This window comes from Dysidea avara, chromosome 12 (assembly GCF_963678975.1).
Source record: "Dysidea avara chromosome 12, odDysAvar1.4, whole genome shotgun sequence".
Taxonomy (NCBI): domain Eukaryota; kingdom Metazoa; phylum Porifera; class Demospongiae; order Dictyoceratida; family Dysideidae; genus Dysidea; species Dysidea avara.
Genome location: NC_089283.1, coordinates 1,349,296 through 1,412,970, shown reverse-complemented (window position 1 = coordinate 1,412,970; position 63,675 = coordinate 1,349,296). Strand labels below are relative to the sequence as shown.

The window sequence follows — 63,675 nt, the reverse complement described above, 5'->3', positions numbered from 1 at the left end:
GGCACAATTGATGTGCCTTTTCACACTTTAATGATGAAATCATTTAGAGAATCAAACTACAGTGAACAGATTTGAGATGGAAAAAATGACTACAGTGCATGGTGGTCAGCTTCATGACATTTTCTTCCCTATACTGTATGAACATGTTGTGTATTTGTAGTAGTTGATTGGGAGAAAGAAAGGTCACATAATTATGTTACATTGGTTCAAAATATTCCTTCAGTATCACCTGAGATCATGTGATACTCCATAACATAATAATTGGGAAATGGAAACGTTTTAGTATTAGTAACTAAACAGTAGTATTTGTAATTTGTTAGTAAAAGACAGCTATAGATATGTTTGATTAATTTTAATTATGGACAAACTATCAGAGCAACTGTATAATAGGAAGTGTAGTCATTTGACACTGAATTCTTTGTAAGGCACATCATATTAAGTATTACATAGCTACATGTGTGTACTCTTATACACAAATACATCTTTTTACTTTATAGTTGGTCTATATGTAGGAGGTGGGGGGGACACAGGACACCTGAAGAAATTAAGACAAAAAGTTTTAGGATGCTAGGAGAAGAATGGAACTCTAGATTTGTGGCACACGAGCAGATTCTGTCTCATAATTTTGGTTGGTATAGTTTAATGGATGACAAAACACTTACATTCTAAGACTCTGTATATCTGAAAATGTTAAAAATTAGAATCTTTGGTTTGAATTTGAGAATATTTTGGTAGTTAGTTAGCTAAGTGCTTTGAAAAGCATGTGCCATCCTAGAAAATTAATTGGTTTTCTGAGATGGACATGTTTAATGGTTAAGTGTGTACACTTAGTACTTTTAACAAAGTAAGTCATATTATAACTATAATGCATGCAATAGAAAACAATAATGATCAGCTGATTGTGGATGTTCTAACATACTGTATAGCCTAATTTAATATTTTTGGAGGTTGAGCAATGTAAAAATAAAATTTAGAAGGATTGCAGACATTTCCACATGTACGATATGGAGGCATAAATTTTTCGAGGATAAAATTTTTGCTGTTGACCCAAAAAATCTCAAAATAGCAAAAATTTTCTCCCTCGAAATATTTAGTTATTATAGTTATGGCTTCTATTAGAGTAGTGACTGCAAATTTGCCCTCAATTTCTTCTTAGTGCACAGTTTGCACATGTAATAATTGTTGTCCTTTTGTTGTCTTTTTACTTTTACTTCAATACAGTGTGGCTTGCAAGAGGGGGGGGGGGGGGGGAGAAAGGTCAGAGAAGAGGGGTGAATAAGAGTAGGGGGGAGGGGGGCAAAGCATGTGCTCATCATAATGAATACTTGTAACTACTGATCTAAAGATAAGGATATCTGCCAGCTGCAGTCACTACACTACACACATCTATATTCACAATCTATAATGCAGCCACCCAACTGTAATAATGCTATCAACGCTAATACCAAAAATACTCCTTCAAAACAAGGCACCATGTTTAGTGATCTCTATACTACATGCTTAAGGTGATTCATACCAATCATTTCTACTTAAACGTTTCTTAGTAAGATATCTATATGGGTTGCATGTTTGTTATGCAGTAACATTATGTAAGTCATCTCTTATTATTGAAATATAATGTGTATGCTGCTAGATAGGTACCAGCACATAATAACTTCACTTACAATCAGTTAACTATAGATAATGTTAGTTTATTCACCATCCATCAACCAGGTGTGGACTGTGTGGAGAAATTGTGCAATTTACAGGCAAGAATCATGTTGCTGATCAATTAATATTCTTACAAAATGTATAGAGTTTGGTTACTTTGTGATCATCTCATTATACTCTAGCTACCTCAATAATACAGGCCATCATGTGTATTAAATACAGCATGCAGTTCCCTCAAGTTTAATGTAGCTACATTCACATTATTATAATGACACACAAGTGATCATTTGTTGCTGCTTGATGTATAATGACATCACAATTCATCATAATAGCCTGTAGCTATAGGTCCAATATCCTTTTAGCTCTGTGACTGATAAAGCCTTAACTATAGCTATTTGTTGAGTAAGTCACTTCGATCGATGCTGTACACCAAATAGTTCACATTGTGAAGGTAGCAATTAACACTACTAGATAATAATAATACCACGTACACTGCAATTAATAATGTAGTTATTTGTTTATCACACTATACACAGGTATCGGCATAGTATCAATAAACCATATGGATCTTGGAAGTCATACACTGGGGCAAATCACTGATTAATTTTATCACATTATTAACTATAACCTTATATGATCAGCCATTACAAGAACTAATCACTGAATAGTCTGATAGTTTGTAAGGCTTCTACATGCATGTGTGGAAGTGATGTTGGCACAAGTAGTTATGTAGAATAGAAATATAATCCATGAAGATGTGCATGTGCAATTGTAACCTGCATGTGGTTAAGTTGAGCAGTTGTAGCATAATATGATTGCCCGTGACACCTGACAGCTTATTTCTGCACATGCTATCATGATACTGTATAGATGTTTCAAGCCAGAGTTGTAAACAAGCACTATAAAATAAGATGGCCACAGTGTTCATGACTTGTGGTTTCTGTTTAAAATAATACCTGTGTTTTTTATCCATAGCAAGTATAGCTGTTTTGATATCCAAAACAATTATAGTGATTGCCAGGTATTTGAGTGGCAGACCACACATGATTTATAAGGTGGCTTTACTAGCTGATTTTTACACTTATGTCAATAATGCCGTACCTTAGCTCCTTAGACGTAATGTACACATTTGTACAAAAGTCACATATGCATTGTGACAATAGTTGTTCATTGTGCACTGATGAGTTGTCAGGTTTGTAAGTGTTGATAGCTTAGCTACTACAGTATTAAAATCCTCAATGTGGGGCAAGTGCTCATGATTTCTGATTTCAAACATGACTGCATCCATACAGGTGCTACATTTCCTATAGACATAGTACATTAATTTATTCACTTTGTGTTCTAAATCATGACAATAAGCACATGCTATTACATTTCAGGTTGAACGTGTAACTAATTTCTTTGCTAGCAAGCCAAGTAAATGATATACACAGTTAGATACAAATTTACAATGACCCAGTCATAACATGGAAGCGTTATACACACAGTGGAAGCTGTATTATGGAGATCTTTGGGTCAGCTACAGGTGTCCAGACTATCACGGTATGTGGTGTCAGAATGCATTGGGGCCATTGCAGGTGTACTTAGGTTTCACTGGGTTTCTTGATTACACATTTACAATGGTGTAACTACAAATTGAAGCCAAAATTGTTATTTATTAGTGCTGTAGTGGCTTATAACTGAAACAGCTGTGCATGTAATAGATAATGTACTAGAATGGTAAAAGAACACATTAGACATCCAATGATTATGTGTATTGAAGTCAAATAGAGAAGTTGCATTATAACACATAATACAACAATGCCATAGCCACATCTGTAGTAGTCTTGAAATAATATCTGATTATGTTATATTGTTTAGCCATAGCTGTTCTCAGGTTCTTGTAGTAAATCATCAACAACATAATCCAGTATGTTACCATCAATCAATCCCTCCCCTTGTATTCCATCATTCACAACAAGCCAACAAGAGGGGAGCTGGTCAGTGTTAGAGTGAGTGTAATCCCAAATGTGATGGAGCCTTACAGGAACAGGAGGATGATCAGGTCGTATTAGTATCTGTTTCATCTGATCCACTACTATTCCCTTTGCCATGAACTGACCTGTTCACAATAAACACAAACACAACATGTTGACAATATAGTTAGTAGTCAACTTACCCATGAGTCCATGAGAGTGAATGATCTGTTCATCTTGTAACTGCCAGTCAACATCAAGATGATCATTGTGAAATGTCACTGTAAACTTGGCCATATTTTCCTTGTACACTACTTCAACACTGTTTGTGCCATTTTTAGGCCTTAGTCCTTTAGTAAATTTTGCAGCAAATTGTCCACTCTCTTTTAAGATTATTTGTTTCACAACTGATGACTTTAATCTTCCATCACTGGGCATGAATACTTGTTGATGGGTAGAGTCAAAGATGATGGCTTGTCCAATGGTGTGAAATATAACTGCTAGTTTACTAATCCAAGTGACTTCTTTAGTGTCATTGATACTGTCAGTGAATAAGGCATTAACAGTAAGATGAGAGTTAGAGATGAGGTTGAAGGCCAGACCAGCATAACCCTGGATGGAGTAGCAGAGTGTATCACTGGAACTGACCAGTGGTACTGTGAAGTGGGGATCACCAGATGCAGATGCAATCTTAGTAGTAATAGCAGTAGCAGTAGGTACGATGGTTGCAGCATCAGCGGTAGCAGTAACTGTAGCTAAAAATACAATTAACCATCACTGGTACAAGTACTATCACATGACATATAAAGAAGGTATCACTTACATTCACCAGATCTTGGTTCAGAACCGCCATTATTGTCTAAACAAACAAACAACCAGTTTCATAGTAGTAGCCAATGGTTCATTACACTGATCATACCTTCATCAAGAACATGATGTAATCCAATAACACATGCTGCAATTACAATCAGCCATAATATGATCTGCAAACAGCAACATAAGATGATCAATCTTTTTCTTCTCTTTCTCCGTTGTTCTGACATGTGGAACATCAATATAAATTATTACTCTGTCTCTACAGCTGCCACATTATCCATATTTATATGGAGAGCATAAGAGTGCTGAGATGACACACATGAATGAGACCTGTAGTGGTTGATGGTATGTGTGTTATATGCAGTAATCATGTGTTTGGTGTGATGTTAATTTTACTCATGGACATTTGAAGTCACCATTTTTGTGAAAAGATTATTCTTGTATTAACTATCTATGTATACATATAGTAGACATATTGTCAAATTAATTGTTATTCATTGCTTAGGGTAAAGACCAGGAGTATAGCCAGGATGTTTCAAACACATACGCAGAGCATGAGGGCAAAAGCCTCAGCTATACTGAAAGATTTTGAACCTTAAGGTGGTTTATATGGATTCATGAAACTATATTATCAATAAATGTTTGATTTGTGTATGAAATGTTTGTTATGGCTTCTGTGTTGTCATGAGGTAAAACCATAATCACTATTAATTTTTATTCATAACTATAAATTCCCCCCAATCAAAATGGACAACTCAAAAAGTTTAGCTACTAAATTTTGAAGGCTCTGAATCATTCTTAAAATTCTTAGCCTTACATGTACACACTTGAAGTATGCTGTGATAATCCCTATGACTGTTCTATTAGAGTATATTCAACTACCTGTTATAGTTGTATCTTTATTATTTTATCCACTTTGAGGGAAAATGTGAGTTACCTAATTAACTATTTAGCTATACAGTACTATTGTCTTCTTCTCTACTTACTGCCAAACTTTCAGAAGTATGTAGGTAGCATACCATCAGTATGAACTTCATACTTCTGAATTTACAGCGTGCTGTTGCAAGTATACACTTTCAAAAGGGACCACCCTCCAGTCTCAATATGCATGAATGCTGTGTGCACGGGGTGGGGCTAGAGTTTAACCACATGTACTCATGCAAATGTTCATAATCCTCATCTGTATTCGGTGGTTGCTAACCACCATGGAAGTGAGGAAGCTTCCTAAGTATAACCACAAAAACACTGATCATGAATGAGGAGGATTAGTACTGTACAACTGATACTCTAATAGAGCAGTCAGAAATTCTCATATGCAGAACAGTCCCACTACTCTAATAGAGCAGTCATATTAATTCTCTGGCTACACCGTTGCATGGTATGCAATCAGCTAGAAAGCATATAATTAGAATCCCAAACATCTTGTTTTTGACATAATAAACACTCTCATTTGTTGTTTGTGACTACAGTATTTGAATGATATCGGCGGCTCATAAGCTCCTGATGATATTAATACATTGTTTCTGTTCTACCTAAGTAAAGTTTTGAGCTTGTTTTAAAATCTTATACTAGGGACCCGCCGATTATGCTCATAATTTTACCTATTATGCTATGCTGCACTGCTCAAAAATTCACCTATTATGCTTAAATTAATGCTCAATATTTACCTATTAGCTATGCTAGATTATGCTCAATGTTCATGCCTTAGTTCATATGCTTTGCTACTAGTTTAACACTGTATAGAAAGAAAGAAATGAGTAGCTGGAACACAAATAATAAATTCTTGCTGTAAGAGACAAGATCGATATACTCTAATAGAACAGTCAGTTTGATGATTGTTCTATTAGAGTTACTGACTGCTCTATTAGAGTATATCGATCTTATTTTGCAATTGTCATTTTTCCAGCAAGAGTTTACACTATCGTACAAATATTTAACCTATTACGCTGGCATTATGCTCAATGCTTTTAGGTACCTATTATGCTCAAAATTATGCCAGCATAATCGGCGGGTCCCTATCTTATACCAACTGACAATAAATTAAAACACCAAACATCAGTTAACTCCAATAAATCAGTCATTTAGTTACATTTACATAGTGTAAGTGTATTCTATCTATGAGAAGACTAACTTCCTTGAGTGCCACGATGAAAATTAATTGTGTACAAATAATTGTTATATACATAATTATATTACAGTGTATATACAAATTTGTTTGTGTTCTCTGTACAGTTTTGGAAGTACATTATTAACTAAGGTAGGGTCCGCAACGCGAAAAATCGATATCCTCCAATCAACTACCTAACTATTGTCATGTGTTAGGCTAAGTGTAACTTGAATAATACCAGCATGGCAGCCAAGTTTGTCACTTTCTTCTGGTAGAAAACGATACAAATGTCTTAAAATCACGTGAGTTTTCGTTCCAGCAGTTCGTAGGGTTCTTCGTATACCATGATATTCACTCTCAACATTGTTCAAGTAGTCTATCATCAACTCATAGTATTGGTGGTTTGATTTTATTGGTCAGTTTCCGGTGGCAGCACGATCTGTGCAGCTTTTTGGCGACAGACAAAATGTTCCTTGCTCTGGAGCACAGGACAAGCAGAGCAGCAACTGCGCCGTGGGTCAGCAATGACCAGTACTAGGTAAAGTACCTGCATGCGGAGTATGGTTATAATTGAAGCTTGTTAGCCATCTGGCTGAGCCATCTATATGCTGAAATTCGGCCAAAATGACGCGATTTTTGCAAACAAATACCAGAATGGTTGATACATCAGTGAGACAGTCCCCAACAGCAAGGATACGAAGCTTATAAACACCTAACAATACATCTATCTCGCCCAGTAAACGCATAGAGCAATCCAATGCATGAAATAGGCACTCACGTGATCGAAATTCAAATCGCTAAAATACCCACTTTCATTTCTGAATAGGAACCATGCAGTGTGCTCCTTTTGTAAATATTTGTGTTAATTGTTCACTCAGGCATGGTCTGAGCCAGTGCGGGTGTGTTTTATGCTGTGATGGCATCATAGGGAGAGTCTCAGACTGCTGGGCTAATTGAGATGTTGAACCTAATGCACACAAACTGATTATTACTTGATTCCAAGTGATTTAAATGTCATTGGAATAGATTATGATTGTATTTTCCGAGATTTGAATTTCGATCACGTGAGTGCCTATTTCATGCATTGGATTGCTCTTTGCGTTTACTGGGCGAGATAGCCGTATTGTTAGGTGTTTATAAGCTTCGTATCCTTGTTGTTGGAGACTGTCTCACTGATGTATCAACCATTCTGGTATTTGTTTGCAAAAATCGCGTCATTTTAGCCGAATTTCAGCATATAGATGGCTCAGCCAGATGGCTAACAAGCTTCAATTATAGCCATACTCCGCATGCAGGTATTTTACCCTATACTGGTCATTGCTGACCCACGGCGCAGTTGCTGCTCTGCTCTTCCTGTGCTCCAGAGCAAGAAACATTTTGTCTGTCGCCAAAAAGCTGCACAGATCATGCTGCCACCAGAAACTGACCAATAAAATCAAACCATCAATACTTTGAGTTGATGATAGACTACTTGAACAATGTTGAGAGTGAATGTCGTGGCATACGAAGAACCCTACGAACTGCTGGAACGAAAACTCACGTGATTTTAAGACATTTGTATCGTTTTCTACCAGAAGAAAGTGACAAACTTGGCTGCCACGCTGGTGTTATTCAGGTTAAACTTAGCCTAACACATGACAATAGTTAGGTAGTTGATTGGAGGATATCGATTTTTCGCGTTGCGGACCCTAACTAAGGATGCAATCTTTAGAATTTTTGGCCTTTGTTGCAGCAGTGGCTTCCACATTAAAGTAGAGACTATTGTTCATAACATACTGCTTGGTTGTCTCCAATTCATAGTGGCTAATGAAGTACGGTTGTCCATACAGAAGACTGTTGTCCTGGCCTGACCGGACACGTCCACCACCTTCAAAGCTAGCACCACTTTCTAGCAGCCATATTGACATCCTATAGTGATCAGTATTATCAGCTTGATTGAGTAATGTGACATAAATGCTCCCCACAAAGGGCCAGGACAATGAACTGTCATACTCTCCTTTAAGAAGCCTAGCATACACAGACATGTAAGGTACAGCTGTTTTGTCATAACTGACACTAATTGCCAATTGAAACTTGTACTTTCCTGAGCCAGAAGTAAAGAAGTGTGAGGTAAATAGTGTGCTGTTATTGGCTTTAACATATCCCTCAACTTTCATTATTACTGGAGAGACAGGTTCTGGAAACTGGGTGGATGTTTCAGCCATTGTTTTAAGGTAAAGTGTCCAGTTGTGTTTCTTCATTGTCTCTGCTATTAACCTGTAGTCATGAATCCAATAGTCATTGTTACGATTTTGTTGCTGTTGTGGTGGAGGGCCCACTGCCTGTGTTTCAAATTGTTGCAATAGGTGAAGTAAATTCTGTTTAGCTGAAGTCACTTCTTGATCTGAATTGCACACATGATCTTGCAGATCACTCAACATTTTTTCCAAATTCCAATACTTTCTTCCCAGAACACTAAGACTTGCTTTCAACTCGGTGTTCTCTTCTTCTACAGCTTGAAGACTGTTTTCTAATTTACGGTAACAGTTTGATAGGTAAGAATCATCGGAGTACTCTCCTTTGTCAACATTGGCATGTGGAATTGTACTTGTAATTTGCTCCTCTATTGCTGTCATCTTAGCTACACAGTTGTCATATAATTTCTTCATCTTGTTTTCTTTGGCTGTCACTTGCTGGGTGGCATTTGTCATCTGGCTTTTCAACTTACCAAACTGAGTCTGAAGACTGGTACACTTCAACTCCAAAACAGACAAAGTTCCCTTCAACTGCTTGTTCTCTTTACAAGTGGCAGAAAGGTTGTTTTTTAACTTAGCATATTGACTGCTTAAAGTGGACAAACTTGACTCTAAGATTGTATTCTTTTCACCAAGTTCAGCAACAGCTTTACTCCTCTTTGCTTCATTTTCTTCATGAATATGTAACATGGAGAAAAGGTCACCTTCTAGTTTACTGCATTTGTTCTCAAGTGTGGACACCTTTGACTCCAGCAGGCCAGTTGCTCCAAGTAGGTTTGACTGGCTTTCTTTTTGTGACTTGTTCTCTTTTCGTAATTCACTGATTGTAGAGCTTACTAGAAACCTGTGCTGCCCTGCATTAGAATCAATGTGTTTCTTCAATTCAGATCGTTTTGTCTTTGCCTTACACCCAAGATCAAGAAAAGGACAACACACCATTGTATTGGGGCATGCCATATCAACATGACACTGTAATTCACTGCGTTTGATTTTTGTTGAGCAATTCTTGGGACAAGCAACAGGATACTCGGTGCAATTCTGGTAGTGTATTTCCACTACTTCAATGTAAACTCCCTTGTGGCCACAATGAGGACAATTAAATGGACGGTACTTACACTTCTTAGCGTGCTTCTTGATTTGACTCCGTGCTACTGAAACTTCACATTTCATGAAAGGACAATTCAGCATCACGTGTTTACACTGGACAATTCAGCATCACGTGTTTACACTGGCCAATTAGTTCACCCAGAGACAGGTGATTGTTGAGAGCATCATATCGTCCCGTCCACTTACAACCTGCTGATCTCAAGGAACAATAAACTGATGCCTCGTTTATCGCTTGCTTAAACTGCTTGTCGAGGGCTCCCTTAATAGGTTGTGCCTTACACAGAAGGCACTCGTTCTTTTTCTGCTTGGCACAGTGGATGCACACATCACAGAAATGTTGACGGCAGCATTCTATCGTGAATGGGTTCTTCAATGTCTCCAAACAAATTGGACAGTCGAATTCTTTAGGAGGAATATCAATGAAGCAAGCTTCCAAGTTTTGAACACGAGCACTGCCTTCTGCCATGATCACGTGATTAGCCTTCCGCTGCGTTGCGTCACGTAGGACTATTGAACAGACAGACAGACAGACACACACACACACACACACACACACACACACAATGTAGTCACGATCGTACTAAAGTGTCTAGTGCGACAGGCTTTATACTTTATCCATACTCCAATAAATAGCTAAATACTGAAGCAATAAATAGCTAAATACTGAAGCAATAAATAGCTAAATACTGAAGCAATAAATAGCTAAATACTGAAGCAAACAACAAGTGAAACAGGTAACCATGGTAACCATGCAGTAACATTTTTCTAGTCTCCTTGCAATTGTAGGAACATAGCTAGCTACTTAGTAAGATGTCTGCTTCTCTTCCCAATTCAGTCAGTATCTTCATTACATTATCATGTTATATAGCTAGAAGTCATGTCAATCTCGATCTAGCCATATGATCTAGTCCAGAAGAAACCATCTTGTAAGAAGAAAAATGCAAGATCTTGCAATAAATAGGACCTTTCCTGCACAATCCTGCAAGAATAGTGCAGAGGAATTGGACCTTTTTCCTGCAAGAATTTTTCTTGCAATAAAAAGGACCTTTTCTGGCATAATCTTGCGGGATCTTGCAGGATGGTATTTTAGGCCACTCCAAATAGCTAGCTAAATTCACTTACACAGGCATATTTGCATGCAGGCCCAGCAGTCTCTTTTTACACTTAAGCTCGACTTGTACCTTGATCATTTTAAGTCGTAGGAATAGCACAATAGTGAAGTTGTCTCTTGATAACACTGCTGACACATGAGCTTGCACTGTTACAGGATGGCAGTAGCTATGCAAAAATATTGGAAGAATACGGAATAAATGGAACATTTTAGTGTTGTCAGTAAAGATATGCAGGCGGTGGATGAGAAACAGAGAATTTATTTGTAGTGGGATTACCATATATGGGTAGCTAGCTAAAGTGTTGCATTTAGCTATGACCATATTGTAGTCTCTGCTATACCAAGTGAACACCATTTCTTTTATTATCAATATTTTAGCTAGTCACCTACTATTAACAGCTATAAAACACTTCAGGAAATTTAGAAACTTTGTTGGTTGTAAATTTGGTGGTCAAAATCTCAACCATTTCAAATGCCACAGCTGCATCAGTTTGATGTTTTAGATGTGATAAATTCATAGTATACAGTTCAGACAGGTGGGAGTATACTGTAGCTAATAATCCTTCAGTGAAATTTCACTGAGCTGAGACTGGGATTGTATTAATCAAGCTGATGTACATGCAGCTGTTCATGATAAAGGTGGACAGAAGCCACTGTGTGTGCTGTGCAAAATTGTAGGCATTAAAATATTGACATGTGCTCAAGACAACACAAATTATTTTGATGACTTTATATTTTATCAAATATGCATATAGCTAATCAACTTCAGCAGTGTTGAAATTTAAATGTACATGTATGTCAGACTTGTCAATGTCAACTACAAGGTACTAGCTACTATAAGGCATTAAACACCTGAGGACTTGTCTACTATATAGCTAATAGAGCTTCCTTGTTAGCTATAATGAAAAGTATTGATTTCAACATGACATTAACAGATTAACAGACACACTTATTGTACATTAAGTAATGTTTAATGTTTGCTAGGTTAGGGTAATCCAAAGGCTGCAGCACGTGTTGCTGTCAGACCTTTAGTGCTGGTCACTGTACAGCTGCAATAATAATAATAACTAAGTGTATGCATGGCAAGGATAATCAACTAGTTTCCAAGAACAATATAAACCCACTGGATAATAGTAGCTATATAGCTGCCTTAGTTCAGCGATCGATGATAGTAGCTATTTTATGGTAGTAATCAATTAATCTAATTATAAGGATTGGATTCCTCTAAATGCAAGTCACTGCATCCTAAATCTAAGTATATTACCATTTACCAACAATTAACAGTCAGTGATGAGACAATGGAAATCTTTAAAATAAATTCATAATTATTTTAATAAAGTATAGATTCTACTTTGTGGTTACTTAATCTATTGCTGTGCAAGTTGTTTTCCATCATACAGGCTGTGGAATTTCTCATCAGACAACTGATACGTATGACAGATTTAACCAACAGACATTTAGCATCTAGGAATACATCATGGTATGATTTCATTTAATAGTTAGGATGACATATATCATCACCTTTTGTCCTCATCATTTAGCAGGGTGATGGAGGCATCATGTGATACAGTGGGTGTGTCCACAGACTACAGTTCATACTCTGATTGCATTGACTAAAATATTTTCTTCGGTATCATCTGGGGATCATATGATACTCTACAACAACATGATGACATTATCATATTTTAACAAGGGCCAGTTAAGGCTCTCTCTTGTTGGATTAAGATCTGTCTCTTATCAAGAATAACGTTGACATCAACACAACCCAGGGGCAGATCCAGACTTATGGAAAGGGGGGTCAGAATGAACTCTGAGACACTACATTGTCTGGTTTGGTAAGGTGAAAAAAAAAGGTCACAGCCAGCTGAAAATAGCTGCCCACCTCACCAGTACTTATCACTGATAAAGTACATAAAATCCTTACATAGCTCGCTACACACTGCTCTAATACTGTGACTGCTTTATTAGAGTGACTGCTCTACTAGAGTATCTCGATCTTAGTATACTAAAAATTTTTGGAGGGGCCCCTTTGACCCCTCACTGTATCCGCCCCTGCAACCTGTGGTGGTTAGATGATAATGCTACACAAAAATTTTTAAATTCATTTATGTATTGATGCCACCACATTTGTGAGTGTCTTTCTTTTCACTCTAATAGAAAATGATTTAAAACCTACATGCTCTACAAACATTGGTAAAAGAACTCTATAACATATTGTACACCGCACCATCAGACTATATGACTGACAGACAGACAGACACGAACACACACATACACACATGCACGCACATGAACACACAAATACTAGATCCATCTAAAATCAGTTTAGCCACACATACATGAAATAAACATGCACCAAGTCATGTTAGTTAGTATTTCACTGTTACAGGATCCCACAAGTGCCACAAAACTTGCAGCACTTATGGGCTCCTATAAATGTATATACATATTCTCCAGACACTAGCTAATTTTTATAACTAACCTTACCTCTTAAGAGTGACATCACCATGCATGCTACATAAATGGTGCTTATGTTATTATTATTGTTTACTGTGCAAAACCTCTTACAAAGAGTATATACAAGCACAGATAATAACTCAGCAAAATTAATTATGTGATTAATTGATGTTCAGCTAGCCTTACTTTAAATTGGTCTAAACTTGAACAGGTGTTGAGGTCGTTGGGTAAATTATTCCAAATCTTTATACTTGAAGGGAAGAATGAGTTAAGGTATGAGTTTACTCTTGTGTTTGGCTGTAACAGCCTCATTGAATGACCTCGTAGAGAGTAGTTAGATGGAGCTGGTATGAGTATGGTACCAGTCGGTATATCTATTAATTGGTGCATGATCTTAAACATTGTGATCACTTTCAGCTGGTTTCTAGTGAGCCAGAGGTGTCCAATTCAAATTTTGTAACATATTTGTGACACTTTCATGTGAAGAATAATTATTGTACACAAACCTCGCACACCGTCTTTGAACTGATTCAATAGCTAAGATGTCCTTTTGTGTATAAGGGTCCCAGACCACACAGGCATACTCTAGGATTGGTTTAATAAGTGACTTGTAACAACTCACTTTGGCCGAGATTGGGCAGCTATGAAGGTTACGTTGTAAAAATCCTTTGATACTGTTAGCTTTGTTAGTTATCTGTCTAATGTGTTCAGACCAGGATAGCTTCGAGTCAATAGTAAGACCTAGGTACTTGGTGTGCGTCACCTCCTGCACAACAGTGTCATACAAAGTGTAATGGTAAAATATAGGCTTTTTCTTGTATGTTATTCTGATAAATTCACATTTCTTAACATTAAATGTCATTTTCCATTTATTTGCCCATCTTTCCAAAATAGTTAGATCTTTCTGAAGTTGGTAACAGTCTTCTTTTGAGTTAATAGGGGTGTACAGAATGATGTCATCTGCATATAATCTTACTGTCGATAGTATGTTTTTTGGTAAATCATTTATGAAGCATAAGAACAATAACGGAGCAAGAACGGTTCCTTGTGGAACTCCTGATGTCACTTGAGTTACGTCACTTTGCTCACCATTAACTAATACCAGTTGTCGTCTTCCAGTAAGAAAATCTTTCAACCATTCCAAAGTGTTGCCCCGGATACCATAATGATGTAGTTTATGGTAGAGATGTCGGTGTGATACCTTATCAAAGGCCTTAGAGAAATCTAATAGAATTGCATCAGTTTGTCCATTGTTGTTTAAGGATTCGGCAAAGTCAATGATAGTAAGTAGAAGTTGTGTCTCACAAGATCGACCATGGCAAAAGCCATCACACAAGATGTTGTGTTGGGAAAGGTGGGAGAAATGTTTAATGCTTTTTCCCCTTTGCATTGAAATGTTTACTTTGGAAAATGGTATAAAGAACATGTTGCCTTAACCCTTAAGCAAGTATACTGAAATGATGTGAGCATGCATGTACAAGGGCTGTGTGTAGCTAAGACAACTGCATGCAGTCTGTTTACCACACCGATGCTAAGTACATATAATATGGTGCTAGTAATACCTGTCAAGTATTCTGACCTGACAACTATAGAAATGTACATAAGGTTGCTTGTAGCATGCACCAATACCTGAATGCCATACCAAACAGTGCAGGACTTTAACCTTATACCACCTGTTAATAATTTAATTCCTTTATATAGCTATACAACATTGGGACTTCAGCATGTAATCATCAACCATCATTTAGTGTGTACATGTGTGTGTGCACGTGTGTGTGTGTGTGTGTGCGTGCATGTGTGTGTATGTGTGTGTGTGTGTGTGTGTGTGTGTGTGTGTGTGTGTGTGTGTGTGTGTGTGTGTGTGTGTGTGTGTGTGTGTGTGTGTGTGTGTGTGTGTGTGTGTGTGTGTTACCGAGGTATTTAAACACCACCATTTAAATGTTCTGACTTAAAAGCAATGTTTATAGTACTTGACCTTCTTCAGCAGATTAGTGAAACAGTTAAAGTTCCAGATCAAACAATTGCACACACTGCTCCTTGGTGCAAAATATCTGCATCGTGCAGTGGTATCTGTCCAATTATGGAGCACATCTTCATTATTTATCAATTTTCAGCAATAATGACATAAATATAAACGAAGTCTCATTATTTGCAACATGATTTTACAGATTTACACTCCAGTGCACACCTTATAGGCGGAGAACGGTACTCAAAAGTGGGGGGGCGCAAGTCATGTAGGTTGGCTGTAAGTTACAAAGTGTTTTAAAATCATTAACTGTACCTTACTGTGCTTTGCACTCTAGCATGCAAAGCATGCCAATACTAAGGGGATCTGAGGGCATGCCCCCACAGGAAAATTTTGAGATTTGGATGCTTTGAGGAACATGTGTACTTGAATAGGATACTCCTATGCAATGACTATCATTGAGACACTGTACAATTAGATACATCAGTAAATGAAGGCATTTCAGATAGACTCATGTTGTTGATTGTATACATATAGATATAAGTGTTGTAGTGAAGACATATTGAATTAATTGCATATAGCAGGATAAACTTATAATGATTCCGCTGAATGTTCTATTAGAGTAGTTACATGACTGCTCTATTATAGTATATCGATCTCGTGCACTCCCAGCACTGATTCATGCGGTGTTCCATACTTGTATAACCTTTAGCACAAATCCCAGTAAATAAAGGCAAAGTAAGTTGGCTAATGGCTAAAATAGTTGCTTTACTTTGGCAACTAAGCATTGGAAAAAGTGAGGGGACACTGCTCCTTCACTTGTAAAAATGTGTGTGTGTGTGTGGGGGGGGGGGGGGGGGGAGTTGTCCCCCCATTTCTCCGCCCATGTGTATAGATATTCTGGATATAACTAAGTTGTGAATTCTTAAAGTTGTCAGTTATGTTCAGCTCATATGAATGAAAAACTGCATGTTGCTGGGGATCAAGTCACCACTGGGTCTGGGATTTTTTTCTGCATTCTTCATGTTTCAGTTACATGTTTCAGACTCCCTGTATTGACAGGCTTTAGCCTTCTCACAGGTCCCTAGTGGGATAGCATTTAACAAACTGTTCTCTGCAATCAGAGTAGCCACTATGGAAAATATGGACAATTTCCAATACAAACCTAGGAAAAACTGAAGCCATCATGAGGTATTGCAATTCAACACCTTGTGCTGTCAAAAAGGAGGATACAAGTAAGTCTATAAAGATACATCATACATACTGTGGTACACGTATTAAGCTGAAGTGACATCTAACAATGAAAAAATCAAGTCCATAGCATGCATTAACCGTTATCGAGTTGCGCTTGTCTGAGGCATCAGTCAATGAGTTATTAGAAAATGACAGTAAATAAATTTTAATAATTTTCCGTAGCAACCTATTGGTAACACATGAGGTCATATCAAAGGCACTTTTGGGCTTGGTTAAACCTGCCAAGGTACTATGAAGGTATTGTGATGCTGCTTTGAATTTGGTATGGTATTGAGAATGGATTTGGTATGGTATTGAGAATGGATTGAATGGTATTGAGAATGGATTAAAACCATCGACAAGTAGATTTGCACTATGAATTTGGTCACATATATGATCAATCCTATGACCAGCAGCACGACTGATCATGGAGTAGCATACAGACACATTGCATGTGACTTTTAACACCATACAAAAAAAACAATCTAGCTATTTAATTCAATTTTCCAGGAATTCTGGACACAAACATATCATGTATACAATTATTTTTATATTATACTATGTTCAAAATTCAGTCTATTCTGTCCATAATTATAATAGCATGTCAGCTATTATTATGCTTCAAAGTTCCATGCTTAATGTGCTTATGTGCTAATAATCATTTAACACTTTCTGAGTGGATGATAATACTATCATTGGCTTGTAAACACACAGTGTAAATTGCTTCAGAGCTTGCACCTAATGAAATTGTGAAAATCTGCCATCAGTAAGGCAGAATCTTTCAGAAGTAAACACCTTTCCTGCAATGCAAAAGAATCTCTCAACAGGCACAGAAGAAGATGGTACTCCTAGAATGTTTTTTGCCAACCTTGAAAGCAGAGGATATTTTTTTTGGTTGTCTTACTTTGCTGGATTTGGGGCATTGTTACTGTGTCAGTTTCAACGTTCTCATCCACCTGCTTAGTGAGTGTACTTTGCTGTTGTTGACTTTCTGTTCAGGACATAATCTTTAATTCTTCTTAGCTGCTATAGCTGCCTGCTTCTAAATGAACAACTAAATCTTTCAAGCCAAAAGCAGTACAACTATTTCTAAGATCAACAGAGAAATGAATCAGAAGATGGTTTCTATTTAAATACTAATACTAACTTGATACTAAGAATTGAAGTATGTGCATGACATCAAATGCCCACGTGATTGAGGAAAGCTTTTTTTACTAGGCTAGGATGGCTCAGAGGATGAGTATAGTACATTCAAATAGAGATGTAAATGTACCTTCAGAACACAAGCAGATGCAAAGAAAATTGGCAAGTGCTAACACCAACAGCACTACCACTGGAACGCTGAGGACAGTCAATGTGACACCTCGTAGAGAACCATCATTTGGAATGACAAAGTGAGAAACAAAGGAAATTGTGGTTAATAGGTGATTCTAGGAATATTTGAAGGCAATTAATGTGGCGCCGAGTCCGCCCTCAGCTGCTTTAGAACAAATGCGGCTAAGTGACTTTAACCAAAAGCTGACCATTTCAATTCATATCCAGGAATATAAACCAATTATAGTTACAACCAAGACTTCATAATATATACTGAATATAGATATTATGAACTCTTGCTACAGCTTATTTCACTTATACATGGTTAACTTTGTATATATGTATATGGATACGGACTTCATTGTACTTATAAGTACTTCAAGTACCTTAAGTACATAGCTTAGGACTTAAGTACAAGTACATTATATTTGTACAAAAGATATTTAAGTGTACTCAAGAAGGTGTACTTAAGTGTCATTAAGTACAAGTACCAAAGTACTTCGCCCCATGCCTGGTTGGTAGTGATGCATAGTTCCTGAAATAAGTCTGCTTTTGATACACATAGAAGAGTTAGGGTTTTATTGGCCAAGTACTCACCTAGAAAGGAAAGAGGGAAGGCTAAAGACCCCTTAGTCCCCCCTCCCCCCCCAAATTCACCCCTGAGAGATGATTACCAAGTAATCAGTGTTACTACACATTTTGTAAGAGTATAAATAGAGCAGCAACATGATTCTCTTCTATAAATATACTGTGCCATTTCTCCACACCTGGTGATGGATGGTGAATAACACTAGGAAAAAATCCAAATATCCTGTACTTTTGTAAATTTAGGAAATCTGCAGGACGTATAAGTGGCAGATTTCCAGCAGATATATTGGATCTACCACATGGCTTTCTCCTGCACTTTTCCTTTGATACAGGATATTCCTACTAGACGACTACCCTGTAAGTGAGGGAACACCATAAATACTTCCATTGCAGTGCACACCACATTTTATCAGCAACTAGAAATATGTCTGGTATATGAAATTCTTTTGCACTTTCCTTTCATTATAGAGCTTTTCTACTAGACCTGAACTAAACTTCTTAGTGTTGGGAATGTCATAAAACATTGCAGTATACATTAAATTTACGCATTCATCCTTGTGTTCTGTGCGATTGGCAAAGTAACTATCTGCCATAAGATATAATATCTTCTTTTGCATATTGTCTGGTAGATCTACACTAAATAGCTAATAATTGTGTTAAAATTTCTGTACAAAATATCAAGTGAATGAGATGATCACAGTTTGCCAAGTTCTGCAACTTAGCTATGGGGCTGGGTTACTGCTACATGTAGAAGGTATAGCTAATTTGCCTTGCACTTCCAGTGCCACTTGTGCAGCTGGAGAATAAAATCACCTATTACATTATATTTCAGGACACCATCACTTGAAGTATGTACACCATCCCAAACCTGATCACATGAGCAGGAGCTCAACTATACCCAGTCAGTGATAAACTGGCAGTCTGAGAAGTCACTAGCACTAAGACTTTGAGCTTATAAACTTGTAATGTTATTGTATAGTATTACTTATGACAAGCACACAGAAAAATTTGGAATTTTCAACTAGAGTAGGGACCATAGCACATCAATAAAAAGTACTGAAACAAGCTGGAGTAGTGCACGATATTAAGTCACAGTAAAACAATAAGAAGTGTTATATCCCTACTGTGCATTTCCATTATGGTATCTTAAGCACAGTATAGGGATATAACACTTCTCATTGTTTTACTGTGATTTAATATCATGCACTACTCCAGCTTGTTTCAGTACTTTTTATCAATGTGCTATATAGTCCCTACTCTAGTTGAAAATTCTAAATTTTTCTGTGTACTTGTACAGTACTATCATACTGTATGATAAATATGTTATGTTGGTTTTAACTTTATTGATTGAATAGCTAATATGTATATAAATTAACATTGTCTTATAGCCACCGGTGAAATCATTGAGTAAAAATACTTAGTTGCTCAGCATTGTGCAAAGCTACAGATAAGCAGACTGAGGAATGATGAGAAGTGGCCATTAAATAGTCAGCAATGCATGAGTGGAAAACCTAGCCATATATATAGCTGTTATCCAGCCATACAATTAGCTACTAGGACACGACTAAACAATGCACAAAGCCAATACTAGTACTCCCATGACATTGCTACAGAATAGTGCAGTAGGTATTTTACGTGACAGGATGCGGTTATTTAAATAATGTGTGGGAGATGCAGACACTACTGGAATAGAAGAGCCACAAAATTGGTCCAGGATCTTCAAACTGCACATATAATGATTGCCTCACTGCTTTAAACTTGCCATCACTTAAATACCATAGACTGTGTGGAGATATGATAATGTTCTACCAGCTATTACACAGCCATTTCAGTCTAGATACATCAGATTTTTTTACTACTGCGACTTTATCAACAACTAGGGGTCACAATGACAAGTTATTTAAACCTCAAGTAACATCAAGAGTGAGATCTATACTTTCTTCACTGTACGAGCCATCAATGACTGGAACAGTTTACCCAATCACACAGTTAATGCTCCCACACTTAATGATTTTCTCGACAGTGGCTGGTCTACTTTATTGTATGATTATTAATTAGTTAATTATTTTCTATATAAGCTTTTGCTATGTAATTGCAAATTTGTTAAATTCTTTTTGTACAGATCAGGCTTTACAGGCTCCTTAAGCCTTCTTCACCTGTAACACAAATACTAAATACTAATACTAAGGGTTTTCATGAAAACCCATGCAATGAAAACAATTTTTAAAACCCTCTGAAAAGTCAAACTTCAATGGGTGGCCAAGAATTTTCATTACATTTTCATTCACATAGTAAACCTATGAAAATCCATTGAAATTTACCAATGAATACTCCATGAAATTATTTTTCATAGAATTTTCATTGGATATTCATTGATTTGCCACGTGGTCTAATGAAATCATATAAAAATAAAAATTCATTGGGGCCACCAATGAAATTTTGACTTCATAGCTACTACTAAGGTTTCTTTGAAAATTTTATTAGACTTTCAAGGCTAAATTGTCCAATAGTGAGAGACGTAGGGTTTTTTTTCAGTCAGAAAAGCCGCTGACTGAGAAGAGCAACTGAAGCAGTGATATTCTGCTCTAAGGCAATAGTAGCTAAGCGGCAATGTGCCATTTTTTTGTGGACAAGAGCTAGCCCAGTACAGCACCTAGTACTAGGTGTAGTCAGCCGGAATTCCATGGATACCAAGTGTGCCACCAACTTAGCACGGAACATTGCGACGACCTCCTTTTTTTCAATCTTTATTTTTATTTTTAATAATACAGTTACAATACAAATTACTCTACAACTAAACTACAAACACAATTAATTACAACTGGGGGTTGGGGAAAGGAAAATCAGAGTCCTCACTCTGCAAAGCTCAGTACCGTAAAATCATACGGGCATTGTTCGTCCATAAAGAAACTGAAAGTTGTTGTAACAAATGTTTACGAGCCTGTTTGGTTGATGCACCACTTCTGGTTGTGGTGCGTTCCGATGGTACGAAGGGTCTGAAGCGCAAATGGTGACCAAAAACCAAAAGTTTCTACAAGTGGGACAAAGTCACACCCTGCCTCCTCTACAGCATCTTGATGTCTCTGGTCCTTGGCTAACTCACCTGCTGCAGCAGCTACCCCAGCACAAGAAGAAGAAAAAGAAATGTGAGAAGGCTGGGTAGTGCTACGAACAGACACATCAAAATAAGCTGGACAACCATGCTGAAAGTCAGGGTGGTACACATCACCTGGGCGAGAATTATCTTCATAAGAAACACGCTGTTCCTTCAAAACTCCTGAGTGACTCTGGGACAAAGCATGACAAACAATGTCAACTAGAGCATCATGGCGACGAATTCTCATAGGACCATGAGAACATTCTAGAAGATGGTCACCAAATTGGTCAATGGAAGTAAGACACACACATAATGGGGAAAGTGGAAATAGAGGGATTCCGAGCCACAAACGAAGGCCAACAACAAACTCAGGACCAGGAATAGCCAGAGCAAGGGAGACTTGAGGAATAGCTTTGAGCCATCCACTGCTAGTACCAGCCGGATGAGTGAGAGAGAGCAGTAAGTCGAGCACGGTTTCGGATGTCGAAAGAAGCAAATAGTTGGTCATACTGATTTTGATCTAACAGAGCCTGTAAGTCCTGCTGGGTAGCAGAGGGAATAAAGATATCAGATGTAAACCTTTCAAAGGTAGCAACAGCATGTTCTTCATTTGGAAACACTAGTGACTAGATCATGAAAGTCCTGGGATAGAAGATGAGAAGCCAGGAGACGAACACTATTACATGAACCCAAAAAGGCCGCAGCAGCGGAAGAAAAGGATGAGCGCAAGCCCAGACCCCCCCCAAGCGAAATGGTAAAGTGGCTTGGCACCAAGAATCATTAGGAAGACTACATTGTATTATGCGACTTAGGCAAGATTTAACTGAGATTAGAATCAAACTGTTCTAAAAAGGAGTGCAATATACAGAATGGCACTGTGCGCAAAAGATGAATGATCTTGCAGCTTCCAAGGCAGCTGCGTAGTACCTTGCTTGGGGCCTTCGTTAGACAATCGTGTTAGCCGCTATAGCGATAGTTACCGGCGATAACCTTCCCGCCTGAGAGGTAATTACCCAGTTTGAGCGCACATACTGAGATATGATTTCCGAGTCGCTGTCTTCGTTGATTTGGAGCTTATACAGAGAATATATCTATGGCTCAATGTAGGGGAAAGGTTTTTTAACCAGGCGCGCGTCCACAGCCGGCTGTGGGCGCGCCTGGTTTACTGAAATTGTTTTCCAAAAATGTGTGTGTGTATTTGTATGTTTGTCTGTCCGCACCCACGTGAGCATGCAAAACTTTGTTCGCTAAAATCAGCCTTTATGTGATAACTGAAGGCCATGCAGGTAAACTTGATTAATTATTTCCATCCCCGACCGCACACACGAGTCCCGTTTTACCCCATCACCAATTTCATCATGACATGCACATGCTAAGAGGGCTAGTTATCATTTTACAGTACAGCAAACGTCACTTGCACCTCAGAAACGGTGGCTTAAAAGGCTTTAGCTAACCTTTATAGCTAGTAGACAGCCTGATTTGGAGTATTTTCTGAATAATGAAAAATTACCTCCCGCCCATATGGAAATTCGAATTTTGTGGATGAGAAACAAGTAATCAAGTTTGCCTGGCCTAAATAAAGGCATTAAACTTCTGGGCAAGTAAGCTTTGGTTTAAGACGGTTAGGCCATACCTATTTGAATTGTTGCTCTGACCTGACTGACCCAATTTTGCAAAGATTTAATTAAGAAAAGAACAACAAATACCCAAAGGGAGCCCCACAAAAATGGCACCTAGAACACCCATAAAGGTGTTGTGAAACACCTTTGTTATTACGGTGTGTTGCAGGAGAGTATAGCTTCCTTTCCATCAAGAGTTCTTCAAAAAACAGGTTTCGATTGTGGGTTGCATCTCCAGTTGCAAAAGTTGTAATTGTGGGTTTTGTTTTATTCAGATAATTAGCAGTGTTTTCCACTATGGCTATAAGAGATAATTAGTGTGGTTTTTATATTAAATGATTGTAAAAGTGTTAGTTGGTTTAATTGCTCAGTTTCAGTATAATATGTAGCTACCAACTCAGCCATTTAGCAAACTGTATAGTCTTTTGGTGTAATTTGCAGTCTCATAAGGCAGCTATAGCATATTCACCCACTTTTGTCTATGAATGTAAAATCTGTATCAGTTACCTTCTGATATGACCCCATGCTGTAAGTTATCGTGCTGGCATTTGTAGCTAGCCTATAGTTCAGTCTTCACTACTGATAACCCAGCAGATCTAGAAATAAGTTGACTATCACAACAGCAAAATTCAGAAAGCCCATAAATGCAAACATAGTTACACTTTGCTAAGGATTGCCATGTAGTGGCCTAATAGCTACTAGAACCCTTCACTGCATTCTGCTTTTCAGTACACTTTATTGGTGTTAAGGCTAACAAAGTGTTACTAGGTTAAGGAGCATGCATACTAATAATAGTGACATTTAGACACCACTACTACTTAGTTATACATGTTTCTGCCTCACAGATTTAGCTAATTAGAGCATGGCTAAGAGGAGCTGATTGCTTTATAGTGTATCAGAGTAGCTACTTATATCTAAACACTTGGTAGCTACAAATGAAAAGATTATCATGCATGTGGCACAATGCATATTGCAATCAGTCTTGATTTAAGGAAAGGTAGCATTTAATGATGGACATTCCATTATTTTCCACTGAAAAACTGCTAAAACATTCTCAGATTCACCTTTATAGGGCCTAATTTTCAAACAATTTCTAGGGGGAGGGCATACCCCCAGACCTCCTAGGCTAGGTTGTTCATACACTAATGTAGTCATTATTCCAAATAGCTAATCTGACCATGTATACTACATGATTCTTACCACTAGGGCCTTGTGAGAAGGCTTGGTATCTTCTAATGTCTGGCTAGTTACCTATGTCCCTGTCCAGCTTAGCCCCCCTTTCAAAAAATCCTAGACCCGCCCCTGAATCTAGCTACTTCAATAACACAGGCCATCACATGTATTACATAATACAGCAGTTCCCTCAAGACCAATAAACAATATGTAGCCACCTTCACATTATATGATGACACACAAGTGGTCCTCTCACAAGTGGTCCTCTGTTGTTGATGCACATTGCTTGATGTACATGAGATCGCAATTCATTATAGCCTATAGCTAAGTCTAATATCCTTTTAGCTCTGTGACTGATAAAGCCTTAGTTATTTGTTGAGGAGGTCACTTCAATCAAGTTGATTGATGCTTTACACCAAATAGTTCACATTGTGAAGTAGTAATAATCACTACTAATAATATAATCACATACACTGCAATTAATAGAAAGTGTAGTTATCAGCTTATCACACTACACACAGGTAGTATCAATGGGCCATGGTTCATGGAAGTGCAAATCACTGATTAATTTCATCTAATTATGATCAGCTATCACAAGAACTGATCACTGATTAGTCTGATAGTTTGTAAGGCTTCTACATGCATGTGTGGAAGTGATGTTGACATAATTAGATATATAGAACAGAAATATAATCCATGAAGATGTACATGTGTAGTTGTAACCTGCATTTGGCATGGGTTAAGTTAAACTATAATAAGCACATGCAGTTGCACCAGAATGTGCCTGTGACACCTGACAATTTGTTTCTGCACATGCTATCATGATACTGTATAGATGTTCCAAGCCATGCAGAGTTGTAAACAAGCACTTAAAATAGATGGCTACAGTATTTATAACTTTTGGTTTCTGTTTATAAAACATGTCTGTGTTCTGATCTGGAGCAGTTATAGTTGTTATGATGTCCAAAACAATTATGGTGGTTGCCAGGTATTTTAGTGGCAGACCACACATGATTCATGAGTAGATGGCTTCACTCACTATACATGTTTTTATACTTATTTCAATATGCCATATACCTTATAGCTCCTGGCTTACGTGTATCCTACACATTCATGTGAAAGTCACCACCACCCATGTATGCAGTGACACTACAGTGTAGTTGTTCGTTGTGCACTGACAGACGATAGCTTAGTTACTACGGTATTTGAACCCTCAATGTAGGGCAAATGTCTAATTTTGAACATGATTGCATCATTGCATCCATACATTTCCTAGACAAGCATAATTGCTTTTAATTTATCCACTCCAGTATATATAGTTGTATTCTAAATCATAACAATAAACACATGACATTACATCTCAGGTGAACATGTATAATTTATTTGCTACCAAAAAACCAAGGAATTGACATATATAGAGTTAGCTACATAAATACAAATTTACAATGACTCAGTGAATTTGTGTCACAACATTGAAGCATTCCACACAGTGGAAGCTGTATAATATGGAAATCTTTCAGTCAGCTACAGGTGTCCAGCCTGTCACAGTGTAAGAATACATTGGGGGGCCATTGCGGGTGTCCTTAGGGTTTCACTACAAAGACTGGGTTTCTTGATTACATATTTACAACATTTGTAACTAAAAATTGAAGCCAAAATTGCTATCAGTGCTGGCTTACAACTGGAACAGCTGTACATGTAATAGATAATGTACTACAATAGGTAAAGAATGCATTAAAAATTTTAGTGATCCAATGATTATGTGTATTGAAGTCAAGTAGAGAAGTTGCATTATAACACATAATACAACAATGCCATAGCCACATCTGTAGTAGTCTTGAAATAATATCTGATTATGTAGTATTGTTTAGCCATAGCTATCCTCAGGTTCTTGTAGTAAATCATCAGCAACATAATCCAGTATGTTACCATCAATCAATCCCTCCCCTTGTATTCCATCATTCACAACAAGCCAACAAGAGGGGAGCTGGTCAGTGTTAGAGTGAGTGTAATCCCAAATGTGATGGAGCCTTACAGGAACAGGAGGATGATCAGGTCGTATTAGTATCTGTTTCATCTGATCCACTACTATTCCCTTTGCCATGAACTGACCTGTTCACAATAAATACAAACACAACATGTTGACAATAGTTAATAGTCAACTAACCCATGAGTCCATGAGAGTGGCTGATTTGTTCATCTTGAAACTGCCAGTCAACATCAAGATGATCATCGTGAAATGTCACTGTAAACTTGGCCATATTTTCCTTGTACACTACTTCAACACTGTTTGTGCCATTTTTAGGCCTTAGTCCTTTAGTAAATTTTGCAGCAAATTGTCCACTTTCGGCTTTCAAGATTATTTGTTTCACAACTGATGACTTTAATCTTCCGCCACTGGGCATAAATACTTGTTGATGGGTAGAGTCAAAGATGATGGCTTGTCCACTGGTGTGAAATATAACTGCTAGTTTACTAATCCAAGTGACTTCTTTAGTGTCATTGATACTGTCAGTGAATAAGGCATTAACAGTAAGATGAGAGTTAGAGATGAGGTTGAAGGCCAGACCAGCATAACCCTGGATGGAGTAGCAGAGTGTATCATTGGAACTGACCAGTGGTACTGTGAAGTGGGGATCACCAGATGCAGATGCAATCTTAGTAGTAATAGCAGTAGCAGTAGGTACGATGGTTGCAGCATCAGTGGTAGCAATAACTGTAGCTAAAAAATACAATTAACCATCACTGGTACAAGTACTGTCACCAGACATACAAACAAGGTTATCACTTACCTTCACCAGATCTTGGTTCAGAACCGCCATTATTGTCTAAACAAACAAACAGTTTCATAGTAGTAGCCAATGGTTCATTACACTAATCATACCTTCATCAAGAACATGATGTAATCCAATAACACATGCTGCAATTACAATCAGCCATAATATGATCTGCAAACAGCAACATAAGATGATCAATCTTCTTCTTCTTCTCTTTCTCCGTTGTTCTGACATGTGGAACATCAATATAAATCATTACTCTGTCTCTACAGCTGCCATACTATCCATATTTATATGGAGAGTATAAAAGTGCTGAGATGACACACATTAGTGAAACCTATAGTGGTTGATGGTATGTGTGTTCTATGCAGTAATCATGTGTTTGGTGTGATGTTAATTTTACTCAGGGACATTTGAAGTCACCATTTTTGTGAAAAGATTATTCTTGTATTAACTATCTATGTATACATATAGTAGACATATTGTCAAATTAATTGTTATTCATTGCTTAGGGTACAGACCAGGAGTATAGCCAGGATGTTTCAAACACATACGCAGAGCGTGAGGGAAAAAGCCCCAGCTACTAAGAATTTTTGAACCTTAAGGTGGTTTATGTGGATTCATGGAACTACATTATCAGTACTATATCATCAGTAAATGTTTGATTCATGTATGACATGTTTGTTATGGCTTCTGTGTTGTCATGAGGTAAAACCATAATTATTCATAACTAAATTCCCCAATCAAAATAGAAAACTCAAAAAGTTTAGCCACTAACTTTGAAGGCTCTAAATCATTCTTAAAATTCTTAGTCCTACAAGTATACACTGCTTTAAGAAGTGTTCTGTGATGAATTCCTATGACTGATCTATTAGAGTATATTCAACTACCTGCTAGTTGTATTTTTATTACTTTATCCACTTTGAGGGAAAATGTGAATTACCTAATTAACTATTTAGCTATACAGTACTGTTGTCTTCTTCTCTACTTACTGCCAAACTTTCAGAAGTATGTAGGTAGCATACCATCAGTATGAACTTCATACTTCTGAATTTACAGCATGCTGCTGCAAGTATACACTTTCAAAGGAACCGCCCTCCTGTCTCTATATATGCATGGATGCTGTGTGCATGGGGGTGGGGCCAGGGTTCAACCACATGTACTCATGCAAATGTTCATAATCCTCATCTGTATTCGGTGGCTGCTAACCACCATGGAGGTGAGGAAGCTTCCTAAGTATAACCACAAAAACACTGATCATGAATGAGGAGGATTAGTACTGTACAACTGATACTCTAATAGAGCAGTCAGAAATTCTAATATGCAGAACAGTCCCACTACTCTAATAAAGCAGTCATATTAATTCTCTGGCTACACCCTTGCATGGTATGCAATCAGCTAGTAAGCATATAATTGGAACCTCAAACACTTTTGCCATCTTGTTTTTGACAAACACTCTGCATTGATTGTTTGACTGTATTTGAAAAAATACATGTCTTTATTTTTTTCTGCTCTACTTGAAGTTTTGAGCTAGTATATATACCGACAAGAACTGAACATGCAAATGTTCAATCAAAACACCACAAACATCAATTAACTCCAACAGATAGTCATTTAGTTATGTTTACATAGTTGTATTCTATCCATGAGTAGATTATAACTTCCTTGAGTACTATAGCCATGATGAAAATTAATTGTGCACAATATAATTGTTATGTACATAATTATTATTACAGTGTATATACAAATCTGTTTGTGTTCTCTGTACAGTTTTGGAGGCATATTATTAACTAAGGATACAATCTTTGTGATTTTTGACCTTTGTTGCAGCAGTGGCTTCCACATTAAAGTAGAGACTATTGTTCACATAGGGTTGATTGATGCTAACATAGTGGATTATGTTGTTGATGATCTATTATATACAAGAACAGTTAAAGGCACTCACAGCAGACTATGAGTGCAACTCTGACATACCGATACTTTGTTATTTCAAAGCTACATGTGTTGATTGGTCCATGTTTGGATCCTATTCTGTGACAGTCTTGTACACTTATTAATATATGTAATAGAAACCGCCCAGCCCTAGGATGGATGGCTGTGGTATTCGGGATTAATAGTGCGAGCATTGTAAATAAGAAGGAATAAAATAGTGCGAGGCGAAGCCGAGCACTATTTCCTTCCTGTTTACAATGCAAGAACTATTAATCCTGAATACCACAGCCATCCGTCCTATTACAAATTAATCCGACAACCATAGCAACCATTACTAAGCAACAGAAAATCAAAATAATAACCACTGCAATAGACCAATCACACTTAGCAACCGTTTCCTAGCAACCGTTGCTATGGTCTCGAAGTGATGTTTACCTTAGGAATGGTTACTTAGCAACCATTGCTAAGCAACCATATTGTTGCTATGCCATGGGGCATCTATCACTATGGTAACATTAGTTGTCAAGTCGGACATTTACTTCTAATAGAAACACATCACACTATTTTAGCCAATCAAATTAGTATTACAGGTTTTTGTTAAGGGACCTTGACAAACAAGTGTAATACTAATTCTATTGGCTAATCGCTTGACGTATTTCAAAATAATACGTCAAGGTGCTATTGAGAGTATTATACTGTAACACATTCACTTGTTGGATTAATTGTATATACACACAGCCCACATCAACAACAATCCAGTGTTTGTTACACGATGTCATACAATTATCTAACAATCTGTGACTGCAGAATATTATATACAATGTTATTGCAAAAATGTGGAGATGGTCTGATGGTCCTGCGCATAGGGCAGGTACCAATGCTAGTTTTACAATTTATGTTATGTAAATTATTACAAAATATTATGTACCAGCTCAATGATTTTTGCTGCAAGTCTCATATATCTGATTTTGTGTGTCTTGCAGAAAATTAAAGCAGCAGTTACTGTGTATATTTGGCAAAATGCACAGTGTAAAAATGATATGGACTGACGTTAAAAATATATACTTACATTCACTTATTTTAGGGCTGAAACAATCTGAGCGTTCTCTAGAGTTAACAATCAACTACTCATGAGTACTAGCAATTTTAGCCATACCATGGCCATGTGGCATGTTTTGTATCAGCTCTTTAGCAGTTTATAGCTTTTCAGTGACACATACACTGTATAGTACTGATGTTAGAGTTCCTGACAAGTGATATGCATCAATCGCAAATTAACTACACTAATCAACTCTACAGCCTTTATTAATGATAACAAATATATTAGGTCATGTGATCTTGACAAGTATTCAACTAATTCAAGTACCAATTTTACTATTGAGAGGCACAGGGAGGGGGTTCCAAGAGGTTCAGGAACCAAATTTAGACTTCTGAGCTTACAGCAAGTCCCTAACACACCATTTAGTGTGGCAGGACAAAATGAGTGAGTAATAGTGTATGACACAGCACAACATTTATAAAGCTTGCATTCATCTGTCAGGAAAGGATTCATCTGATCGAGAAAGGATTTACAGAGGTAACATGAGCACTCTTGAAAACTTGTTAAATATCAATATACTCTAATAGAGCAGTCAGGTATCCGTATGTTAAGGAACTTGGTTTTTCAGAATACTCTAACATTAAACTTTAGGTGCAAACTGAACATGGCCTTAAAGATATAGAACTCCAGTAATTTATCACTTGGGCTGACCTGACTTGAGCATACAAAATGAATCCATTCCATTGCATATATTTAGTTATAATGTCTTTATTGTAAGCCACTGATTATTCCATTTGTATCAGTGGATTCATGGTTCCTATACCAGTGGGATAACTATCACTTATAGATGTCTAACTGTTTCCACTAGGCAGCTTTATCTAGTACTAGTTTCATTCCAGAGGCACTTATATGCATTATAATTAATGTATTATTTTTTGCATATAATAATTTATTTTAACAATTTGCTGAGTTTTGATTCATTGAAATATTGAAAGTCTCTCAGCGGCTGGGGGCTGTACCCCCAAACCCCTGTTTTTGGTAACTCAATACTGCTGTTGAAACCCAAAATCCTGGCTTTGCCCCTGCTATTCGAGTGCCTAAATCCTTAACAAGTACTTAAATATTTTTGCAGTATTAATTAAAATTATACTTGAAGTCTGGTCCCAAGCTGAGAAAGTAAATTATAAGCCGAAATAGCATATATCCACAGTCAGAAAAAATACCCTCAGATTTAATCTCATGCAGAAAGCATATACTTGTTTTGCTATAACCATGAAATACCCCAATATTCAATCTCAAATTAATCACCTAAGTTTCTTGGAAGAATTGTTAGTGCCTTGTGGTATACAATGTGTCATACAAATTGTTTATTCAACATGTATACACAGTACACCACTAATATGTGTATTAGAGGTACACATATAGCTGTCCTAGATATTACATTATTGTTATCATTACAATGCTAATGCATCAACCTCTACCAACTATAGGATCTGGCTTCACCCAATCACAAAACAATCAAAATCAACACTGAATTAAGACACAGCCTTAAATGACTAACTGGTCTGGCAACTATTTCAACTGATTTACATAGTTGTGAACTTGGACAAGTGTATAGCTAGCTATCACATAGGTTTTCACCTGCCTGGTCATACCCCAAATCCTGATTTCCCTAAAGGAAAATCCTAGAATAAACACTATATTGAGTACTGCCCCATCACCTAGATGAACACATGTAATTATACCGCTTGAATGAAATATATGCATAGGTTATGCTGTATTGCTATCTATAGCTTAACATTGTACTTCTATATTACTTCTCTCCCAAGTCATACATTAGATTACAACTATTTAAAAAGTTATTTTTGTCAATTAGTGCAAATCAATTTTGCAGGAGCAATTATTATAGAGTAATTGTTGTAGATTAATTGTTCTTCAGAACTGCATGGTTGTTCTGCAGCAAGCATCAACAGAACCTTTATGATACTCAGGATGACAGAGCACTGCAACAATAAGGCTTTTTTATGAGGTGGCTATTTTATTTTGGATACTTCACATGTGACAGAAACATTAAAATATGAAGAATATTGTAATGTATATCAGGGCTGTAGCCAGACTTTTATCTGGGTAGGTTCTTTTTGAAGAAAAGTGGATCTTTTTATATGGAATTATATTATGGTACATCCAGCATGCAAAGCAAGGGGGTCTGTGGGCATGCCCCCCAGGATTTTTTGAAAATAGATTGCATTTCAGTAAAAATAACAAATTTTTAGGTAAGCTCAAGACCAGCTGCATGGATGACATCTGGAAAAATATCTCCACTCCTACTACCATCTGCACAGGCATGTGTCTAAAATAATATAATATACTGGAATGTCAAAGTGAATAAGAATGGGAAAAATTGTGCACTCTGTCATGATCAACAGGGGGCAGTGGAGCAGAACAAAGAGTGTCTTAAACAATGAAATTTACACATTGCATGGAGTTGAAACACGGAGATGTCTGACCATAATTTCAGGCTCTGCTGTCTGGTTGGGCTGGAACTCTCCAGCTGCTATGTTCTGTAGGGGAGACTCGTCCTGCATACTCCATGGTAGGTCTGTCATGTGGCAGCCATAATGTTTTCTGATGGTGTTGGTTGTTCTCAATTTGATTGAGCAAAGAGACCATGATGTTCCCCATGAAAGGCCAGGTAGCAAATCATTGTATTCTCCCTTCAGAAGACAAGTATGCACAGACATAAATGTAATTGGTATGGCAGTAGCAGAATCAATAGCAACATAACCATTAACATGAACAATTAGCTGTAGTTTGTATTTCCCTGAGCCAGAAGTATAGAAAGGTGCAGTGACCACTGACCAACGTCATTCTGAGTCACTTAGCTCTTTCATATCCCTCAACTTTTATTATGTATCACCGGAGATAAAGGGTCAAGAAACTGGGTGGTTGTCTAGCCATTGTTTTGAGATAAAGTCTCCAGTTGTGCTTTTTCATTGTCTCTACCATCAATCTGTAGCCACAAATCCAGCAGTCCACATTATTGTATTGCTCCATTCCTTCAGTAGGGGGCCTCTGGAGCATGACCACTTTTACCTCTGACTGTTTTAATTGTTTCATTATTGTTTCAGGAACAGGAGCAGCAGAATAATCTTTTAATTTCTCTGCCAGACTGGGATATTTAGCTTCCAGCAATTTGAGACTTTCCCTTAATTAAGAGATGCTTAATATGTGCAATGGTGCTTTTTTTTAGGTATGCCACTATTTGAGGACTTCATTGACTCTTCTAACCACCTGTCACTCCCTTGGAAAATACATGTTACCTACTCTAATAAAACATACACAAATCTTAGATTTGTTTGTGGCATGTTATATCTACCCTCACGTTAATGCAAAATATGACAACCTCTTAGAATCATACAGTACAATAGTACTGTATAGTGGGGAGCACAAAGGTTTGGGCATGGCCGATCAATAAAAATCACCCAAATTCCAGCCTCACTTTTCCCTGATAATGTACAATGAGGCAGTATTGGTTAGGTAAAACTAAGCCCAAACAAGCCTTCAGATTGACCTGAACTGCTTTCAACAAGTTGCTACAGAATTTTTTTTTTTAATTATTCAACATAATTTTCTACTGACTGAGTAACTTACTGGCTGACTGATTCCTTCAGACAAGTGTGACTCGATAATGGCTATGGCTACAGGCTTGATTTTTTTATCACTTCAGCCAGAGAGGTGCCTTTTGGCATATCAGGCTATATTTGTAATTATAAGTGTATTATAAATGATATCAACAAACAGTGCATGATCACTGAAGTTGCTTTACTCACTGACCCACTCCTCAACTGTCTAATGATCTGTTGTGCGATCACTCCTCCACAGTAGCAGCCATGCTTGACTGCTATTAACATTACTTGTGTTACTACTGTGTGTCACTACTTCTTGTTACTAAAGACAGTAAGTACAGATTTTAAAGAATTCCAAGTGTATTATATCTTCTGGTAAAGGTTTAATATTTCAGCATTTGTGTTGTTTAGTTGTGGCACCCTATAAGATTAAAATTTTTCCAGCACAATTGATGTACCTTTTCAAAATTGCAATACTGAAGCCATTGAGAGAATCAAACTGCAGTAAATAGATCTGACCATGAGATTTCTACAGTGCATGGTGGTCAGCTTTGCAACATTTTCTTACCTACATGTTGCACTGTAATGGTGTTTACTAGTTTGTAGTGGTCACACATGCTGATGGAGAGAAAGGCTAATTTTTGATTGCTTTAATTGGTTCAATTATTTCTTCAGTATCACCTGATATTCCATCATAATAGGGAAACAGAAACATATTAGTTAGTAATTATAATTTGTTCGCCTTGCCTGTAAAATGACAGCTACAGATGTTGATCAATTTTGATTATGAACAATAGCAACTGATATATCATCATAAGCCACACTCTATCAAAACTACTACATAACTGTAGGAAGTGTACATTACTATTATTTGACACTGAAACCTTTATGGTGTCTGTCAAGTATTGGGTTACATACAAGCATGCACAAGTGTATTAAAAATTGAAACAGAATTTATAGGCTGATCTATAGGAGACACTGTTGGGGAGGCACAGGACACCTGAGGGAGGACAAGAAGTTTTAGAATATAACAATGTTAGGAGAAGAATCAACTCCATGGCACACAGGCTAAATTTTGTCTCATGATTTTAGTTAGTATAGTTTAATGGATGACAAACACATTGTAAAACACTATATCTTCTGAGAAACTTTTAAAAATTACAATCCCTGTCTTTGAATCTGAGAATATTTTGATAGTTATTTAGCTAAGTGTACATGTGTGCTTTGAAAAGCATGTAGGAAATTAGTTTCTAAGATGAACGTGCATGGTTAAGTGTATATAATATTATACGTACCCGGTGCTTTTAAAAAATAAGCCAGTATAATTGTACATTATTAATATGTGACCAGATTTGCGTAAAGGTAACTTTTTCACACACAAAATTTGACCCATTTTTGAACTTCAAAGCTTCCTAACTTTTTGTTCATGGCATATAATTGCCTGAATTTTCCTTGAGTGTAGCTACAGTATCTGGCTACATTGTGGTACTAATTAGTATCAGTATAAGTAGTCAAGTAATAAGGAGTTAAGTGTTACATTATTTTGTTTGCTGAGCTGGTATGTAAAATGTGTGGAAAAGTACCCTTTCGCAAATCTGGTCACATATTATTCCCATACAATAGAAAATTAATTATGTTAGTGACTGTTCTATTAGAGTAGTGAATGCTTATTAGAATAAATGTGGTTACACATGTAATAAAATTGTTACTTTCTGTACTTCAATGCAGTGTGGTCCAGTTTGTTTGTGATGTGAACATTGTCCTGTACATCAAAGAGAAAGATCAGGGAAGGGGGTGAAAGGGAGTGGGGGAAAGCCCTTCTTGGCCTCCCTCTCAGATTCTCAGATCCACTTAGTAGCCTATGACAGCATTTGCATGTAGATACTCATAATGTAATAAAATTATTATGTATAATTGTTGCTTTCTGTACGTCAATGCAGTGTGACCCAGTCCGTTTGTGGTGTGAACATTGTCCTATACATCAAAGAGAAAGATCAGAGAAGGGGGTGAAAGGGGAGGGGGGAAAAGCCCTTCTTGGCCTCCCTCTCAGATCCACTTAGCAGCCTATGACAGCATGTACATGTAGATACTCATAATGAATACCTGTAGCTTGTATGGAGTTTCTGAAAATATCAATCAGCTGAATTAGCAGACACCATGCACCAACTCGACATTAAAATGCATAAATATACACGACAACATGTAATTGGTCTAAAGATGAGTGTATCTGACTATACATACATCATTCTGTATATATATATATATAAAATCTATATTTAAAATCTGCCCTCTGTAATATGCTATGGTTAATGCTGATACCAAAAGTACTCCTTCAAAAGAAGCCGGTATATTTAATAAGCCTATATGGCCTGCTTAAAGTGATTTATACTTCTATGTCACAATCATTTCAACATTACTCAAAATTTCTTAGTAAGATATGTATATGGGTTGAATGTTTGTTATACAACAACATTGTGTAGATTATCTCTTCACTTTATTCTGTTACACAAGTACAAGCACATATAACTTCACTTACAACTGCTTACTAGATAATGTTACAGCGTTTTAGTTTATTCACCATCCATCAACCAGGTGTGGAAAAATTACACAATTTACAGGAAAGAATTATGTTGCTGCTAAATTTACACTCTTACAAAACATATATAGTGAGACTTTAATCACTTGCATCATCTCACTTGACTATACTCTACCTCAGTAATATATGGGCCATCTCTATAGCAATTCCCATCATACAAAATGTAACCACTTTTACATTATAATGGTGAGTCAGAGTGATCATATGTGTATAGCTCTGTTGTTGATGCACATTGCTTGATGTGCAGTGTGATCATAGTTGCATGGCATGTGTATAGCTAGCTGATTGTAGATATCTGCAGTGGTGATCTACACTTCATTCACAGCACTAATCCAATCATTTGGTTTGGTTACAATTATTATGATCTAGTTTCTTTTTTAGATCTCATGTGTAACTGTTGTTGCCTTAGCTATTTGCTGAGCAGGTGACTTTGATCAAGCAAATATTTCACATTGCAAAGGTAGCAATAAACACTACTAGAACCATACTACAATAGTATTAGATAATCAGTTATTCATATACACAGGTAGTATCAATGAACCATGGCCCATGGAAGTCATACAAATTGCTAATTGATTTTATCACATCAACCTTATTATCATCAAGAGAATGGTCTGATAATTTTAAGGCTTCTACACCTATGTGTGGAAGTGATGTTGACACAAGAAAAGAAATATAATCCATGAAGATGTACATGTGTAGTTGTAACTTGGCATGTGGTTAAGTTGAACTTTAATAAACAGTTACAATAGAATTCGATTGCCTGTGACACCTGACAATTTGTTTCTGCACATGTGTATGTACCATAGAAATATAATCCATGAAGCAGTGGCGGATCTAGATGGGTTTCTGTGGTTTCGACAGAAACCCCCTTTTAAATTTAGCTCAGTGGCAGTGTAACTAGCTTCATTATTGTAGTATTGACAATTTGTCATAACAGTTAAACAACTATATACCACTGTATTTCACTAGCATGCATGTAATTGCACTTAACTAACACCATTTATAGCTATTAAACCATCAGAAACATTTCATTTTTCACCTCCCACTGCATTAAAATGATTGAGATGCAATCAAAGGCAACTTTTGCCCTATGGTTATCTATAGTATTTAAAGCATTGGATTTATTGTAGTTGCTAACTAAAAGTAGCCTAAAATTCAATCTCAAAGCTTCTAAAATCTCAAAAACTCAAGAAATGTCTTCAGATGTTTCATTTTCAGCTATATCAACTTTCAGAAACCCCCTTTTATAATCCTAGATCCACCACTACCATGCATAGTTGTGACTTGCATGTGGTTAAGTTAAATAGTTGTATATAACAGAATATGATTCCCTATGATACCTGACAACTTGTTTCTGCACATTTGTACCTACAGATGATTCAAGCCAGCATTCTTAGTCTTACCTTGTGGATTCTGTTTAAAATATTTCTGTGTTCTGATCAGTAACATGCAGGTAAAGCTTTTATCCAAAACAGTTATGCTTGCAAGCAAATGACATATAATAGAGTTATATACAAATTTACACTATCCCAGTGGATTTATGCCACAACAATGAAGCATTACACACACACAGCGGAACTTAACTTGGAAGCTGTAGATCTTAGGGTCAGCTACCAGTGTCCTGACTCAGTATCAGGATGTGGGTGTTTTTATTAGCAAGCATCCACATTTTTAGGTTTTTACTACATAGATTGGGTTTCTTGAATACATTCACAACATTTGTAACTAAGCCAATTATGTTATAAGTACTGTAGTGGCTTATAACTGGAACAGCTGTATGTAATAGATGATGTATTACAATGGTAAAACAATACATTAATTTAGCGATCCAATAATGTGTGTAGTGATGTCAAGTAGAGAAGTTGCCTTATAATGCATGTATATAGTTATACAACAATGCCTAGGCATGTTATACTGTCTTTAGTCTTGAAATATATAGTATTGTTCAGCCATTAAGTTTTTGTAGTAAATCATCAACAACATAATCCAGTATGTTACCATCAATCAATCCCTCCCCTTGTATTCCATCATTCACAACAAGCCAACAAGAGGGGAGTTGGTCAGTGTTAGTGGAGTGAGCGTAATCCCAAATGTGATGGAGCCTAACAGGAACAGGAGGATGATCAGGTCGTATTAGTATCTGTTTCATCTGATCCACTACTATTCCCTTTGCCATGAACTGACCTGTTCACAATAAACACAAACACACGTTGACAATATAGTTAGTAGTCAACTAACCCATGAGTCCATGAGAGCGAATGATCTGTTCATCTTGTAACTGCCAGTCAATGTCAAGATGACCATCATTAAATAACACTGAGAATTTGGCTACATTTTCCTTGTACACTACTTCAACACTGTTTGAGTCATTTTTAGGTAATAGTCCCTTAGTAAATTTTGCAGCAAATTCTCTACTTTCTTTCAATATGATTTGTTTTACAATTGAGGCCTTTAGTTTACCCATACTAGGCATGAATACTTGTTGATTGGTAGAGTCAAAGATGATGGCTTGTCCACTGGAATGAAATATAACTGCTAGTTTACTAATCCAAGTGGCTTCTTTAGTATCATTAATACTGTCAGTGAATAAGGCATTAACAGTAAGATGAGAGTTAGAGATGAGGTTGAAGGCCAGACCAGCATAACCCTGGATGGAGTAGCAGAGTGTGTCATTGGAACTGACCAGTGGTACTGTGAAGTGGGGATCACCAGATGCAGAGGCAGTTTTAAGTGTAATAGTAGGTATGATAGTTGCAACATCAATGGTAGCAGTGACAGTAGCTAACAATACAAGAAAATACAATTAACCATCACTGGTACAAATACTGTATTAGGATTCAAACAAGGTTATCACTTACCTTCACCAGATTTTGGCTCAGAACTGCCATAATTGTCTAAACAAACAACCAGTTTCATAGTAGTAGCCAATTGTTCATTACACTGATCATACCTTCATCAAGAACATAGTGTAATCCAATAACACATGCTGCAATTAAAATCAGCCATAATATGATCTGCAAACAGCAACATAAAGTAATGAATCTTCTTCTTCTTCTACCTCTCTGTTGCTCTGACATGTGGAATATTGATATCAATTATTACTCTGTCTCTGCAGTTGCCACATTACCCATATTTATATGCAAGGAGAGTATAGAAGTGCTGAGATGACAAATTAGTGAAACCTGTAGAAGTTGATGATACGTAATATGTTATACAGTAATCATGATGTGTTTAGTGTGATGTTAATTTCCCATGGACATTAGACAAGTACAGTATAATAATCCACCAGTGAGTGAGTGAGTGAGTGAGTGAGTGAGTGAGTCATGATCAGTCAGTCAGTCAGTCAGTCAGTCAATAAGGCAGTCAGTCAGCCAGTCAGAGACTTGACAGTGACACTGAAAAGAAGTTAGAGTTTTTGTAGTGCTGGAGTCAGCTATGCATATCTAAACTCTCCAATGGAAAACACAATATCTAAATTCTCCGATCAAAATAGAAAACTCAAAATCTATAGCTACTAAATGTATATGCTGTTTTAAGAAGTATTCTGTGATCAATCTCTGTGACTGTTCTATTAGAGTATATTCAACTGTCTGCTTACGTTCTCCCTTATCCACTTTGAGGAAATATTAATGTGAATTACCTAATTATAACTGTTTACCTATACAGTGAAACCTGTCTAATCAGGTTACTGCATAAAGAGGTCACCTGTCTAAACTGGTCATTATAAAAGTCCCCACATGTGAAAACTGTGTACAAAGTGACCTACTTAATGCAGCCACCTCCTTAATGAGGTCAGAAACTTTTGTCCCTATGATAACCAGAATAGACAGGTTTCACTGTACTGCACTGTTGTCTTCTTCTCTACCTCTTTGCTGTCAAACTTTATTGGTTGATACACTTTCAAAGGGACCACCCTCCAGTCCCTAAAGACATTTATCTTTGATTTGTCTGTTATGCATGGATGCTGTGTGCATGGGAGTTGGCCAGAGTTCAACCACATTATCATATACTCATGCAAATGTTCAGAGTGTGCGCTTAGCAATTATATGCAAGTTCTTATATTCCTACATCTGCAGCATGCATGTTAACTTCAATTTATTGTGTTGCAATAAATTACATCTAATAGCTAATTCAGTTTTTATATTATCAAAAAAATGTACTGTCCCCATACAGGAGGAACAATATGGTAGAGGTGATAATGGGAGACATCAATGCATCAAGTTTGATATTAACTTAGTAAAGCAGAGACTACAACATGGCTGTAAAAACAACACCTTTGGAAACACCCAGAAACATAGATTTAGGGCTAAAATAACACCAGATAGCAATGAAGATGCCGTTGTTGAGTTGAGAAGAGAAATGAAATCTCACCTAGTTACAACAACTATCATGTTATATCATAGAAAGGAGATGTCCCTAACAATTGGACAAGTATGTACCATGTGGAAGGTGTCAACTGTCACCATGGTTACATGTTATCCATAGTTCAACTTGGGTTTCATCATTTGTAAACTAGACAGTGATGTCTTTATTGTGGACCACTGTGTACACAGCAGTTATATATTTCACACCAGAGGACAAACCATCGTCTTTGACTCTACCCATCAACAAGTATTGGAAAATTGAAAGCATCAGTTGTAAATGTAACTTGAAAGAAAGTGGACAATTTGCTGTAAATTTAATTTACTATAGGACTATTACAAAACAGCTCAAACAGAATAGAAGTAGCATACAAGGAAAATATGGCCAAGTTTACTGCAACATCATTGACTGGCAGTTATCATTATGTTCAATTTATGTCTTAGGTTTCCTTATTTACTATATCTGATGAATGGATAGCTTGTAAAAATACTGCTGTCTGCATAGAAAATTGTTAACTAAAAGGCAATGCCAACTAGTTGTTGACTGTTCTATTAGAGTATGTCAATATTAATAATTTTCATGTCATTGGCTAGATGTTTTTTACAGATATAAATAAGCTGCTGGTCCACAATAACTGTTTTTGGTGTTGCTAACTAAATCATCCCACTGTGCTAAATTGTTTTGCTTTTCCTATATGTCAAAACATACACTCAACTTTTACATAATACAAGTTGCTTATTGTTGTCAATTTTTGTATCTGACAACAATTAGTTTGGTGGATCCACAGGATGCTTTTCACAAGTGAATTTCTAGAGATGTTTGCCAGCCATTGGGAGCACTCTGTCAACTTGAAATGCCACTGTATGGCCAGCTGACTCACAATTAGGCTAAAGGCGTGGACACTTTTGGACTTATAATGATATAGACCACAAACATTTAAACTGCAAAAAAGGATGCCACTGCAGCACCCAAAAAAGACCATAATGAAAAAAGTTGCAAAATCAAATGTGCATGTGACAGGCATGTGACAGGCATACAAGAAATGGCAGCAGTGATACTAATGACAAGTGACCGTTAAAAATGATTGACATTAGCATCATCACAGCCATTTTATTATTGACCAGCATCTTTGATTCATAACTTTTCACCTTGACCATTTGTGGGGCTGCATGCACCTTTCACAGATTGTATAGCATGCTAGATCATGATGTATATAGATGATCATGATGTATATAGTAAGAACAATTAGAACATGCATAACTCAAACTATAATTAGCTATACTGACACATAAACTAAAAACACTCATTCTTTCTATTCAGTTGTCTAGACTAACTCCATGTGCTAAAATAAATTGACTGCTTTACAGCTAATTGACTTCCTGCCATGCAGTGACTGTGTGCAAGCTAGTTGAAATTGAACCTTATATTATTGACCTGCACCTGTGCACTGCTATCTCACCATTTGACAAATGATCTGCTGTGCTCAGTATATATTAGAATTTTATACACTGTGTTACAGGTATATTGAACGGGTATACTGAACAATAGTATAGGTATACTGAACAATAATGTTATAGGTATACTGAACAATAGTATAGGTATACTGAACAATAATGTTATAGGTATACTGAACAATGTATCAATTTTTTATTAATAATAATGCTTTACAGAATAGTAATTCTGAAGGTCCGACCAGTGACCACACTGATAGCCTAAAACATACATTAAATAATAGCTACAATGATAACTACATATTTAGTCACAAAATAGCTAAAATTGTTAGATGCATGGTTCTTGGAACAATGGGAACAGGGACAAAGCAAATGAAAACAAGAAGAATTGTCAAAGTTTGCTAAAATATGATTCCATAAAAATTCCTTCAATTTATGCTTTGAAAAGACATTTCAAAAAACTTCTTTTAGATGCTTTTTTGCAACTCGAATACTACTTCTATAGTATAATAAAAATTTTTAGCAACCCACTAAATATTAACATTCTAATTATTGCACACACCTATGTCTGAGTCAAATATGCTCATAATTGCGCCCAACTGCTAGCAAGAATTCCCAAATTTTGTGCTCCTCAGTGTTCCAATTATGCTTGCACTATGCTCCTAAATTAGCAAAATTTCTTACATTTATCTTGGAACATTATAATCAGTGAATGCTCTATTAGAGCATTTCACTATAAAGTGACTATTCTATTAGAGAGTATCAATCTAAGCCTAGAGCGATTTACAGTACTTTTAAGTGTTCTATTAGAGTTCACAGTTTCCACTGACTGTTCAATTAGGAATTATTGATCTATTTCCATGGACTTATAAAGCTCCATAGTTTGAAATATCCACCTAATATGCCAGCATTTATATGCTGGCATAGCACTCCAGCCTATTATGCTTTTTATTATGCTGGCATATTTGTCGCAGGCCTATACACATCCATATTATGATTTTCCAAAATTTGGTCACATTTATGTGTCTCATGACAAACAATAGTGTTTACAATAGTGCTTACAAAAGCTGATGGCAGCATGCAGGGGCTATATTATCTATATAGGTGTACTATAATCCCTTCCTTATAGATCCCTTCCAAATTATTATTTTAGAGATGCTGTCAGATTCCCTAATATCAGATCATACATAATAGACAACCCTGGGTGATAAGTGATAACTGCATGATAACTGATAACTAACACCCCTGCTGACATCCTTGTGTGGGCGTCTATTATCTATGATCAGATATAGCAATCAACTACTCTAATAGAGCATACACATGTTTATTGTATTAATGGACATGCAGATGCATGTTAAGATTATGTGATCAAGTCTGAAAAAAACTTGAATCAGTCTTAGCTATAGCTGGTAAATACTTGTGTGATTGCTTAACATTGTGTATATCCATTTCAAATAAGATATGGCTATAACAATTAATTTTTGAAATATACCCAGGAAAATCTACCTAGAATTCTTTAAATTAATAACTATAGCTATCATGTCCACAGAAAATTCAAACTTAGAAGTTGTGTTTGATGGGCTATAAGAGTGGTTTTGTCAGACCGGCCAGGTCAGGTTCACATGTTTACAAGGAGTTCTATTATCAGCATGTATAAAGTTGCTAGTCCATTCCTTTACATTTGATTCTGGGCCAAACTTCCAAAAGAAGTAAACACCGGCAGTATGAACGCTTTATACGTATGTTCAATGTTTACTTAGCAAATTCGGTCAGCAATAAACCTAGTGCATTGCATATAAAATATAGCTAAGGCCACTCCAAATAAATTCTCTGTTTTCCATCCACCGCCCGCATCTAGTTATTGTCAGCTCTAAATATTCCATTATTCCGTATTCTTCTATTATTTTCTGGTTATTCTTGCATACTGAGAGGCTCAGTAAAAGCCATCTTGAAACAGTTAGACTAGTTTTACTATATAAAGTTCTACATGATTTATTAATTATACCAAACTGTTACACCTCCCATTTAAATCTACTGTATTACGGACCCGACACTCACACAACTTTAAACTAGTACCTTACCAACCAAGAATTGATGTATATAAATATTCCTTCCTCCCAAGAACTGTACCAGAATGGAATAGATTAGATGATGAGATTATTGAGACTGACAGTGTTGAAGAATTTAAGCAAAAATTAGCCCCTTCTATGTATATAGTTAAGTAACTTATCATAATTGTATATATTATTATTGTAATTGTACATATGTATATAATTAAGTAACTTGTCGTAATTGTACATACTTATATAGTTAAGTAACTAATTGAAATTGTACACATGTAATTGCACATCAGCATTATACCCCTGGAGGGTCCTGCTGATTAACAATAAATAATATAAAAAATAACAGTGTGTCAGCTCACGTGTCAGCAGTGCTATCGAGTTGGCACAAATTTCACGTTTGCACTATTTTTGCAACTTGAAAAGGTTAAACATGCTTTTATGCAGCTTGTTATGGTTGTGCCAGGAAAATAATGGCTTGAAAAGCTGCCAATCTTATAATGAAATAATGGAAATGGACCACCCGCCCGCATGCAAATATGCTTGAGTCCAGGACGGGAAACAGAGAATTTATTTGGAGTGGCCTACCATTAAAATAGTTCTCTTAATTTTTTTACACGTTAGCTACTCCTAAAATATAAATCAGTTGATTTGTGTAACATTCTTAAACATCCTCTCCTAAACCATTGTGTAGCTGATCAGCTACAAGTTTAGTGGTAGAGTATCCCTTTGCCAGTTCCTAGAACTGACTCAGAACAGCTGTACTAATTAATGGAGAAACTGTGAAAATTGAGTTTGCCTAGCAAGCTTCACGCATGCGCATGTTAAGTGCACTTTTAGAATCCCGTAATCGAAAGGAATTACACAATCCCCACTCTGGTTGGTTTGGCGAATAGCTGTCGTCTCTATGGTCGGATCATGGAAGAGGGACCAGGAACGAAACGAATTAAAACAGAATCAGAGTTAGAAGGTATTTTTGTTAATTTCATCGATGTAAGGCCACAATTCGTTAATAGACTCTTTCCAAAAATACGCCACTGCTTACCAACCATCTTTGATTCGGGCCAACCAGTGCTATTGGTGCAGGTAGCGTTCATGATGCCTCATAATTGCTGTGTTCCGGAAAAAAAAAGGATACAGAACAGTTTTAGTAGACGGAAAAGAAGCGAAAGTAAGGTAAGTAAGGGGGTTTCCGGACAGCTGGGTAAGGTAAATGAGGGTAATTCCGGACACTCTTTAGTAAAATTGCTCTAACACTGCACTCACAGCGAGTTAAGACAAACTCTAGGAATCATTTTAAAGCCTATCTCATGGTGCATCTGCAGTACAAATTTCGTTTCGATACAATCAACTGCTGAGGAGTTATGAGCCGAAATTTAATAGCGTGTAAAAATGCAACATGCGGCTAATTCCGGACACTTCCAATAACAAGCAAGTAGCGCCTTCCACAGGTTATACCAATCCTCTTTGAAGTATGGAGACTAAAGTACCACTCATCTGCAGCTTATAAGTCAAGTAGAAAGTTCATACCCTTTGGGAGAAAGCAACAGTACGTATTTTAAAAAGTTTATGTAATTCGCTTTGTATTTCAACCGAGCAGCTGCTGAAAAATCGACTGCCACTCCACCTGTGCCACATGGATTCTTATGATTTTTAGTATGCAATTAGCCGAGAGTATGATCTTTATGTAAATCTTTGAAAATCGAAAATACGAGCTTGGGCTACCTGGCTAGATAAACATTTTCAAAGTTTTTGAACAAAATTACTCGTGATTGCGCTACAAATACGTGTCAAACTTCAAGGTGGAATAATGGATTCACTTCAATTTTGGTTTGTAGATAGGCCATAGGACACTGCATTAGCATACCAAATTGTAGGCCCAGGGATTCTACCATTGTTGAGAACGATCTAAGTGTCCGGAATTAGCTGCTGTCCGGAATTACCCACACTTACCTTATTCCGGACACTTAGTTTTTAATCTGCTACTGAAGGATGGAATAGAAACCAATCAGACTATGGTTTAAGTACCCTATTTGTGTACTATAAAATACTAAAGTTTTGTTTTGATAGCTTTAAGGATTGCCGAGATACATCACAATTTGCTTGCGCGTGTAGAATATTTTTGTGTAAAAAACTTTTACTACGCATGTTAACAGGAGATTGAGGACACCGTTCATAATTCTAAGCGACCATAGGCAGCACAAATGATCAGTCATACATGATTTAGAGATAGTACAACTGGAATCCAAGCCCATTACCTGCGATGTGTTAACTGGCACGCACAATCAACACAACCAGCAGCCCAGTGAAGCCCCAAGCAAGGATCCGCAGGGCTACACTACTCAACTATGCTGTTTCGGTGTTAAGGCAAGGACTGATACAGATTTCGAAGCAGTAGATCAAATGTCGCATCTTCGAAAGTGCTGCAAGACATACACACGGTCCGAGCAAGGTTGGCAGCAGTTCTGCTTCTTAAAAATCGCTGTCACCAACAAAGTAACCACACAAACAGAATGCTATCAGTCTCTGCTGGGCCTTGACACTCAATAGAGTGTAGCATTTCCCATAACAATGGCAGGTGCGTCTTTCTTTAGTGGTGTCCGGAAACCCCAGCCACATAAATTTTTGACAATTTCTCAAACTGCAAATTTAAACTGCTCTTTCTCCTAGTACCCTATACTTCACCACCCACAATTTATACCACCGATAGCCTAGTTCATTAGCTACAATTCGGCACTAAACATTTTAAAATCCGTTTTTCTTTTGAGGAGGAATGAACAAATTTCTTATGCGTGTGCAAACTTTGTCCGGAAACACCCACCCCTACCTTATCGTTCCACACCTTTCCAGATGCTTCTAAAAGCGAACTAAGAAAGCGTTGGTTAATAGCTATTCGCCGTGATATTGATAAGTAGCTAGTCGCTATATATAGCTACGAGCTGCTACTCAGCAAGCCTTGTGTGTGTAGTCATGTATGGTCTTTTAGGTAATTTGTGTTTTTTTCCCCAATTTTCAACCTGGACAAAACACCAAGATATGCTCATTACATTTTGAACCAAAAGATTTTTATAACTTTTGGGGTAGCTATAGATACCTTAGGGAAGATGCTGTCCCATCCATTTTCCTTTTAAGCCATCCGTATCAAAAGGTAGAACAACACAAGTTTCTTGTGGTGAGGTAGAAAGATGCTCAGAAGCTGCTGTCAGCCTTCCTCAAGCTACCCAAAGTGATGATGACGCTGAGACTGATACAACATCAGACTGTGATTGCCAGTATGTGTACAACAAACTTCAGAAGGACTTAAATGAAGCCACACAAGAGATATCAAGGTTGAAGAAACTACTTGAAGAAAGCCAACATAAAGAGCAACAGTTACAACAACAATTAAATTAAATGAACTCAGAGTGCAGTAGACAGCAGAAACTAGCTGAGAAACAAAGATTTTGTTTTTCCAACTTTGAGACCTCTGAAAGTGATGTCCAATTTTACACAGGGTTACCTTCAGCTGACGTGTTTTACCAACTGCTAGACTATTTAAGCCCAGAAAGAAAGTGGTCAAATGTTTACCAGACCACTGCTCAACAGTGGACAAACTGTCAACAAAAACAGAGTTCTTAAGCTTCTTGGAGAGAGAGTGATGAAGCACGAGGACATCCCGCTACATTAAGCCAGATAGATGAACTGTTTTTGATGTTGGTTCGCCTAAGACTCAATTTGAAGGAGCAAGATCTTGCCAACCGTTTTGAAATTTCAACTTCATCTGTATCTAGAATATTTGTCACCTGGATAAATTTTTGCTACCTTCATCTGGGCTCATTACCTTGTTGGCCTGATCACACTACCATTTCAAACACTATGCCTGCAGCTTTTAAAGAGCTTTATCCTGGTACAACAGCCATAGCTAATTGATGCCACTGAAATTAAGGTAAAAATACCATATTCACTATTGCTGCAATCTCAAACATATAGCAACTACAAATCCACAAACACTTTCAAGGCTTTGATTACTATCAGCCCAGCTGGCCATGTGATATTTGTTTCATCTTTATATACTGGATACATATCAGACACACAACATGTTGTGTTGAACGATATGGGTTTCTAGGCTTGTTACAAAGGGGTGATGAAATAATGGCTGACCGTGGATTTACTATTGAGAATTTGCTTTTACCACTAGGTGTAAGACTGAATATTCCACCGTTTTTAGGCGACCAAGAACAGTTGGAAGGAAGGGAAGTGGTGGAGACACAGCAAATTGCATCATTACGTATACACATTGAGAGAGCAATTCGTCATGTGAAAGAATTTGACATTTTATCTGGAATAATGCATGCTTCAGTGGCAGCTTCTGCGAATCAGATTTGGACTGTGTGTTGCCTGTTAACTAATTTTCAAAGCCCATTAATATCCTGTTAAGTTGTATTCTAGTAAACAATGTACTTACAACTACACAAAATGATAATCGTAAACCATGTGAACTACAAATGACATTGAAGTCAATTAAATTTCTTATTAAAAATAAAGTGTTCCCACAGCTACTATACAATTATGTTAATAACCACACTACACATGGACAAGTATTTAGTAATCATGTTTATGTTATATGTTCACATGTTTTAGGTAAAATGTAAAATCAGTGAGACTCAGATGAATAGTTTCCCAAAATTCAGAATCAAATCTGATGGAAAAATTCTTTAAAGTATAAATCATGAAATCACACCAAGTCACCTTAGCTAATGCCATCTGTCCTTGTACCTGGTAATAGTGCTTGTGCTGTTTCTTCAGGGTGACTTTACCATCAGACAGTTCAGCAAAAAAATTAGAATCATCAGTAGCTTCTTCAACAGTTGATAACAGGTGAGTGTATGGGCATTTTATTTCTAATAGACCAACTGAAATTTCAGACGGGCCCATAACAATACCATCTGGTGAAGCACCAAGCCACGGCAATGATGGATTCATGACAAATCCACAAAATCCTACAGTAAAACCTGTTGTAGAAATGTAAATGTTACGAGCCTTTAGCTCATTGTGGCATCCATGGCTTAGTTGTGCTGACAGGGAGGCATACTCTTTTATTTCAAAAAAAGAATTAACAAAGGTATTTGTGGGAAGTGATCACCTCAACAGTACATCTCCAAAGCAAGACGCTGTCACTTTCCCTATTCTTGATACTTTCCACTGTGTGGACGATGACTGCTGTTTGGTACTCTGCTCTAAATCATGTGCTGCTTTCAATGACATTCTCAGTTTGTCAAGTGTTAGTGCTTGCTGGTCATTCTTAATGCTATATACACAAGGTATGCTATCCAGAATACCTATTGGTAAAGATGGAAGTATCTGTGTAACTGGCTTACTGTTATCATCTAGCTTCTTGTACTCTAGACTTTGATACGAGATGATACTGCCTTTGGGTACCCATCCAAAAGGTGTGATGATTAGTTTTAGCTGACTATCATTGTCAGGGAGTATCTGAGCAAATGTACATGTGGGCTTGCTTTCAAGTAGGCCTGCTTTCAGGTTAGGCTGTTGTTCATAGCTATAATCTTGTACTGCATGAGCCCTAGCTTCATATAATGTGCAAATTGCTGGGAGCTTTTTTGTTTCTTCTTGTTGTTTTGCGTTGCAGAAAGCTACATTCATGACTGGTTCAGCTTCAATATGAGAGGGGCGAGGTTTATGCCATGACTGCTGCATTTGGGTACAAGTCATGTCCTCAGGAACATATTGAAGCTTCATCATCACATAATGGATAATTTGTTTCAGCAAGCCAATGGCATGACTGCACATTCCACCTTTCCCAGCTACACATGAGCAGACAGCTCTTGTAACGCTGTGAGAATATACACTAGAAATGGCTACTTTGACTTCATGCATTGTGTCATGCTTCTTCTGGCTACGATAGCAGCGGGCTTTAATAAAAATAGAGTTGTTTATAGTACAAAACATAAGATATTTTCCTGGAATGTAGCCTCCCTTAAAATACTGATGTCCTCGTTGCAGTGTAGAATAATCAATATTTGTTGGTACATCTTTCTTCTTAGCGGCTTTCAACTGCTTCCCCAAAGCTTGCAAGTGCATAAGGATGATGTTTTCTGTAATTAAAGGAGGCAATATTCCCTGTATTTGCTGAGTGTAAGGGCCCTTAGGCCATGATGCAAACTCAACGTCTATCAAAAGAAGTTGTGACATAGTGTGTTCCATTTCACTGGTACTAGAGTTCTTATTGTTGGCATTCGGATCTTCAGTTCTTTTGTCCCAACCATTGGCAATGAATGCCTTGACCCTATTATTAGAATACAAAATATATAGCTAATGATCACTATGCAATATAGCTACTGGCTTAGCTATTACATGATGCCTTCCTAATTAAATATTAATAGCTAGCTATACCGGCGCTTTAGTGCTTGCTGAAGCTACTGAAGGCACACTGTATGGCTGAGACTTAGCTGTAGTACAACGCACATGGCATCAACTTCTAAAACAGTATGAAAATAGGCTTATCAGTAGTTTGAACACAGGCAATACAGCTACCTTTTCACATAATCATTCTTTGTCTTCAACTTGGATAACCCCGTAGCTCCGTGACAATGCAACCAGAACTTCAACTCTGATATCTTAAGAGCTTTTGGAGCTTGGTCGTCTAAGGAAGCACCAGGAATATCAGCTTCCGTTAGCGTAGGACTGCCCTCGGAAGCCATTAATTGCACCTATCGTTAATTAAAATAAATTTACGTGGCCCCAATCAAAATGTTGGAAAGATGGTTGCTAAGTAGTGACGTATTTTTGGAAAGAGTCTATTGTCGTGTCTGGTGGGTAGTCCCATACCGGCCAGACCGCTTTTATTTATTTATTTATTTTTTCGTGTGTCGAGGGGAAAAAGGTCTGGTGGATCTCCAATAGCGGTTTTGTGCAATCAGGCTCCAGGAGTGTTTAAATACACAAAAGAAAAATAATAATAGCGGTCTGGGTACGAGACTATGGTAGGGTCCACAAACCGAAAAATCAACTTTTACAAATCGATCCCATGTGGGATGTTCATCGTAGTATACCATTGCTAGATCCACCATGAAACCGGATTCACAATTATTGTCTTCACAGAAATATCGCTTTTTGCATCTCACGTGGTGCAAAATTTATTTTTTAAATTTCGTGCTCAACACAAAGGACCAGATGAAACTCGCTACTTAGCCAGATCTTATATCTAGAGTTGATGTGGTTGAAAAGTACACACAGCAGTAAGCAAATGATTTGCTACATTCGTGGCACAGGGCTCCTTTCTTTTAAAAATTGCAAAACGAAATACAAACTTTCGAATTCAAGCTGCCCTACCAGCCAAGACAAGAAAAACCAAATATCCTTCACAGTATTATGATAAGGTTGGGTGGATAGTCTGTCTATGCTGTAAGTCTGGAAAGGATCTGAGATTTCTCACCATCTGGGTGACAAGCGTCAAAATTTTCTGCAACATTTGAGAAGTGTATTGTGCTTTTTAGCCATTTCCAACGCTTCTGAAACCACAGTACCAAGGGCGTAGGCAGGGGGGGTTCGGATGGTTCGGACGAACCCCCCTTTCAAAAGCAGAATTTTTTTAAATTAAAAAATCACACCAAATCTTACAGCCCTGGAGCTCTCCGGTAGCTACTTTCCAACTGGCGCTCCTCTATACTACTCTTGAGGGTCACATCACATTAATGCTGAACCCTACAAATCATATCTATTGCATCACGTGATCACTTGCGCACGTGATGAATGGCGCGGGTGAAATGGCGAGGGACTGTTCAGTGGTTGGTTGGGACATATTACAAGCTTAAGGTTGAGTGGTCGTGTTATACATGTGTCAGGTTAGCACGAACTGCGAATTGTTGATGTATATTTACCTGATGAATTGTTCGTTTATTTATTACATGTTTGGTCACGTGATGTCTTGAACATATTGGAGTACAAGCCAAGTCTGAAGTTATTGACCATCAACAGGAGGACCGGCTGAGAATAATGTATATAGCTGGAAAGAAGTATTGCCAACTAAGGGACTCGAGTGTGGAGGGCTTACGTGTGCTAGGAAATTGAAGTTGGCTGTCAGTATGCTGTCTGAAAGTGAAGATTAGTTAGTTTTACGATAGGTTTATAGTTTCTATAAGCTGCATAAACAGCAGTGTGTAGGTTTTAGCTAGTTAGATGCACAAACACCTTTTAATGTTACTGCCTAAGGGCACATTTTTTTATGCATCATTTTCGTTCAAACATGGTCTAGGGGAAGCACCCAGGCCTTCCCCTTAAGACATTCCAGCTACTTTAAATCTGAACCCCCTTCAAAATAATCCTGACTACGCCCCTGCGTACCCATCAGTGACAGACTGGAATGATGGCAAAAGATGTCCCTGGACAGTTGGTGCCAGTGGTATTCAGTTATTATTTCATCGATACCCTCCACGCATCGTTTGAAGCTCTAGACCACTGGAGGTAGCTAAATCGTCCAAAACTGATTTCACCTATTATGCTCCACAGTGGCTTCAACTCTTTAATAGATCACCCTACAGCACCATCATGTTGCAAAATACTCAAAAATTAACTGAAAAAAGCACGAAATTTTCATTTTCAAATCAAGCTAGGTGGGGCTCCTGGCTAGGTGGGGCTCCTGGCAAGCTGCTGGAATACTACATCATATGAAATCACAGAAACAACGACTGCTACTACTGCCAAACATTTTGGTCCATCTTTTATCATCATTCTAAACAAATTTAGATGATCAGTGCAGCATCAGAAGTGCTGGAAAGGACTAGAGAATCCTGTAAAATGTAGCACGAAATTTTTGACGTTTGTCACCCAGATGGTGAGAAGTCTCAGATCCTTTCCAGACTAACAGTATAGACAGACTATGCACCCAACCTTATCAGAATAGTGTGAAGAATAGTAGGCTTTACTTGTCTTGGCTGGTAGGGCAGCTTGAATTTGAAAAATCGTGCTTTGTTTTGTGATTTTTGAAAGATAGCAGCCTTGTGCTGGAAATCAAACAAATCATTTACTTATTTCTGTGTGTACTTTTTAACTACAACAACTCTAGATAAGATCTAGCTAAGTAGCAAGTTTCATCCGGTCATCTGTGTGGAGCACAAAATTTAAAAAATAAATTTTACGTCTCGTGAGATATAAAATTCGATATTTCTGTGAAGACAACAATTGTGCTTCCGGATTCATGGTGGATCTAGCAATAGTATGCTGCGAGGAACATCCCACAATGGTAGGGGAATTGATTTGTAAAAGTTGATCTTTTGGTTTGCAGACCCTAACTATGGCCAGACGGCTTGTTTCTCTGATCCGTCCACACATACTGGGGGAGGGTATCCATTTGACATCACACGCAATATTTCCGTGTACTGCAGATTGCATTTCCATTTAAAAATTCTGTGTCACATGCATGCATGCACACACAAGATTGAAAATGTTTTGTTTCACGGAACAAGTTAGTGACGTCTGGGACTATGATTTCCAGCTTGTAAAAGTAGCTCTATGAAAGATTGCATTTGAAAACGTGTGTATTAAAGCAGTGCATGTGCCATGAAATTTTTAAATGGAAATGTAATCTGCTGTAATTACAGGTTATATTCGTGAATGCATGTGGCAACAAGCTGAAGAATGGTGACGAAAACAAGTAAAGTGTGGTGCATTTGCTATGTTATTCATTGCTTAGCAATATTGCTTCACAGCTGGAAGAAACAGGGTCATTAAACTCCAGCTGCTCGTTGGCTGATTAATGCATTCACCTTAATTTTATTTATTTATTCCCACCCTTCACTTGGCTATTAATATTAGTAATGTCACTTCTCCAACTTCCTCATCTTTCCGCAGCCTGTACATAACACTTCCTCTTCTGTCAGCTAGGAGGAGACATGTATGTCAGTTTGGCTCATCATGATGATAATGATTGCCTATTCAGTTTATGGGTAGGGCTCTCTTCCAGCAATGCCTGAAATTACTTTTTTGAAATTTGAAATGTCCTGACAGTGTCTGAGGTCAGCTATACAAGCTTAGAAAGTAAGTTGTACAAAACTAGAATACAGAGACAGAGATATGTCAATACAACCTACTGATAACTTACAAAAGTAACAACAAAGATAGGGATAGGTAAAAACATCTGGCTAGCTAATTATACTAATAAGCTACAAAAAGTAATAATATTATGTATGCATATAAGAGAGATTAATTAAGTATGAAGTCATCAGTGAAACAGATGCATCTAGATGGCGTTTTCAGCCATTTTGATACCATGCAGACCACCCACCATAACTAGTGAAAGTGTTTATTCTGGGCAATCAACAGCGGTCAGGTTGAGGAAACAATTTGAAGATACACAATTTACTTTCCGGGCTTATTTTTCACAGCGTGTATTGTAGTTTGACACTCTCCCTCCCCCATTATATACTCTATTGCACAGTAGTAGAGCGGCATAGTGCCAAAAAATAGGCAATTCGTGCACTTTGTGATACAATTATGAAACTTTCCACACAAATTGTGCTCCACATGACATGTTTGTTGATATAGAGCCATCACAGATTTGACCTTTGGTGACCTTTAGAGCCATTTTTCACTGAAAATTAACCTTTTTTGTCTTTATCTCCCTGAGGCATTATTTTACACTGTTAAAACATAGTATCAAATTAAAGGTGTTGATCCAAGAACTGTATTGACTTGTTTGAAGTATGTATCCCAGAGTTGGGGTAACTAGTTACTTTTGTAACTAAGTTATGTAACTGATTACTTTTAAAGTAACTAGTAATATAACTAGTTACTTGCTTTGTAACTAGTAACTTAAAACTAGGAGTAATTGTCTGAAAAGTAACTAAGTTACAATAGTAACTAATTACAATAGTTACATTGTAACTATAACTAATTATGCTTTAAAAGCAAGAGCACTTCAATTTTTGTGCCATATATGCTACAGCCACATTAAGTAGACATATTCTGTTTACTGTTCTCTATGATTTAATGTTACCTGAGAATGTGACATGCAACTCCAGAAATTTTTTGGATTTTAGACTCTCTTTGATTGCTGCTTGTGGTGGATTCTGAGGTACTTGATAACGATGTACTGCACCAGAAAAAATTTTGCATTTTAGACTATTGTAAATTGCTTCTGGTGTATTCTCAGGTACCTCAGAATGTGACATGCTACTCCAGAAATCACTCAGATTGCTTCTGGTGCATTGTGAAGTACCTGAGAATAACAATGCCGCTCCAGGAAATGCTTGCACTTTACATTCTCGTTGATTGTTTCTGGTACATTCTGAGGCACTTTATTAAAACTATTGCTTAAATTTAGGGGGAGACAAGAATTTGTGAAAGGGGGGTGAGTGCCACTCCCCCAAAATGTGGCCCAGTATTTTCTTACTCAATAACTGCACCACAAGACCATTAAAATTTTGTAGAGGCAATGTATAAGTATTGCTCTGCAATATACGCTCAGATTCTTGCACTTACTCACAAAAAATGACAAGAAAGTAGAAACTAGGCCCACGATACCTTAATGGCACCTTGCCGGGTATAATCAAGCCAAAAGTGCCTTCAGTACGATCCAATAAGGTTGTTGTTATTCAGTAGAATTTTCATTGACTGACTGACTAATGCCTTCAGACAAGCATAACTCAATACAACAGCTAAGACTATATACGTGCTTGATTTTTCACTGATCGACGTCGCTTCAGCCTAACAGGTGCTTTTTAGCATGCCGCAGTATACACAATGCACAAATTATGGACTTACCTTGTATCTCATTTCTCTTCACTGACAGCTCAAGGCAATTGCGTGTGATGGCTTCCTTAGGTTTGTAATGAGAATCATTCTAGTATTTCACAGTGACTGCATGATTGGTTTACAGGGAATATATATTGTACAGTTTGGCTGTTTTTTTGCATGGATTTCACTTCTTTTGCATTTTCAATACCCTAACTTTAAAGACATCAGCTCTGGTTAATTGACAGTCACTGGAGAACAGCACCAGCTGCCATTGTACGATCACTGCTATATGGAGCATGTCCTGGCTAGCCACACAGTCTCCTGCAGCATGCTAAAGAGCGCCTTGAATTGGTGCATATCGTATCAAAAGATGGAATGGCACCAGATATATCATACAGGTCAACGTGTGTCTTGACTAATAAATACTGAAAGCAAAGTCTTCATTTTCTGTTATGTTCCACCCAATACACTGTATTACAAACAAACAAGAAGTGCCTCTTCACTCACTACATAAATTACAAATAATTTCTGTCATTAAATATGATAGCCAGCACAAGAAAGCCATTACGTGCTACCCACATACATGGTAGTGGATAATGAAATGGAACACAAAGTAAATCAAAGGGCATGAGTTGAGCCTAAACAACTTTGAGGCTGTAGCCTTTGCATTGGTCAGGTATTGCTTTGCTGAAAGCATTAACTGGGTGGTTAGTGCAAAATTAAAACTTTCATGGGGTTGCTGTGGAGGCATGTTTGTGTCATGTTTGCTGTCAAGTTGTCATGAATGAAAATGGAGGCTAGTTATAGTTTTGGGGTGACATTTTGGGCAGAAAAGTACAAACCAACATGATCCCTACTATACAGTGCTACCATACTTTTGTGTTTGTGGGTATCAGAATAACAAGATTTTATAACAAACTTACTTCTATACCAGATGACTTTCCACTTTGTACTGCATCCTAAGTTATTCTTTGATAAATTCAGCTGAGTACTTTTTTTTCTGTGTACAGTAATGACTGTTTTGATTACCATTTGTAATTACTTCTACAGAGGAGGAAAAACTATAGGATACAGATTCTTGTTGGTGTCGTACTACACTCTCATCTCTGCTGGAAGACCCCAGTACACATGATGTGACATTCAAGACATCTGATGGTGGTAGTGTGAATGCTCATAGGGTAAAAGTAGCAGCTGGCCTGGTTCATGCTACGTTGTATGGTAACATGAAAGAGAGAGGTCAGAAGGAGCTTGAACTACCTAATATAGACAGCAGTATATTTCAGGAGATGTTCTGTTTTATTTATACTGGTCAAGTGCAAGCAAGTTTAACTACATGCTTGAGCTTGTTACAAACTGCTGACTATTTTGGTATTGATGCACTGAAAACAATTTGTTTACGTATGGTTAAGAAGGGAATTACATTAGACAATTACCCTGATGTTTCTACCGTTGCTGTAGAACATCTCAGTGTTTGAAGCTTGTGTAAAATTCATGGACACCTTCAACTATGAAATCCATGGGTTTGATCCTGACAAACCATCACCACTACCACTGATAGTTGCTTTCTTGAAGTCATCCAACATTGAATCTCAAGAGCTGGATTTGTTTCTTACAGCTATTTATTTGTGTGATATGCAGAAAAATGTGCCAAGTGCTGATGATATCAAGCTGGTTTTCAACAGATTCGATACCCTCTCATACTGAAGGATCACCTGATTGAGGTAGTGCATCCAACAAATATGGCTGATCCTGATCTTTACAAAGCTGCTGTAGAGTATCATAACACTGGCAGATTTGATGGACCCAAAGAACAAATGGAACTTAGAAAATACTATTTTGATTTTAATGAAGTAGAAGGGTTGTATACTGAACATATGGTTAAGGGTACCATAATACTCTTTTCTCGATATTCTCGACATTCTAGTGTTACAACAATGTTAAATGAACTTGATTGGAAATCATTAGAAAAGCGAAGAGATGACTCAATCTTAGTTATGTTTCACAAAATCATTAATCAGTATGTAGATATCCCTTATGATCATATTCTTCATAAAGTCCCAAGCACCACCCGTAGTAGTAGCAGGAAATACCTACATTTACCCTCAAAAATTGATTCCTACATGCAATCATTCTTCCCTAAAGCAATTAGACTATGGTATCACCTACCTGATCACCTCATGGAAACTGATAATGTTGATACTTTTAAATCTTTACTATTATAGTTACATGTAATTTATTAAGTTTATTAACGTTTAGTTTGTTAACTAATCATGTACATTATACTCGTGATTGAGGTTTGTACATTATACAATAATAATAATAATAACAAAGTCCCATCTGACTACCAAGAAGTCTACCACCATGGTACCCATATGTCTCCCACTGCTAGATCCAATTCCATTCATGTTTTGTCTTAAATCATGTGCTAACAAAGGAAAAACAAGTGTCACCATAAGGTATAAAAATCCTTCAGATAGGGACAAAGTGAGTGTTGAAGAAATTCCTATCGGGGAGGAAGTAGATTGATATGTTGATGATGAAACTGGCCGTCTATGTGTTGTAATTGGAAAAGCAGTGCTGCGTGTTCCTGAAAAAGATGAAGATTTGTATCTGTCAGTTACATTGGGTAGTGTAGATGATCAGATCCTTATACTGAGGATGTAACATTACACATGCAGCACCTTGTGTGCAGCTGGGAATTTATTCACATTAAAGCACTTATATTATATGTATGTGATCATCTCAACAAAAACCTGACTTGTTCACAAAACTTCCATTTTTTTTTCTCAGCATTATCTGCAGTATCCAAGGAATGGATCACCAAAGTTTCAACCTTCTGTGGTGAGTAGTTTTGGAATTATTGCGCTAGACAGTAGAAAGACCATAATTGATTTGTGTATGGCGACTGCACTGAAAATAAACTACAGGTGCTTACATTTGCAGCCAAAACTTCCATTAGCATTAGTCTAGTATAATGTTGTGATTTGGCTTGAAATGTTCACTATAGATTAGCAAATCAGCCAAGGCATAGTGTTAGTCCTGTAGTCACTTACTAATCAAGACACACGGTAGTGTGTCGTGTGGCCCAAGAAGCCGGCGCGCCACAAAGTGAGTATATTTACAGGAAGAAAGTAAATGCAATTTTCACACCTTTGTAGCTCCGTGATTCCTTATCCGATTGAAACCAAAGTTGCTACAGAAGTGCCGGCTAGGTAGGGGAGTCCACATTCCAAATTTGAAGAAAATCGCTCCAGCAATTTCCGAGATACAAGCGGCCAAAGTTTGGGTTTTTTTTCTTAGTTTTTTTTCTTCTACTTCTTTTCGCACACTTTGTAAAATCCGCCATAAAAAACGAATGCGTGCTTCAATCAGGCTGAAATTTGGCACACGTAAAGGGCTCATTAAGGCGAATCTCAGTAGGTCTACCAAGTTTGGAAAGAATCCGATGAACATTCACGGAGTTATGACCGATTATTTGCGTAAAATTAGGTCGAAGGTCTGTCATGCCCACAGGGTAAACCGCTTGAAGGAATGAGCTGAAAATTGCTATGTAGATGGAGTAACTGTCGTAGGAGTGCCTTTTTGTGGTTTGAAAGGAATCCGGTTTAAGGCCATCGAGATATGACACAAAACCCAACCTGTGTCAAAATTACGCGATCGATTTTTATGAATATAAAAACAATTAGTTTTCACGCCTACCAGGCAAACCGCTTAGAGCAGTGAGCTGAAAATCAGTGTGTAGCTGGAATACACAGGAATAACGCACCTTGATTGCGGACAGCGTACCCAGGGAATTAGACACCGCGTAGTGGGAGCAGGCGGTTGAGATGCGGTTATCCGCATAGGCGTACGCGGACTACTGTTAGTACCCCGTTTGGGACCACTTGTACGCGGATGTACGCGTCTCACCCACGAAGAAATCCGTACGGTGCCATCAATAAACCGCCTAGTTCTCCGTAAGCACCTATCCGGTGTCTGCCAATGAGCCCAAAGGGTCACGCAGGATCCTACGCGCGGGCCGCTGTGTCCGATAATGAGTTCAGTTTTTGTCACGTGAAAGCATAATTTAAAATGCATAAAATTCCACAATAAAAATAAAAAAGTCTTGTTCATTCTCTTACACAACATTCTTAGCTCCATGCATTCCAACGTTCCAGTTCTGTCAATAACAAAAGTAAGATGATGCAGCTACACACTACACATGTACCTTGAATAACTGTTCGAAGCAAAACAAGTTCAACCTGAAGAAAAACATACATTACAGTGTATCACAAACTGCACATTACTATACACTAACCTAGCACATGCCAAAGTACCAGATGTGAACACTACTTGTGTGAATACGTAGGTCTTTATTGCAAACACGACAACACCTGGAAAAAGCCTATACATAATGGAAAGAAAATAGTTACATACTATCAGCACGTACCATAGTCACGTGTCCATCAGCTACCACTGTTTACAAGTTGACTTTGACGTTAGCAGAAAGTGGAATATCCATTAGAAGTTTCTGGTTAAGGTAAAGAGTTTGTTTTGTGGTTGATGTCTGCCATCACGTGCTGGAGGGGTCATCATACTGCTATGATCAGTTTGCAACAATTTGGCTTCCAAAGACTGGCTTAATGCCATAGGATTCTGTTAACAGTCTCTGGTGTTTCAGTTATTGAGTACTTGACAGCTTACGTTGCAAGTAGTGGCAAGGAAATTCCATTGAGATGCTAATGCTGTAAAATATCTTGTAGGAAATCCTAAAAGATAAAGGCAAAATAATTTGATAGCACTGAACTACTGTTGGAAAGCTGGCTAGACAACTGGTACACAGAGAAACACATTAAATTATATCAAGCTACACTAAAACAAGTCTTACCATGAATTTGAATAGTAGGTAACTAAAATCCTTACGACAGCCAAACAGCCCGTGGTACGATTGCATCCCAGCAACATAGCAGATATTGGGTTGACATCATCCACTAAGGGCACACGTGAACTTTGGTGCAATAAACTGCGACTACACTACAAAACAGCCATGGCTTACCAACCAAAACACAACTATACTTACCAAAGAGTAAATACCATCACACAGCTTAGTGTTCTAAGAGAAGAAAGCAGACTAGGACGGTAGTTCTCTCAACCCGGAATGTCTGTTATAATACATAAAACAGTTATTAAAAACAATACGTATTTCACCGTATCGATTGGCGAAAACAATCTGAGGTGTTTGACACGATGGTATCCTTCACATCTAGATCTGCTCAGTCAAGCGCCATTAAGCAGGGCCGCCCAGAGAAATTAAGGGGCCCAGGGCAAAGAGTTAAGGTGGGGCTCTTGACAGTGGCGGATCCAGGATGGGGCATTTGGGGCATTTGGGGCAAATGCCCCCCCCCCCCCCCCCCCCCCCTTCAAGAAATTGCATACAAGATCGAGATACTCTAATAGAGCAGTCAATTACTCTAATAAAGCAGTCACAATGTTTGTAGCTTACCTATGAAGCTATAAATTTTTACATAACAGACGTGATATAGTTGGTAAGGATAACTAGCTATTATTGTCGTGACCTTTTTTTTTTTTTTGGTCTTCAAGCAAGTTTTTTTGGTCTTCAACTGTTTTTCAGAAAGGTGCCCCCCCCTCTTTCCAAACTCTGGATCCGCCCCTGCTTGACCCAAGTTGTAAGGTGAAGACAAAAAAAAAAAAAAAAAAAAAAGGTCACAACCTGCTGGCAATGACAATAACTACCCATCACCAACCATATCTCCTTATCTATAAGCTTGCTATACTGCTCCTCTGAAGAATACTATGACTGTTCTATTAGAGTATTTAGATCTGACTGCTCTATTAGAGTATATCGATCTTTTAAACAGGTATTCAGTGGGCCCTTCATGGGGCCTCCTGGGGCCCCTTTCAGGCTGGGGCCCGGGGCAAAATGCCCCAGTTGCCCCCCCTGTGGGCGGCCCTGCCATTAAGTCTCAGCTGCCAAGCACCTGAAAACCCCCCCCAAATTCCATGAAAGTATCGTCGCAATCATTGGTATTGAGTAGCGCCAATGTTGCGCCATGTTTAACCCTAGTTTTCTTCAACAATCCGGCTACGTTAGACTAGACTGTTTAGCGTCAGTATCCAATCACTTCCGTCAAAAAGAAACCGCACGTGATTTTGATGATCAAAGATGGTTTGTTGTGCGCACGCCTCCACCAGTTAAAAGGTGTGCATCTGTTAAAATAATTCCAGAACAATCTTTAGACCTCGTGTGGTACCTATCATTCTGCTACTGTATTGTGTTCAAGTATTGGACGATAACGGAAGAAACAACCGTCTCTTCGTTACCGACGTACTGAGCTAGCGGCTAACATGTAGCTATCCTCAGAGTGACTGACACGTCCGACGAGATATCCTGTTAGATAGTATACTCTCCGTACCCTCATTAGAACAAAAAAATGGTGAGCCGACCTGTATTTAAGTCTTTGGTGAACTCAAGAGGTGTAAACCTAACCCACATCGTAATTCCATATATGTATCTGTAAATCAATGAAGAAAATAGGCCACTTCAAAGACGTTCTATGTTTGATAATCGCTGTCAATATACAAATTAACTTTGTACTCATGGTTTTTTAGCTTTTAAGATATCTCATTTTATGTTATTACAATGCTCACAGCTTTATAAACTGCCAGCTTTAGCTCTGTACTCATGATTTTCAGCCATCAAGATGTCCCATCTTTTGTTGGCAAGTCCTGTCAAGATGTCCCATCTTTAGACAGGAAAAATCAGTGGGTACATAGCTGTTTATCAATATCAGTGTTATTACGGTATTCGCAGTTTCAAAGCCGTACAAGCTTTAGCTCTGTACTCATGATTTTCAGCCATCAAGATGTCCCATCTTTTGTTGGCAAGTCCTGTCAAGATGTCCCATCTTTAGGCAGGAAAAATCAGTGGGTACATAGCTGTTTATCAATATCAGTGTTATTACGGTGTTCGCAGTTTCAAAGTCGTACAAGCTTTAGCTCTGTACTCATGATTTTCAGCCATCAAGATGTCCCATCTTTTGTTGGCAAGTCCTGTCAAGATGTCCCATCTTTAGGCAGGAAAAATCAGTGAGCACGTAGCTGTTTATCAATATCAGTGTTATTACGGTGTTTTCAGTTTCAAAGCCGTACAAGCTTTAGCTCTGTACTCATGATTTTCAGCCATCAAGATGTCCCATCTTTTGTTGGCAAGTCCTGTCAAGATGTCCCATCTTTAGGTAGGAAAAATCAGTGAGCACGTAGCTGTTTATCAATATCAGTGTTATTACGGTGTTTTCAGTTTCAAAGCCGTACAAGCTTTGGCTCTGTACTCATGATTTTCAGCCATCAAGATGTCCCATCTTTTGTTGGCAAGTCCTGTCAAGATGTCCCATCTTTAGACAGGAAAAATCAGTGGGTACATAGCTGTTTATCAATATCAATGTTATTACGGTGTTCGCAGTTTCAAAGTCGTACAAGCTTTAGCTCTGTACTCATGATTTTCAGCCATCAAGATGTCCCATCTTTTGTTGGCAAGTCCTGTCAAGATGTCCCATCTTTAGACAGGAAAAATCAGTGGGTACATAGCTGTTTATCAATATCAATGTTATTACGGTGTTCGCAGTTTCAAAGTCGTACAAGCTTTAGCTCTGTACTCATGATTTTCAGCCAT

The 63,675-nt window shown here is 37.5% G+C and overlaps 4 protein-coding genes and 1 long non-coding RNA gene across 10 annotated transcripts; all 5 read right to left on the bottom strand.

The window, feature by feature from the left end:
• Positions 1 to 3,427: 3,427 nt before the first annotated feature.
• On the bottom strand, positions 3,428 to 4,408 carry LOC136241255 (inter-alpha-trypsin inhibitor heavy chain H3-like). The gene is made up of 3 exons (XM_066032444.1): positions 4,402 to 4,408; positions 3,809 to 4,360; positions 3,428 to 3,751 (listed from the first exon to the last, which is right to left on the bottom strand). The coding sequence occupies exons 1-3, from the start codon at positions 4,406 to 4,408 to the stop codon at positions 3,507 to 3,509; spliced, it is 804 nt and encodes a 267-aa protein (XP_065888516.1). The 3' UTR covers positions 3,428 to 3,506.
• Positions 4,409 to 6,563: 2,155 nt separating this feature from the next.
• Positions 6,564 to 9,966, bottom strand: LOC136241036 (TNF receptor-associated factor 5-like). Its single transcript, XM_066032216.1, has 2 exons — positions 8,226 to 9,966; positions 6,564 to 6,678 (listed from the first exon to the last, which is right to left on the bottom strand). The coding sequence occupies exons 1-2, from the start codon at positions 9,948 to 9,950 to the stop codon at positions 6,670 to 6,672; spliced, it is 1,734 nt and encodes a 577-aa protein (XP_065888288.1). The 5' UTR covers positions 9,951 to 9,966; the 3' UTR covers positions 6,564 to 6,669.
• A 15,820-nt stretch (positions 9,967 to 25,786) lies between these two features.
• On the bottom strand, positions 25,787 to 27,450 carry LOC136240873 (inter-alpha-trypsin inhibitor heavy chain H3-like). The gene is made up of 4 exons (XM_066031937.1): positions 27,312 to 27,450; positions 27,220 to 27,255; positions 26,595 to 27,149; positions 25,787 to 26,539 (listed from the first exon to the last, which is right to left on the bottom strand). The coding sequence occupies exons 1-4, from the start codon at positions 27,445 to 27,447 to the stop codon at positions 26,295 to 26,297; spliced, it is 972 nt and encodes a 323-aa protein (XP_065888009.1). The 5' UTR covers positions 27,448 to 27,450; the 3' UTR covers positions 25,787 to 26,294.
• Positions 27,451 to 38,345: 10,895 nt separating this feature from the next.
• On the bottom strand, positions 38,346 to 39,477 carry LOC136241253 (inter-alpha-trypsin inhibitor heavy chain H3-like). The gene is made up of 4 exons (XM_066032442.1): positions 39,351 to 39,477; positions 39,259 to 39,294; positions 38,639 to 39,181; positions 38,346 to 38,584 (listed from the first exon to the last, which is right to left on the bottom strand). The coding sequence occupies exons 1-4, from the start codon at positions 39,475 to 39,477 to the stop codon at positions 38,346 to 38,348; spliced, it is 945 nt and encodes a 314-aa protein (XP_065888514.1).
• A 20,567-nt stretch (positions 39,478 to 60,044) lies between these two features.
• On the bottom strand, positions 60,045 to 61,275 carry LOC136241254 (uncharacterized). Of its 6 annotated transcripts, none has more exons than XR_010694222.1 (7): positions 61,194 to 61,275; positions 61,066 to 61,147; positions 60,874 to 61,019; positions 60,436 to 60,754; positions 60,304 to 60,390; positions 60,214 to 60,247; positions 60,045 to 60,165 (listed from the first exon to the last, which is right to left on the bottom strand). It is a non-coding gene; the product is annotated as an uncharacterized lncRNA (long non-coding RNA). The 6 variants fall into 6 exon arrangements; XR_010694223.1 differs by having other exon boundaries at positions 60,304 to 60,379; XR_010694226.1 differs by having other exon boundaries at positions 60,304 to 60,641; positions 60,690 to 60,754.
• Between the last annotated feature and the right edge of the window lie 2,400 nt (positions 61,276 to 63,675).

Bases quoted from the DNA above. Each gene is read 5' to 3' on its own strand.
- LOC136241253 (XM_066032442.1), bottom strand. From the start codon at position 39,477: ATGTCAGAGCAACAGAGAGGTAGAAGAAGAAGAAGATTCATTACTTTA. The intron at 39,182-39,258 runs GTAAGTGATAAC...TTGTATTGTTAG, and splicing joins TGAGCCAAAATCTGGTGAAG to CTACTGTCACTGCTACCATT. The intron at 38,585-38,638 runs GTTAGTTGACTA...TATTGTGAACAG, and splicing joins TCGCTCTCATGGACTCATGG to GTCAGTTCATGGCAAAGGGA.
- LOC136240873 (XM_066031937.1), bottom strand. From the start codon at position 27,447: ATGTTCCACATGTCAGAACAACGGAGAAAGAGAAGAAGAAGAAGATTG. The intron at 27,256-27,311 runs GTATGATTAGTG...TTGTTTGTTTAG, and splicing joins ACATCATGTTCTTGATGAAG to ACAATAATGGCGGTTCTGAA. The intron at 26,540-26,594 runs GTTAGTTGACTA...TATTGTGAACAG, and splicing joins CCACTCTCATGGACTCATGG to GTCAGTTCATGGCAAAGGGA.
- LOC136241255 (XM_066032444.1), bottom strand. The intron at 3,752-3,808 runs GTAAGTTGACTA...TATTGTGAACAG, and splicing joins TCACTCTCATGGACTCATGG to GTCAGTTCATGGCAAAGGGA.
- LOC136241036 (XM_066032216.1), bottom strand. From the start codon at position 9,950: ATGCTGAATTGTCCTTTCATGAAATGTGAAGTTTCAGTAGCACGGAGT.